We start from the raw sequence: 72,089 nt of genomic DNA, 5'->3' as shown, positions 1-72,089 counted from the left end.
TTTGAAACATAGCCTCACTATATATCCCTGACTGGCTTGCAACTCACTATGTAGACCAGGCTAGCCTCGAACTCAGAGATCCACCTCTGTCTCCCAAGTGCTGAGATTAAAGGCATGTGCCATCACACCTAGGCAACATCTCAATTTCTTACACAAGAAAATGAAATTCAGAAAAGTTATATCATCTACCTTAGGTCATCCAACTACTAACAGCAGTTTGCGAACTTAATGATTATATCAAACTCCTATATATCATTTTCATACAACAGTTATTGAATAATTCTTTTTCCCCATATAGTCCTGCCTCCTTAAAACACATAGATATTTGCCAAACTAGTAGTGTACACCTATAATCCTAGGATTTGAGAAACTGAAATGGGGAAATTGTGAATTTGAAGCTAGCCTGGGATACACTGCAAGTGCCTGCCTTGAAAACAACAATAAAATAGCATACGCTTATACTCACACATGCTCAAGAGGCTGAAGAAGGAGGGTCACTGAGTCTAGGCATTCAAGGCCACCCTGAATAACACAGAGTGACTTTATAAAAAAATAATAATATACAATTTAGTATTATGTATCACCATTTTTATTTGTCTTGAGATATTTTATATTTGTCTCCTAATTACTTGTTGACTATCGGGTTCTTCAGGAGCATAAGAAATGCCTAATATAGCCCATCACATGGCTGAGTCTCCACAGCACAGGATATAGCTCCCTGAGAGCCAGTGATGTGAAGAGAACTAAGAAGAAGGTAGATACAGCATCTTTTCTGGCCCCATCTGGGAACTCCCATGCCCCTGGTTCTGCCACCTTACACCCTTTAGAAAGGGGTACATATAGGCCAAATACAAGCGAGGGGGAGTTAGGTTTCAACTTTTGAAGGAAGCATGTCAAATGATCTGTACACATATTTTAAAACTTCTACATCCTTCAAAGTGTTAAGAGATAGTAGCTCTGTGCTCTTGGCTGGTGGGTGGAGGGAATTGCTGGCTGGGAACCAGCTGCATAGCTGGGCCATCAACATGGACATTGCCGTCCTTAGGTCTCCCTCCTGTAGACTTAGCCCAACATATTTACTTCTCTTAGCCTCAATTTCTCTTTTTGCAAAACTGGCAAAAATTTCTTCCTGGAGGTTAGGGATTGATTGTTTGTGTCCCTCTTCTCCCTAGCCCTCCCCCCAACCAAGTTAATATTGGAAGCTTGACTCCCAAAGTGATGACATTTGAAGACAAGGCTTTTGGGAGATGGCCAAGATTAGACAATTAGATGGGTGACAACAGTAGAGACTTCATGGTGGACTTAGTGCTAACCCTGAAAAGTTGGTTCTATTTCCTTATCACATTTTAGAACTGATCAAAGAAGAGGTTTTATGAATGCACATTTAAGATAGGATCTCTCTTGAAATAAGAGAAGGGGCCTCAGGATGAAACTGCCTTGCTGGCACCTTGATCTTGAACTTCTCAGCCTCCAGAACTTTAAGAAGTTAAGTTCCTACTAGTTAAGCCAGGCCACATTTCTATGGCGGCTCAAGCCTACTAACACACAGTTTGGCATGAAGGATCTAAGGTGTGAAATGCCTGAGGTATATGTGTTTTGAAGAGGTGGCATACAAATTGATGTACGGGTGAGAGTTTGGAAAGAGAGCTAAAAGCCTTTATTCTCTTACAGCAGCTATCTCATCTCCCAAATCTACTTGGTTCTCATGTACCAGATCTAGGGTGACAGTAGATAGTGAGAATCTGTACTCATCTGTGGTCCTGGCTGCTAAGATGAAGAGGGTGGGACCAGTGAGAGAAGTTCCTGGAATCTAGATGGCAAAGTGTTTGCTCTGCATAGATCCTGGCAGACATTAGGCAAACAGGCTCCTCCATTCTGGGGATGATGCATATTTTTAAAGGGTGGGATGACTGCATCCAATGAAAAGCAAGAGGTAAGCTCTAGTTCGATGGCCGAAACCTTCCACTCTGTGCTATGTTCCTCGCTCAAACTTAAGTTTGAATTTAATTGTGATAAAATTTAGTGAAAATATAAGTGGAAACTGGGTCATGAGAACATAAAGCCAGAATGAGAGGATGACCTTTGACCTTCTTTTGTGAGCTACAGAACTGTCTCTAAAATGAGCCAGTCAACTTTATGTCTCTAAGGGTTTCATTATTCAATGCTCCCAAGATGCTCAGGTGGTGACTTTGAGATTTACTTAGCCTATCCAGAATTAGAATTTCTCAATAGTAAAACATAGAACAAGGTCTGAATTGATAGTTTTTATTCTGGGTCCGTAAATAGGGACACTTGAGGGGTGGGCATGGGTGTACCAAGAAAATTTCCAAACTTGAAACACCAGCAACCTCTCCATAAGCCTGCACAGGCGCGCACTCAGAAGCATCCCTCCCTGTGTGGCAGGAGTCCAAGCTGCTCCGTAGAGAAGGACCTAGTTGCTTCACGCTGATCAAAGTCCACTTGCCAGTCCTCTCTCACGGCTTTGACTAGCAATTAGAAAATGGCATTAACTTTTTTTAAAGTTGTTAAGTAGATAAAACAGTTTTAAATGGCATGTTCCTGGCAGGGAAGGAGTAACTGCGATCCTCTGCAGTGCCGAGTCTCACAGCCACCCAGGTACTCTGAGTTCTGCTCAAGCCTCGTTCCCAAGACTCTAGCTTCTGAGCTCTTCATTCAGCCAAGCCCCTTCCCACCTTGTCCTCCTCCAGGACACATTCCTACATAGGCAGCTTCCAGTCAGCAGGACCTCCCCTCTCCCAGCAGCCTTGGGCAACCACCCAGACTTGAACTCGCAGAAGCTTCATTGGCCCCAGCAGGGGAAGAAATGGACAGGGAGAAAAAAAATGAAGAAAATAACACAGCTTTACCTCTTGCTCCACAGCCTGGCTTCTGCGGTCCGCTGGCCTCAGCTCTCAGCACTCAGCTGCCTCTTACCTACCACAGGCATGACATGGAGGTGTCATCTACCTCAGTATTCTCCTAAATCCAAAACGACCATTTTTTCAAGGTGTTGTTACAAGAAATAAATGCATGGGTGAACGTAAAGCTCCTGGCATACATCAAGGAATTCATAAAATGAAATAATAAAACCAAAAATGCCTATCCCTTATGCATTTTGGAAAATGGTTGGGGGAAATCAGATGGAAAGACAGGTACTGACATTCTGAAAAAATAGTTGGGCACATCTTGCATTTCTGTCAAAAGTTAGACCTCTGCCTCCCTGGCTACCATTCTTGGACGGAAAGCACAACAGGCTCAGCCTTGCACCTGGGATGGAAAAGGGGAAACTGAATTTTTGAGTTGTCTACTTTCAGTTTCCTTAAATCAATCCCAGAGATGGTTTGGGCTTGATGACGTGAAAGAACCATGTATGAATTATAGCATGAGAGGGTCATAAATCCAGGGAACTGGTTAACATACTTGCCAAATTGCCATAGGAAGCAATAAAAGTTACCCAACAATCAAAAATGCAGGTTAGACTAACCATGTGTCCAGTTTTATTTGATTTCAATCCTGGGCTTTGTCGTGTATGCTCAACCTCCATCACTACTGTCTATCTGCTAGCACTTTGAAATACTAGAACTCAGCCCCACAACTGTGGTTTTCCCCTTACCACTATTAGAGATTTTTGCAAGGTCATACATACAGTCACAGCATGACATGGTCCAGTTTGCCCAGTACACCTCCCAGAATCGCATGGCTGATTATAATTTTCCTGGGTTACTTAAAACAGAAAGATGTCACTTCCCCAACATGACCCTACCAAATCCCCTCCACCAAGGCAGCATTAGTAACCCTGACTAGTACTCAGCACTAACAGCTAATCTAACCCTATCTGCCATAATAATCTCTACCCTCATATATACCACTGATGAACCCCAAACCAGAACAAAGGAGGGCTAGCCTCTCCCTGACATTCTCTTCAGATTAAAAAATTTACCAGATATGTGTTGATTCAGAACAAACTGTGCTCTGGGAACTTGGTCGGGGTGGTTGCGTAAGGTCTGCAAACAAAGCAGACCTAGCACCTGTCCTCATGGACTCAACTGCTGCTCCAAAGCTGAGCTTGTTGTAATTACTTTTCATACACACATAGATTTGAGACAGCGTCGTTGTTGCAGTTAAACTACTAGGCTCAAGCAACCCTACTTCAACCGTTACCCCCATAAAATTGTGGTGACTTCTATTATTTATTCATTTTTGGTCTTTGAGACAGGATCTCATTGGGTAGTCCACACTGGCCTCCAGCTCTTGGATTGCTTGCCTCTGCTTCCCAGATGCCAGACGTCTAGGCTTGTGCCACCATTACTATGATGGTACATGGTAATGAGAAGTGGGGGATTTAACCATGCAATCAAGCTAGGTTGGTTTTCCGGGCTTTGATGAGAAGATGGCATTCAGCTGGATGAAGAATGAGGGATAAATGAAGATGTTCCACAGATAAGCAAGCATAAGACACCTTGGCAGTACGATGAAGAGTATTCTCTTTGAAGTGACAAGGTCTGTATTGGTTCCCAACATAGGTGGACCCTCTGGCTTCTCCAGCTGTGTAGCAGAGAGCCTCAGTCAGAAAGTGACACAAATAGCCTGAATAACTCAAAGACAAACCACAAACAATGAGGGATATTAAACATAAGAGGGAGATTGGTGATGAGCCTGGTCTGATCAATCAGGGATGGAAAGCTGTTTATAAAAACATTAAATTTCACTGGCAAAGGGAAGCCATCACAGCTGTTAAGTAGGGAAGAGAAAATAGTTCTCTGTGTGAGGCCATCCCAGGCCATTTGCTCCTAGTCTAAGTAAAGTCCAGGACTAAGGTGTTCATAGGAACTGACTGATTTTTTTTCATATTTAGCAATGTTGTGGTAAAAGTGGATGATAGCAAAGATGACTCACAGAATTCTAGCCTGAGCCACTGAGTAGAGGCAGGTTTAAGAGCACGATACACATATTTACATTGGCAGCTGCTTTGGGGCCAGGCCAGAAGTGCCAATAAAAGGTCATGAGGGAGATGGGAAAACTGATGAGGTTGAGTTCCTTGGAAAGTAGGAGCACATGGAAGGGATGCAGGAAGAAGGAAGAATTGAAGGAGATGTCACTGAGCAACTACCCAAGGAATGCAGGGGAGATAGGAACAAAAGGGAGTTGGGTGGTTTGAAGAACTATTGGCAGAAGTTGAAGTTGTTTTCATCATATTCCCATTAAAGCAGTGATTTGGGGAAGGGATAATGCAAGGAAATTTGAGAAGAGATAAAACTTTGAAGTGAGGTTAGCAAAGACATGGAAAGCAAGCAAGCCCAGAGAAATGTGGTAGATTTCCATACAATGGTGTGCTCATGTGCTGGCCAGTTTCTGTCAACATCTAGAACCATCTGAGAGGTTCAAACCATTAAGCAGTGTTCCTCCATAGTTTTCTGCTTCAGCTCTTACCTCCAGGTTATGCCTTGAGTTCTTGCCCCACCTTCCCTCCATGTGACCTCAGAGTTCACAGATAAACCCTTTCCTCCCCAAGTTATGTTTTATCACAGCAATAGAAACCCTAACTAAGTCACTCTGGTAGAAGTAGGCAGTTGTAGGCTGAAGTAGTCTATAGATTGTATCGGCTTTCTTGGGATTCTTGTCATAGCCTTGTATGATGAACACACAAAAGGCAGGCTCATTGTGCTCCATGAGTGTAACCGAAGAACAACAAAGGGAAAGTTGAGAGTATGTAAGTTGAATACCAAGGCAAACAAAGACAGAAGAGAATTGATACAATGGGATAGTGTAGTTGAGCTCAACAAGAAACAGTTGTGAGGGAGAATCTTTTTATTTGTTGTTTGTTTTGTTTTGTTTTGTTTTTTCGAGACAGGGTTTCTCTGTAGCTTTGGAGCCTGTCCTGGCACTCACTCTGTAGACCAGGCTGGCCTTGAATTCACAGAGATCTGCTTGCCTCTGCCTCCCAAGTGCTGGGATCAAAGGCGTGTGCCACCGCCACCCAGCTCTTGAGTAAGAATCTTAATCACTGAGAAGAGGAGACTGTGGACAGATAACGCATGTATGAGTGTCTGAGGCGATTCTGGAAGTCCGGGCATCGTCACTACAGTAAGCAGCTGAGTAGAGAGGCAGAGGAGGTCACAGGAAATATGGAAGTCACGGAATTGAAAGGCACAGTTTGAATGAGTCATCTGCAAATCTGCCAGGCTCACAGCTGTAGAAGGAAGGTCGTAGGGTTCGGGAGAAGAAGGAAAGTGCTTAAATAGCTTGTGAATAAGAGTGAGAGGAAGAAGAACCTTGAGTATCCTGAGATGTCTGTAGATTTCACTTTCCACATATATAAGTTCTCAGAGTTGTGTATAATCAGCAAGTGGGCATTTCAGATCTCCTAAGTCCCAGAAAACAAATTTAGATTTCTTGTGAAGACTTCCTAGAAGAATTTCCTAATAAACAGGACCTATTTGGTCATATGTATTACCAGATTCAAATCACTTTTACACCATAAAAGTAACAAGTTTCTAAGCATTAACACTAGAGTCATTCAATTCAAGAAGCTTATATTTAGGACCAAAATGATTCATCATCCAATGGCACTTCCAATTGAGAGCCTGGAGTAAGACCCCAAGCACAGACCTTTCTGAACCCCTGACTCCAAGCCTCATCCAGCTGATGCGGCACCATTAAGGTCAGTCTTTTCCCTACAGTGGAGAGATGGGGGAAAATAAAACATAAGAAAGTATTTCCTCAAGTCTAATACAAATCTCTTGATGGACACAGAAGTCCGTCTGAAAACAGCAGGCAAAAATCTAACCTCTTGCTGTAATGTCTAGCTCCATATGACAACCAGTAACTTTCCCACCATTATCTCAGCTGAGATGCAGCCTAGAGAGGTGACCAAGCTCAGAAATTGTCTAAATCAGTGCTGCCAGGGGTGGGCCAGGACCACTGCTGATTCACAAAACATTGGTTGCAGGTCTGTGGCAGGGTGTTAGCATTTCATTGCTTTATAGAAACCTAGGAAACTGACATAAAGAAAGCAAGGCTTATTGGGGGTCACAATTTCAAAAGTTTTCATCCATGCTCACTGGGCTCCATTTATTCTGGGCCTGTGACAAGGCAGAGAATAGCATGTCAGGGAGCAAGTGGTGGAGCAGGTCTGCTCACTTTCTGACAGCCAGGAAGCAAAGAGAACTCACCTGTGTGATGGCCCCTCCTTCCAAACCCATTAGTCTAGAAGTCCATAGTGAATTAATATATTCTTGAGGTTAGAGCCCTAATAATCAATCCTACCAGACCCTGAAGTATTCCCTGTATACCGCTACCCTGGAGACCAACTCTTATTGTGCAAAGTCTGGAGGGACCATAATACAAGGTAAGTGTGGTAACCATGTAAAAGCTACTAGGGCACTTTTGTGGTTTTTTTAAATAATTATTTGAAAATGAAACCATGCTTTTTTGTTTTGTTTTGTTTTGTTTTGCTTCAAGACAGGGTTTCTCTGTGTAACAGCCCTGGCTGTCCTGGAACTCACTCTGTAGTCCAGGCTGGCCTCAAACTCATTGAGATCTGCCTTCCTCTGCTTCCCGAGCGCTGGGATTAAAGGTGTGCACCACCAAGGCCCTGCATACTTTGTATATCTAAATGGTATTTTCATCCCATTTTCCTATTACATCCTTTTATTTCATTTTATGAAAATGTTGATGCCTAATAGATTGAAAATTTTAAAGTTAAGTTCTTAACTAAAAACAGCTTGAGAAACACAGGACTAAAACATACCCTTTACCCTGTTCCAGGATTTACAGAAACTCTTTAAATGGACAAAAGAAAAAATGAGATGCAGATGTGCAAAATACATATCCACAAACCAATCCGATCCCGATAGAAATACCAATCCTTGACCTGAAGATCTGAGGGGATGTTTACATGTGCTACCATGCTGTGGGCCCAAAGTGAAGGCTGTTAGTTCTTGACCGTCATCTAGTTGACCTTACATCTCATTGCTCCAGCAAGACTCTCAGGCCTCACCAATGAACAGGTGGTCTACCACAGTCATCATGGACTCCCAACTTCAGCCAGCATGGCAATACAGTCACATCATCCCTACCTTGTCCTCTATCATACCGAAGAACCCACTAGGTTCTTGTCCTAACTAGGAAAGAATAAGGACACCATCAATGTCTACCATCCCCCATCTCTCATAATAAACAGCCTTAATTTTGTGCCTATATTAAGCACACATATGCTTCTGAGAGCCGGCCCCTCCTATGTTATAACGATTGAAATCTGAAGCACCCACAGTTCATGTGTTGAATGCTTGCTCCTCAGCTTTTGACATTTTGAATGCTGTGGGGGGTTTTCCAGTTAGGCCTGGCTGGTGAAGAAGGTCACTAGGGGTAGACCTTTAAAGATTTTTTTTTTTACCCAGCTGTCTCTGCTTCCCAGTTACTATGATTCAAAAAGCCTGTGTCACATGCTCCTACTGCCATGAGCTCCCCACCACGATGAGCAGCAATCTCTCTAACATCAGGAGCTGAATAAATCCCTTCTCCTCCAGGTTGCTTCTGTCATATGTGTCTGTCACAGCAAAGAGTAACAAATGCACATGACGATCGCATTTCTTCTGCTCGGTCACTAATCAGTGAAGGTGTTGTGCTATCACTTAGCCAGTGAGACGAAGCATGATCTGCTTTTCTCCGGGACTGAAAGCCTGCAAGAAAATATTAATTTCCTACTCTAGGACACTAGGCTGGAATGGTGGCACTGGCCTGGAATCCCAGCACTTGGGAGGTAGAAGCAACAAGATCAAGGTCATCCTCAGCTATGTAACAAGTCTGAGGCTAGTCTGCCTCAAAGAAACAAAATAAGACACCCAGGTAAGCAAGTTCTGGACTCCGGTTAAAAGAAGCAGGACTAGGGCTGCTGAGCCACTGTACCAGGCTACTCTACTAGCCGGTGGACCATCATTTGTGCGACACACCAAGATTCTCCCATGAATGAACTGGGTATCTGCCTCCCACCTCCAATGCCACTGCTGGTGCAGTAACTGAAGCCACAGCTGCCATAGCCACTCTGTAGATGATCTTGGTTATCCCTGTTAACAAACTGCTAGAAAGAGCACCACCAGTGCACTTCTACCATAAAAGGGTCCCCAGCAACCAGCAACACCAGCGCTGACACTACATAACTTCCAGCATTGCTACAGCAGCCATTCCTATGAGCAGGCCCATGCCCAACTCAGCCACCCCTCAGCATCAGCATCAGTTATGGTACAAGGACTCTCAGAGGAAAAAACTCAACTTGTGAAAATAAAACATGGAGAAGAGACTAGAGCAAGACAAGCATGAGCGCTCAAGAATGTAAAGCAAGGCCTTGGACCCCTACACACGACCATTGCCAATCGGAGCTACAAGGGAAGAGGGCACAACAATAAAATGCCAGCCCTTTGCTATACACAAGGGTCTTCCACAGGCCTTCAGAGTGGCCATCACAGTGGATGTGGAAAGTTTGATTCCCTAATTCAAAAGAGGCTAGAGGCTACAACGTTCACACTTGAGAACCACATAGTTGAGTTACAAAACCAAAATCTCAATGTCTTACACTACTTTACCACTTTGTGTTAGCTGCACTCATGGCTATTCTGGGGCACATGTGGCTACAAGTCACAGGTTGGACACTCCCACTTGCTAGGGAAGGCAGAGAGACCCAGACCAGGGAACTCTGTCAGAAAGTAACCGTGCTTACTGTGAAGGCTCTTCTTGGTTGTCAGCTGGTATACCTGGAATGAACTACAATCCAGAACTTGATGGCACACCTGCTAGAGATAATCTGCTTGGTTTGGAGTGGGTGAAACCACTTCTAGTCTGGATCTTTGAATTAAGAAGGGACAGACCTTTAATTCAGATCTTGAGGTGGAAAAAACATATCTTTAATCTGAGCCACACTTTCTGCTGGAAGCCTATACAAGGACATGAAAAAAAGGAAAGTTTTACTCTTTGCCTGGTTGCTCTCACCTCTCTAGAAATCCATTCCTTCTCTGGCACTGGAGCCTACATATACAGAAGTCCAGCATATACAGAAGACCAGCTGAGACACCCAGATTTGTGAAACTGAGCAACTACTAGATTCTTGGACTGTCTATTCACAGGTAGGCATTGTTAGATTAGCTGGACTGCTGTCCGTAAGTCATTCCAATAAATTCCCTTATATTTATATAGAGAGGGAGATTCATTCAGTAAGTTCTGTGACTCTAAAGACCCCTGACAAATAAGCTTACAGAGGCCCTTCTCATCCAGAAGGATATGTGGATTTAACTTATCTAAACTGCTGATCAACAGTTCTTCCCCTGACCTGTAGAGATGGCTAAAAATATAATCCCATAGGAAGAAGAAATCACTTCATTCCCATAAGGGAAAAATAGAATTAAAAGATAGTATCTTCTATTTTGGGTTACTGGCCCCCTTTTGGTATTTTTGTGGTAATATCTTGCTTGTACAAATAAAGCCTGTCTGAAGGTCAGAGAATGGAGCTTGCCACTAGGTAACCATAGAGGTCTGGAGTTCTGTACAGATAGACAGAAAGTGAGATAGCTGGGTGGAAACAGGATTTAAGCAGGGAGAAACAGGAACTTGCTCTCTTGTCTGCTGAGACTCTAAGAAGATAAGGTATGGTGGTGGCTGGCTCCTTCTTCTCTCTGATCTTTTAGCATTTCTCTCTATATCTGACTCCTGGTTTTTTCTTATCTAGACCAATTAAGAACTATATTTTGAGCTGGGCATTGGTGGCACACACCTTTAATCCCAGCACTAGGGAGGCAGAGGTGGTCGGATCTCTGTGAGTTCCAGGCCAGCTTGGTCTACAGAGTGAGTTCCAGGACAGGCTCCAAAGCTACACAGAGAAACCCTGTCTCAAAAAAGGAAAAAAAAAAAAAGAACTATATTTTGTTAAATTTTAGGCTCTTTAAATTTTTCTTTTTTGATTTATAATTTTAATTTTTTATAAATGTATTTTATTGTTGTTTACAATTTTATATAATTGTGCTTAACCTCCTGTCTCACCAGAAAAGGCCTTTGTGATTGTCCCCTACTCCTCTACACCTACAAAACATTCTTTGTGCATTTCCTCATCTTATTACTTAGTTATTAATACCCTTTACTTTAAGAAAAAAATCAATAAGCTATATCTTCTCCTACCAGTACCTCAACATAGCTGCCTCTGAGCCTTAACAGAGACATATGTAAAGTACACAAAGCACACAAGTAACAAGCTTTGTCTACAGAGAGGCAAAGCTAGGATTTCTGGGAAATTAGTAGGAGGTTCTACAGCCAAGTGACACCTTGCTTCCATTTGTTAGGTGGATTGATTTCAATCCTTTGACATCCAATTTTTTTATATCTTTTGCTAGTAAACTGCATATTTTAAAAGGGAACATTTAACCAAGGAAATATGACAATTGCAAATATTTATGTACCAAATTAGGGCAATTCACCCAATTTTATAAAACAAACACTAAAGGTTTTAAAGAGCACAGAACCTGACACAATGATAGTAAGAGACTTCTACAAGCCATTCTCATATTCAGATATGTCTTCCAAACTAAAAATACCAGCAAGGAAATTTCATAGGGAAATGATAACATGGATCACCAGCACTTAACAGGTATCAAAAGCCACATTCTACCATTTATATCTACAGCCTATACCATCCAAATTCTATCTGACAGGGAACACACGCTTCTCAGAAGCATACGGAAAGACACTTCAGAAACTACACAAATACTTAGAGGCTGACAACTTTTGAATGACAATGGGTCATTGAAGAAAATAGGGAAGAAATATAGTTTTCTAGAAAGAAATGAAAATAATAGCACAACCTATGAGATCCTTAGAATGCAGCCAAGGTGTTCTAAGAGGAAAGCTACAAGTGTTCACACTTAAAAATCAGACACGTCTCAAACAAATGACCTAATGATGCAATTCAAGGCTCCAGAAAAACAAAAAGTCAAGCAAAAATGAAGCTGATGGCAGGAAATAATAAAGATTATGGCAGATGTCAATGAAATATAAAATAAGAAGGATAATAAATGAAATGAAACAAAGAATTGTTTGAAAAGACTAAAAACCTCATAGCTAGAGTAACCTAAAGAGAGGAGGAGAATGGAGAAGAAGGGGAGAAGGGCCAATGACAACAAAAATGTTTGAAAAATGCCACGATGAAACCTATTTGTATGCTAATTTAACATATATTTTGAGATAGGGTTTCACCCTGTTAATCTGGCTAGCTTAGAACTCACTATATAGACCAGGTTGGCCTTGAATTGACTGAGACCCATCTGCCTTTGCCTCCCACATACTGGTTTTAAGGGAGTGTGCCACCCCATCTGGATATTTTAAAACAGTTTTTTAAAAGCAAGGACACTGGGTTGGTTTGTTTGCTTGTTTCCTGCATTTGAATACTGAACGTATTTGAAGCAAAAAAATCAATGAAGACTTCTGGCAACTGGGAAAAAAACTAAGCTCAAGAGAATAAACAAGCACAAAACAACAAACCAAAACCGTTATTATGACTTTGTTGAACTCATGACTTTACCAATCCTAAATCAGAACCACGTCCACATTTCCATTAGGTGTGAGGCAATGATTTTCCTCCTGATTGAGTCATTGTTAATTGGGTTTCTGGTTACTTGTAACCAGAAATATGTACAAAAGAGCTTCGTGAACTCTTGGGTATCAACAGCACAGGACTTAATTCAGGGGCATCCCCTCTTCTCTTCCTCCTTCTCAGCAGCTGAGTCACCTCTTACTCACCCACGAGCCCCAAATATTTAAAGGAGTTCAGGAGGCATGGAGTCCCTTTGCTTTTACCACAGACATGGTGGAAACTGAACCTTACCAAATTCTCAGGCCATCCTCCCTCCCATCACCCTCAATGGTTTCAGCTAAAGGGAAAAAAAAAAAAAACTACACAGATAACTGTAGACTTGAGGTGTGAGGGAAAGCTATGGTAAGCGCCAGCTTGCAAGCCTGCCTTACTGATGCTCTCATAGGCTCCACTGCCAGCCTTCTTGACTAACTGCTGCCCACAAGGGTCCGACAGGTGGCCATCTGGTTTACACTTCAGTGTTTGCAATGAAACAGTCCTCCTCACTCAGTGCACCACCTGCTTCATTTCCAGACAACTCTCATTATGCAAAGTTCTTTCAGTTTTACTATCAGGCCCCAAACTGCTTCCTTTTGGCTGGTCTGCCGTAGTTTCGCTTACCTTCCCAAGATAAAATGGAAGACAAAGTGGTGCACACACTCCAAGCATTCACATGATAGCGAAACACATCCCATCAGCTATTATCGCAAAGCTTCTTTTCTCCAAGTTACTTTCCACTATATTTGTTCATAAAACATGTAGCTTCTGTAGTCTCCATATTTGATTTTTTGCATCTCAATTAGCTATTTCTCTCTGTGCTGGGTAGTTCTTTGTCAGCTTGTCACAAACTAGGGTCATCTGAGAAGAGGGAACCTCAGTGAGAAAAAAAAAAAATGCCCCTGTCAGATTGCCTATACACAGTATGTGGGGCATTTTTTGAAATTAATGAATTGATGTGGGAGGGCCCAGCCCACTGTGAGTGGGCCCAGGGCAGGTGGTTCTGTGTTGTATAAGAAAGCAGGTTGAAATTGAAAAACTATACGGAAACCTACTACTACTACTGTAGGTTTATAATATATAAATATACGAGAGGAATCTACATAGAGACACCAAATAATAGGGAGACAATGCCCCAAATAGACATCTGATGCCACCAAGTAAAACCTCCAATGCCAGGAATGGGTTACATTTTGTTAAGTTGTTGGTCAAAAGAATCCCATTGGAAAAAAAAAAAAATCCCAAATGTTACAGGCTATTGCCATGACTATTTATTTGTTGCTTTCCACTACCAGATTGTTTGTTGTTAAGACAACATTTACTTATGTTTGTGGAACACAGATAAGTTGAGCTGGTGTCTGACTAGAAGCTTCACCCCTACTGACTAGCTAGCATTCGTGGTACTAAATGATACTCTACACATACAGAAGGAGAAAGGTTATCATCGATATCATCCAGCTACAACCCTGCAACCTACAACCGCAAGATATACCCCCGTTAACAGTGACCCAAATGTATGGGAGTGACCAGCCACTTTTTGACTAGATTTAAGGCCCATATATGAAATGGAACCTACACCTGACAATGCTGAAGTGGCCAAGAACCTGAAACTAGATAGGTCATGGGGCAAGGGGAAAAACCTACTATTATTATTCTATTGCTCTATTATGAGCAATAGAATGACTCATAATGACATTTGCTGTACTTATAGATCAGTTCCTCACTTGACTCTCCTCAGGGAAGCTTCTTTCGGGAGATGGGAATTAACACAGACACCCACAACTGGGCACTGTGCAGAGTGCCAGGCCTCAGGCACTCAGGCCTAAATGGAATGTATTCATCTAACCCCTCCCCTCAAGGCTCAGGGAGATATGAGGAAGAGGAGGTAGAAATATTAAGAGCCAGAGGGAATAGATGACGACAAGGAAACAGTGTCTCTCAGACACAACAGGACAGATGCACACATGACCTCACAGTGACTGACAGCATACACTACCTACAAATGTTCAAGTCAGATGGACTCTCAGCATCGAGAGGGAGAAGTGATCACATCGGCAGGGGGGGTGGGAGGTGGGGGGTCATGGCACACCACAGCCAAGAGGCTATCTGCAACTGATACCCACTGGCAAAGGAAAAATTGGTTTTCTCCAATGGAGGGTCATTGGTATATCAGCCACACTCCAGGGCAGGCCCCAGGTCCAGGAATAGTTAGCCAACACAAAACAAACAGTGGTATTTCTGTGGATTTCTTGTTTCATCTGTCTTTGTTTTAGCGTGTGTGTGTGTGTGTGTGTGTGTGTGTGTGTGTGTGTGTGTGTGTGTGTGTGTCTTATTGGCCTTTTGTTTTTATTTTCATTTTTGTGGGGACTTTTACTTATTTTGTTTTGTTTTGTTTTGTTTTAGAGAGAGAGGGAATAGGGTTGGTAAGTAGGGAGGTGGGGAAGATCTGGGAGAAGTTGGGGGCAAAGGGAGGGGGAAAAATCAAATGATCAATGATACATTGATCAAATGTATCAAAATGATCAAAAATACATTACATAAAAACAGCTTAAGAGAGAGAGGAAGAGAGAGAAAGGGAAGAAGGGAGGGAGGGAGAGAGGGAGGAAGGGAGGGACCAAGGGAGGGAGGGAACAAGCATGCTGGGAAGCAATGCTCCTCCTTGGCTTCTGCATCATTTCCTGCCTCCAGGTGGGGCTTAGGAAAATGGTCTCTGTGGTGTGAACTCCTTAATGAATCCATTGGTGTATTTAGACCACCGGAAATGGGCAGGACTTGGAGGAAGGTTAGTGGAGGTGTCTCTGGTTATCCCTCTTCTCTCCCTCTCCCTCTCCGCCCCCTTTTCCTCTCCCGCTTGCTGCCTTGAGGTAAGCAGCTCTGGTCACTATATGCTTCTCCATGATATCCAGCCTCATCTATCACCCAAATAGCTTTGGGTCAAACAACTACAGACTGAAACCCTTTCGCGTCTGGATGACTCCTCAGATGCACGGCATGGAGCTGCAGGACTTCGTGTTTCCCTGCTGGGTTGTGGGCTTTGGTCTGATCTTTTCTGGCTATTCTCTCATTCTTCCCTTTTTGAACCGGAATGCTCACTCCGTGCCAGTATGTGCCGAGGCAGGACTAGACTTCTTGATTTGATAGGAACTCACAGCTAAAGGATTGCCCTGAGTCTCAGGAGACGATGGACTTTTGGAGTATTGGGACTGTTGAAGTCTATGGGAACTTTGTTGAAAGTGACGTCACAACTTGATAGGTGCTAGAATAGAGCCTGGGGCATGTCTGTGAGATTTGTAGATTGGGTTAACTCATAGATCTGGGCAGCACCATTCATGAGCCAAGGTTACACAATGAATTTTCAAAAGCAAGCTGCACAGTCTTTCATCTCTGCTTCATGAGAATGTTAGACAAATAGACCAATAGTTGTCTCACATCCCTGCTGCTGGACCTTCCCCACCAGGACGGACTGTACCCTCAAACTGAGGCAAAATAAACCCTTCTTTAGGTAGATACCCCAGTAATCTTTTGTGGGCCTCCAGCTCTAAGTGTGAGCACCTAGCATGCCCCCCTCTGGAACAGAGCAGTGCTGGGACAAGAACGGGACTTTGGTCTGTGTTTCTGTTGCAAAAGGCCCCCCTGGGTAAGAGCTTTCTGGTATATACACACCTCTCCTTACAGTCTCATTTGCATTTTCTTATTTCCTTGATTCTCACTATTCGTGTTGGTAACATACTGAGCACACGTCTGTAAGCTTCCACATAGGAGAAAGAGGAATACAGTGCTAAAAACAAACACATGACAAAGTCGCCATACTTGTTTGATGACACCACTTCTGTGTCCAGATGAGGCCAGGTAAGCTAACCCTCAGCCTGACTCATGCACCCAGCCAGTTATGCATGCAGGACTTCCTGGGTTTGACCTTACTCCAAGAGCACACACACTCTTGTGTGAGCCTCACCCAGGTTCCAGAGACTGCGGGTCTTCCGTCTGCAGCAGCCATGCATGGCAAATCAGGAGTGAACATAGACTTGTAAAATGGGCAGATGGATGCAGATGGATGGTGATGTCACTGCTGCAGCACCCACTGAGGGAAAACCAAGAGGAAATGGGTTGAACAGCAGACAGAGGCACTAGAATTTGACAGAAAAGCTTTCTCTTCGGGAAAGAGCTGTCTCATGTCACAGAGACACTAAAATAATCCTCCAGCAGATTTTATTGACCTCTCTCTCAGGTCTAGGGACCTGCTGCAGGCCCTTAGCTTGCCCTGCTCCCCCCGCCACACGCTGGTACTCACTAACAAAGTACCTTGTGTTCTCCACATCAGCGTGCTCTGCAGACTGCCTGATGCTCACCAACTGCCAGACTTTATCTGAGATTCTGCGCTGCTGGACACTGGGAACATGGAAATAAAGCCCTGCCTGAGGAGCTAACATTCCAGCCTCATATATTTTTAGTCATCAGTTCTACAGAAAGGGAGGGAGAGTTTAAGGAGGGTGATAGGGTAATTTGTTTTGGGGGGGGGTTATTTTATTTATTTAATTAGAAAGATGATTATTTTACATGTCAATCCCAGGTCCCTCTTCCTCTCCTCCTCCCTCCCCCCCAACTAATACCCTATCTATCCCATACCCTTTCTGCTCCCCAGGGAGGGTGAGGCCTTTTGTAGGGGGTCTTCAAAGTCTGTCATATCCTTTGGGATAGGGCCTAGGCCAACCCCTTGTGCCTAGGCTCAGGGGGTATCCCTCCATGTAGGATGGGTTCCAGAGTCCATTCCTATGCTAGGGATCCACTACAAGGGGCCCCATAGATTTCCAAGGTTTCCTCACTGACACGCACATTCAGGGGGTCTGGATCATTTGTTTTTTGTATCCATGTTGTAACTCATAAAAAATGGCTTTCAAAATTGAGCCACAGAGGTATAGGGAGGGTGGCAGTGTGGAGTTAGGGAAGTATGGTGATCACGTCTCTGATATTGTGATAAATTAGATGTATTTTGACTCAACAGTTTAGAGGTTGCAGTCCACTGTCACTTGGATTCATTGCCTTGGACCTGTGACAAGGCTGAATGTCACAGCAAGGAGGACACTGTTTAGCAAGCTGTTACTTTCTAACAGCCAGGAAGCAAAAGAGCCATGAGGTGCTGGGGTCTCAATATCCCCCCTTCAAGGCCATGCCCAAGAATCTACTAGACCTCACCTCCTGAAGGGGCACCATAGACTGGAGAACAGCCTCTCGGCACACAGCCTTTAGGGATACTGCAGATCCTAACCTTAGCAGAAAGCAAGGGACAACTCCAGTTTTAAATTAGACAATAAGGGTGGAAAAGTGACACAGACAAAGAAAGAAAGTAAGTTGTTTCATTCTCTGAAAGAATTTTCCATCTTAAGTACTAGGAGTGGACAACATGGCTCACACCGGGGCCTTCAGTCCATGAACACTGTAGATACCAAATTAGCTTGTCAGAGCTCTCAGCTGCCTCTTCTTTGCCTGCACAGTATCCCAAGCATGCTGCAAACTTTTCCTGGGCCTCCAAGCTTGGTATTATGAAGGCTTCCTCCGTAGGCACCTGGCTAAACTGAGCCTCTGTTTACAAATCTATAGAGTAAATCCTTTGGGATGCTGGAAGTCAAGGATACAAGAATTCACAAAGGGGGAACCAAAAGGAAGTCTCTAAAACAAGCTTGCGGTCTATTCACTGGGTACAAAGTGTCTGGAATTGGGCCAAGGGTTGATGCCAGCAGGCTTCTTGGTTCTCGACACCCTAGCAAAATGTCCCTACACTGCCACCTACTCAGGAAGAAACGGCAGTTTTTAGAGGTTCCGGCTCTGAGCTAGCAAGTGGCAGAATCTAAATGGGAGCCCAGGTCGGCCATGAGCCCACCACCTCATCCTGAACGCTTCTCTCCACCCTCGGGCCACATCTCCTTTGATGTAATGATCTGAGAGAACCCTCATACATGCTCACTCCAGATCTGTGCCAACGCCTATGCCCTCCTTTGCCGGAATATAGCCCAGTTTTCTCTGCCAAATTCTTGTAAGAAAACAATGAGTTCTTCCCAAGCCTGATTCATTTTGTCAGATGTGGGAAGGCTAGGAGGGACGATGCTGAGAACTGGGGATGTGGAGCTCAGTCAGCACATTCTAGAGACCACGGGATGGGAGTTCTGAGGGAAACCACGTCACTCACCTTTCACCCCAGATCTATCATCCCCAAAGCCCACTCTTGCCAGTGTCTGCCCTGGTCCCCACCACCAACTCTCATTACTCCGCTGAGACTCCACAGTGACTACCCACCAAGCTCTCCCCCAGAAAGTTCACACATAAGCATGGTCAAGATTCCTCTCCACTGGGCTCGAGTCACAAGTCCTGCAGCAGACCCCTACACAGGATAAAGCCAGCCAGAATTCTGACGTAGATGGGATCAATGGTGTCCAGGCCCCACCCACCCTGTATGAGGAGCTACCTGAAGTTGATAGTCATTGGGGGAGGGAAAATCATTGTTTAGGGAGTATGTAACCACTCACTGGGAAGATTCCCATGCTTCAGCGTTTGGCCCCACACCCATGCACATATGGGTAGTACTAACTAGGTTTAGTGGGTTATCAAAAGACATGAAGTTGGAAGAGAGACATGTTCCTAAAAAGATTTTTTTAAAGAAATAATAAAGACTGCTTCTACAGTGTATGACCATAGAATGGCAAGTGTCATATGCCAGGCTGAGTCATCTACATGGTATTCTAATGTTTTAAACCATGTGAAGAGGGCTTTCACAAAGCTTTTAGGCCTAAAGTAAGAAATGTTAGCCTGTACTTGCCAAGAAACAAATGCCAAATGCAAGGTCTTCAGAGTAAATGTATTCATTTATATAAGAAAATCAAGAGCTGGAGAGATGGCTCATCAGTTAAGAGGCTCTTAATGGGGGCTCTTAACCCAGTTCAATTCCCAGAACCCACATGATAGCTCACAACTGTCTATAACTCCAGTTCCAGGGGATCTGACATAGACACACATGTAGGCAAAACACCAATGCACATAAAATAAAAGTAAATTATATGTATATTATATTATATATGTAATATGTACATTATAATATACATATTATATAATTATATATATATTATATGTATATATTTTTTAAAAAGAAAATCAGGAGTGTAGAGTGAGACTAGATAAGCCACCAGACCATTTAACCCTCTGAGAGAAGAGCAGGATCCAAGTGCCCTGACTACTACATAGTCTAGAAGCCTCCAGAAGCTTTAGGGCTCTGACAGGTAATGCCAGCCATGATTCCTCCAGGAAAGCATGCCTTGCTCAATGGTTGGGAGCAAGGTAGAGCAAGGTAGACAACCTCCACACAGATGCAGCCACGGACTTGAGCACAGCAGGGTATCCCGTGGACAATTAAGTTCCCTGTACAAGTCTGGTGTTTGCTTTAATTGTCCCCACTTCATCAGCTGATAAATAGAGGCTCACGATGGTCAAGTCGACTACTCATAGCCCTGAGCTTTCTCCTGTATCTGAACTATTTGCCTAATCACAGTCCTGACTCCACAATAGTCACAGAGGACCAGGGGTATGATCAATGTCCTACCAAGGTTCCTCATGGGCAAGGCGCCTGAACTCCTATGCTGAAGAAAAGAATACTTACATATGTCCTGAGTCTCCTAACACATAACGCTCTGAGCAAGGGCCAACTCCTCTACCACATGCCTTTCCTCAATATCCCTAACCTGCCTCCCAGAGCACTCTGGGCATCCTTTACAATCCCCTTTGGGAAAGCCTGCCTGGCATCTGCACACTTGCTACCTTCTCCATGCACTATGGTCTGAGAAGCAAGCCAGGCGGCTGGCCTAGTTGAGACAAATTCTAGTAGGGGCTGAACAAGACCAAAACTAAAACTTGGTCTGAGTATTCTGCCTGCATACCCTAAGTATATGCAAATGGCCACTATTGACCAAGCAAAAGCCTCTGGTGCAGGAAGATGCTCACGGAATCCCCCTGCCCTGATTTTTCCAGTCGCCCACAACTGCCAAGGGTATGCATCTATGCATTTGGGGAAGTGCCTCAAATGTCCTCTTATTCTCAGATGACTTATTCCATGCCCAGATTGCTCCACTGCTGACAGTCCTTTCACAGCTGTCTCATAAAGCAACATGCAAAGTATGCTCATCCCTGAATGGTCCATACTGCCTTTCTGGCAGTACCTGCCCATCAAGGTTAAAGTGTATACACCCTCAGATTGAACTTCTCTACTTTTAGGAATGGATCCTACAGAAATCTTACAAGTGTACTAAAAAACACTGCCCAAGACATTCAAAACAGCTATGATTATTAAAGCTGGGATGGGGACGGGGGAGTAGCTGGCCTGATGGCTCAGCAAATAAAGGCACTTGCTCCCAAGTCTGAAGACCTGAGTTCAATTCCTGATATCCACATAGTGGAAGGAGGGAAATGACCCTGTCTCTTAAGACAGGCCAAATGCACAAAATACACATGCTTGTGCAGGCACAAGTCAATGTTAAAAATGTTAAAGGGGGCTGACATGGAAACAAAATACACATTAGCATGTAAGTTAAATAATTATGGACATCCACACCATGAAATCACAACTATGTTTGTCTGTTTGTTTAAAGATTTCAAAAAAGAGACTAGGGAGATGGTTCAGTGGATAAGGGACTGAAGTTCAGATCCCAGAGCCTGCATAAAAGCCAAGCATGCATGGCAGCCTGATGTCATGCCGGCACTCAGGAGGCAGAGACAAAGAGATCCCACAACAACTTGGCTAGCTAGGCTACTCAGAATCCACAAGCTTCAGGTTCAAAGGCTGTTACTCAATAATTAGAGTGGGGTGGGGAGGGTACTATCAGCTTCAAGCCTACACACACCTGCCTGCTCACACACATGTAAACATGCATACACACACGAATGCATACTACACATTCACATGCAAAAATAAAAAGATTGAGAGTCAGGACATAGGCCAGTGGTAAAGCATTTGCACTAAAATAAATAAATAAATAAAAATGAAGATGAATGAGGTGTGGCCTTGGATTCCAGCTCTCCAGAGGCCCAGGAACCCAGCTCCCTTAGTATGAGTAAGACTGAGACAAGTTCACATTTGGCCACATAGGGCCTCTGAGATGGCAAAGGGGGAAAATTAAATCAGATATTTCTACCTCCCACAGGTAGGTCTCTGTGATTTGGAGGCCAGCCTGAGCTCCTAGTCAGCGTAGGCTACATAGTAAGACTGTCAAAAAAAAAAAAAAAAAGGTGAAGATGGAGCTGAAGAGATGGCTGAGTTGAGAGTGCTTGCTGTGGAATCCTGAGGACTAGTTCAGATCCTAGCACAGACACAGCAAACACCTGAAAATCCAGCTCCTAGTGGGTGCAGAGACAGGAGAATCACTGGGGTTTGCTGGCTTCCAGTACAGCTGAGAAATTATGGCCCCCAGCTTCAGGAAGAGACCATGCCTCAAAGGACTAAGAGTGACAGAGAATGCCCAACACCCTCTTCTGGCCTCTACATGAGCACAAACATCTATTCATGCACACTGCATACACAGAGATACATACACAAATAAATATGTCAATCTTTTACATTTTTGTGCATGGTGGAGATGCTAAGTTTTGTGTTGTCACAACTTTTAAAGGCAAATTGCAGAACAGTATGTCTCATGACACCTTCAAAGCAGTTTGCCCACTGTTTTTATAAGCTTATGGATAATAAACTCTTTGAATACAAACCAAAGTATAAAGGATGATGAGGGTCTCCGCTACTTCACGCTGCATGAAGAGACAACCCCGTATCATTTCTCCCATGCTTCAGGGGTTGCTGATTGTATTTGGCTTTGCTCAGATGGATATCTGCACAACAGCAACCAACCACCCCTCTTTTGGAGCCTTGAATAAGCAGGTCAGACTGGGTTTCTCACCTGCAGCCCTCTTCCTTGCAGACTGAGGGCTCAGCCTATCCTGTTGTGGGTGGAGTAGGAGGCAGGGTTCCTGTCTCACTTTGAGGACTGTCTTTAGAACAGTTTATGACCAGAAAAGGAGGCAACTGAGTGCCAGAAACCCAGAGCCCCCCCTTACTGCAAAAGCAAGCACTCCGCACCACAGACTCTGGCTAACCAAAGTCTAGGCCTCAAGCCCAGAAGAGGTTATGGTTTCTTTGAAAAGTAAACCTTTGACTGGTGAATTCAGAACCACAGGTTTACAAATCAGAAGATGAGGCTTCGAGAACTCATCTCCCTCCGAGACTTGAGGCCTAGTTTCCCTCAAGAGATGTAAGCTATTTGAGGAACCAGAGACCCACAGCTGCTGGCTCTAAGCAACAAGCAAGATCACGTTTCCCAGTGACCAGAGTAGCCCGCCTTGGGCTTTGGCCACAGCCCTGCCAGGAACTCACTCTCACAACCTTTGTGGATACTCTGAAGCCCCAGGAACCCGACTCCCTTAGGATGAATGAGACTAAGACAAGTTCATATTTGGCCACATAGGGCCTCAGAGGTGGCAAAGGGGGAAATTAGTTTGGATATTTCACTTGCAAATCCTAGTAGGGATATGAGTTGAGAGCAAGAAACTCTACTGTCCCTGAGATCATGAAAGTCAGGCAAATGAATGTATTTGCATGACAGTCCTGGTCTCTAATGATAATTTACCATACACAGGTTCTACTGCCCTAGGACCCTGTCTGAAACCCTACAGGTCAAAGGGTTTAGATGGTAACTTACCTTCATAGTAATAATTCTCCACAGAGCATGTGTGAATGCCAAGGTAAGCTTAGCTTTCAGACAATGGTATTAAAAGGTGGACACTTACACACATTGATTTTACTACTTGTTCCAAGGAGGCTACCAAATGCTTAGTATTTACTGACAAGGGGATTTCCACATCAAGGGATGAGGAAAACTTCCTAGAGCCACGGCCTTTAAATGGTAGCTAAGGCCCTCGGGACCGCTCTTCCCCACCTTTTCTAAAGTGGCTCAATCTCATGCAAAGCTGCTTGTCTAGTGATTCACAAAATGTCTAACTAAAAGTGATCTCAGATGAAGGCTCATTTCATGCAGCTCTTTACTCTTAATGAACTGAAAAACTAAGGGGGAAATCCCCATCAGAGTATGTTCCCAAATTTCGACTGGGGAGAGCACACACTAGAGAATGAAGAATGCAGGCTGGAGGGGTAGGAAAGAAATGCAGGAACCTCCTCACCAAAGGGGGCACGCTCTTCAGTTGGGGAGAGTCCACAGGGCCAGCCATCAAACAAAAATGCTGAGTGAAAAGCAGTTGAGAAAAAAACGAGAGTGTTATGCCTGCCCTTGAGGAAAAAAGGGAGGGCCTGGCTCAGGAAAGACACAAGAGCCCAGTGAGAATTCACCACCCATTTCTACCAGGGTGCCCTATGAAGGTCAACTCCCAGGGCCACAGGGAAGCCTTCCTGGGGTCCCATAACAGCTGCTTCTCTGAAGGCAGCACGGTTCTCCCCCTGCCTTGGTGACACCTGTCCACTCCTCAGAACCCACTGTCACAGGGGCTGGGCCCACTGCCAGTTCATCTGCATCTTTCCACTGAGCTGACACACACGAGGTATTGGTGGCAAGGAGGACTGAAGGTGGCATCTTTACTCAAGGGTGGCTGAAAGTCTTCACCAGGCCACTGATCAGCATGTGGCCTAAAGCGGAATGACACTAAGCTCCAAACTGGAAAACTGCTCCCCCATCTTCAAAGCTCTTACTTATCTTCGCCACACCAAAGCACAGATATGAAGGCTTTAAGCGGGGAATGGAGGGCCAGTGCACCCTCCTCCCACTTGCTCATCTCCCGTCTCAATATGTCTAGGGCTCTGAAAGGCTGGGGGAATGGGAGCATGTAGATGTGGACATCACAGCCTTCACCCACAGCAACAGTTTCTCAGTGTCCAGGCCCTGAGAGTGGCACATACACTTGGCTCTACACAGCTCCCCCAGGGCAGAGTCTGGCTTTACCCTCCCCTTCTCCCTTAGACAGGGCACACTGAAGTACTCGATGCTAAATGTCTTGGTACGGTGGGAAACCTCTCCATGCTGACCTGACTCTGCAGGAAGAGGAAGTGACACGATGCCAACAATGGGCCCTGAGAACTGAAGCCAGATGCTCCCTGTAAAGAGCAGCTGTTCCTAAACTCAGCCAGGCTCGCACAAGGCAGCCAGGGGCCTAAGTGTAAGCTTTGTGAGGCAGATCCAGGAAGGGGCTGAGGAGGGAGGCTGCTCCCCAAAAGTCTGTCTTCACTCAACCCCACACATGACAGGATCCAGTGGTTTGTTTACACTCACAGTGGTGCAGCCACTTTCCCTAACCTCCTCCCTGACTGAATCTTCACACCCTGCAAAGTCTCCACCTACAACTTACCCACTCAGGCCCACACATCTGCTCTCATGTCAAACACAGCCCTTGGTCTTCCTGTCTCCAACCCAGGCAAAGGAAAACCCTAGTTAACTGCTTACCAAGCCAAACCCATGCCAGACCTAATCCTCAGCAGGGACCAGAGGAGCGGACCACAGGCCCAACCTAGACCCCTGGCCCTGCTAAGCTGAGCAGTCCCTAGGAGCAGCAGCTATGGCTATACAAAGCCACCCTGGAGGGCACTACAGGACACATTACATCTGTGGTTTCCTGAACCCCTTGAAACACCCGGGGCCTAGTATTATCCTCAGGGGACAAGTTCCAGTCTGCTTCTCCCTCACACCCAGAAGACTTACTTCCTGTGAATTTTGAAGATTTCCTGTGCATTTTGAAAGAGCCCGAACAGTAAAAGTAGAAAACCTGACCTAGTGTCACCCGACCAGCTGTGTGATCTTGGACAAGAGTCCATCTCTGAGCCTAAATCTCTCCATGGACAAAGGAAAACCCAACTGCTACCGTCAGAGGGCTTAACTCAGGGGTTAGTGAGGGTTAACCAAGGATCAGCACTTCACTCAAGAATGCCAAGACTTCCCCCCTTGATATCTTCAAGATGTGAATCAGCCCACTCACCCCCATACCTCACACCCATGAAAGCCAACATCTGTCCTTAGAGACAAGTTTCCAACACCTTCTGACCCGGCTCATCAGGGTGGCTGAGTTAGAGAAAAGGGGTGCTACAGAGCAGACACTGGGGCAAGAGCCTGTCTCCTGCTATTCCAGAGGACCCATGGGAAGTGGCTCACAATCACCTGTAACTCCAGCTTCCAGGGATCCAATGCCCTCTTCTAGCAACCATGGTTGTCTGTACCTATGTAGCATACATTAACAAAGTCATACAGAAATATTATATAAAAAGTTTTTAATATTTTTAATATTCCCCCCCAAAGACCATCAGAAGTGAGTTGGGGGCAATAGAGGCATGGCCAGACCTCCAGCCTTTTGTAGTAATCTTTCTTGGAAGCCAGTATTAAACCTTGTAAGCTGGACTAAGAGAAAAAAGGAAACCACGGGGGCAGTTAGTCCTGGTGCCCTGAGGAAAATGTTTAAGACAGTCTTCTGGAGCAGAGCAGTGGCCCCCAAAGAAACACACACTATTCCTGGTCTAGTGGCTATATCATCCACAGCATAAAGGACTGGACGGATGGGAACAAGGTTAAGGTTTTAGGAATGGGCTCTCCAGGCTAGCCCAATCTCAGCATACTGGTCTTCAGGGAAATCCTTCAGGCGCTGTCAGAGAGGTGACAATACAAGGACAAGAGAGATACAAACGGCTGGCTTTAAAGACAGAGAAAGGAGTCCCAAGCGAAGGAATGCAGAAGTCTCTGGGAAAGGCAAAATAGAATATGGTCCTACAGAGACCCTGTGAGCCGAGTAAAGCTCTACCAGGCTTCTCACCCATGTGGCCACCAAGTAATAACCATATTCTGTGCCACTGCATTTATTCCAGCTACAAGAGGCACTTTCTCAAGTCTGCAATGCATACAGCAGGCTTCCTTCTGACACCCTTGTTAGGTGCACACAAGGAGTTCTTTACAGCAAGAGTCTGCTGAATGATTCTAAACAGTGCTTGAGGGTGATGGGAGCGCTCTCAACTGAGGGGCAGAGACTTGGTCCCTTTGATGGCTAGGGTAGCAGGCGTACATCCTCCAAAGAGTGGGCTGGTGGAACACAGAGAACACTCCAGGCCCTGAGATCCTGAGGCCTGAGTTCTAGCTCAAACCAACAGCTGTGTGAGCAGTGGCAGTCTTCCCCCTCTGGTATGGGAAACTCACAAAGTACAGCCCAGCAACGCCATTGCCCCTACCTTTCTCCCTAACTGGGAACAGAGGCCATGGAGTCAGCAGACTAGCTTCTACTCTAGGCTCTGCCAAGGACACTCAGTTCACCACAGGGTTTCTGAGGATGCTGGGTCACTATGTAACTCAAGGCCTGGTCTGTACTGCTCCCTCCTGGAATTCTAAGGTATTACAACCTTGCTTCCTTGGTTTTAAGATCAGAACCCTTCATCTGTGGGACCCACTTCAGTGATTCCTGCCACCCACCTGCCCTGGCTCCAAAAGAAATCAGCTCTCATTGTCACAGGCCCTCAGCTAAGAGGGGTTATTCCCATGTTGACCCAGCCAGGAGGTCCTCTTCTCCCTCCAGAGCACAGAGCTCTGCCACCCACCACAAAAGGCCCTCTGTCCACAGACTGTAAGGGCAGTGGACAAGGGCCTGAGCCCCAGGAAGGAAGAGAATGAAAACTTTCAACTATTAAATTTGTTTAGTAAAGACAATTTTGCTCATACAAAACAACAGTTTACAACAGTCTGAGTGCTGAACACACCTTCAAAGACGAGGGAGGAGCTGCAGGCATCTGGACTCTGACCCCAGGCCCAGAGATGTCCAGGAGCCCCTCCTCCACCAACCCCTGAGGGAGCCACCCCTCCTCCAGCAAGAGGGGAATGGGGGACCATGGCACAAAGACTCTTCCCAACCTGTTCCTCCTCAATCCTGGGGAGTCCCCACCCAGGCTGAGTTGTTAGAGGGTAAGGTGGCTAGTGGGCAGAGACAGAGTCAAGACATCTTTGGTGAGAAGACTGTCTGGCCCACCAGGCCATATAGTGGAAATCCAGGAAGACCACACGTGGTCCTGCCCTTGCTAAAGAAGGGAGGTTGGCAGGTACCCCAGAGCTCGGGGGAGATGCATGAAATACAAACACCTTGAAGTATAACCTTCCCAGGCTCACCCATGGGAGCGGAGAGACAGCCCATTGAGAAATGGCTAAAAATTTCAGAGAACTCAACAAGAGTGGGTTAATAACGGCAAGATGGGCAAGCAGAGGCTACTCAGTGGTCAGTGCCTCGGGGCCCTAGGACCAGCACTACTTTTGGACAGGGCACCCTGCAAGGGCCCAGTCCTTCTGACGGCTGCCAGTGCCCACTCACCACTCACTGCCTCCCCTGCCCAGCTAACGCAGAGGCCATGACTACCTGGCTCTGGATCTAGACAAGCTACCTAGGCATTTAGGCAGGTTCAGTTCAAGCAGGAGTCCCTGCAGCCCTGCCTTCCCTAGACCCTCCAACGCCCAGTCACTGGTACAGACCTGGGCATACACACATGTACACACATACTCCTCTGTTGTGCACACTGGTGATGTCTGAGGGCTTCAGCATGAGGCTGAGTGACACCTACTGCCACTCCTTGCCCCTCTCCCTGGAGCTCCCAGATTCTAGAGCCAGTGGAGACCCCAGGTTACAGTAGGAGGCCAGGGGGACCAGATGGAACAACCCAGGGACATGCCCTGTAACAACTTCCACAACACCCTTGGGTAAACCCCAGCCTTTGAAGATGGGAATGGACTTGGGGAAAGGACGAGTAGGGAAGGGGACAATAAAAGAAGTTCCATAAAAATTCTACGTCAAATTACAGATAAAATGCAAAAGGAGCCCGGGCTCAAGAGCACCTCACCCCTCCTCACACATCCCCCAACCCTCCTCTCCAGGGAGGTCAGAGCCAAGGGCAGAATCAGCCAGAGGCATATCTGGGCTCCACATAGCCCAGGAGGACAGGAGGCAGCAGTGGGCAGCTTGTGTCTCTTTGTTTAAAAAATATATTCATGTAGAGTTATTGCTTGTCCTCCAGTGGGGTGGGAAACACAGCGGCTCAGTGGGCAAGGGCTGCGGCCTCCACGGCACGAGCTTTCTTCCGCCTCTTCAGAAGCAGAGGGTTGGATGCGTCTTCTATCTTCTTTATCTTGATCTGCTCATAGTCAACACGCATCGTGGCCAAGGCACTGGTCATCTCCTCCTGGGAACGGGGTCAGGATTGTGCATCAGGGAAAGAGAACAGAGTACAATTAGTGAGAGGGCAGGGAAAGGTGGTAGGCACATGCTAGCTGTGGGCCCACACTGCTGACAGCACCATCCCTCAGCACTGGGCCAACACAAACTGGCCACTGTGGAGCTATTCTCTCAGGAGCCCTCTGGCAAGTCCTCAGAAGGGGAAAGAGCCCTGGGTCAGCCATCAGGAGCTCTGGGAGTGATCCTGCAGAACCTGGAACAGGCCACTCTCTGTCTGGGGACTTCAGTGCCCTCGTCTGAAAACTGAGGAGATAGTATCGGATGCCCTTTCAGGTTCCATTAGAGCCCTAGGTAGAAGAAGGCTCATGGGAAACAGACGGCACAATCTGGGCAGGAGCACAGAACCTCTGCCACAAGCCAGTGCAGTGAAAGCAATGGTTCCCAGTCACCTTTTTGTTGCTGTTACACTGGGATAAAGAACACAGACCCAACTGTCCTGGGGGGGAGGGGGGCACTCATGCTGGGGACTTCCTCTAAATGGCCTCTTACCCAGTGGTATCCCTCACCTTGACATCCTCCCACCGTTCCTTGTCCTCCTTCAGGACACGGCTGGTGTGCAGTGGAGTCTGAGGGACCTTCGTAGATTGCTGAAAAGAGAGAAACGGGATCAAGTGACTGTGTGGAGCAGGAACTCCTGCCGAAGGCACCACACTGAGCAACAACAGTCCCTAGCACCCAGGTCTCCCCAGCCCATAAAGCTTACCATGATCCAGGGGTGGTTCATGAATTCTGTGATGGTCATCCTCTGGGTGGGCTCTGTTTTCAGCAGATTCCGGATAAGCATCTTCACTATGGGGCAAGGCAGAGGACACAGCTCAAGGGACGGGACAGCTCAGGGGACGGGACAGCTCAGGGGACGGGACAGCTCAGGGGACATAGATGGACAGCTCAGGGGACATAGATGGACAACTCGGGGAGAGAACGGCTCAGGATATGGGACAGCCCAGGAGTTATACCTTGCCCTGCACTTTCCTGCATTAACCAGGCTCAGAAGCAGACTATATGGAGGTAGCTACCCAAAGATCAGTGGTTGTAAGGACCATCATGCTAAACCACTGGATAAGCCCTACACAGACCCATGGCTCTGACCCCACCTCAGGCACTTCCCATAGGCAAGACACACCTATTAGGCATAGGAGCAGGTGCAAGCACCAGTTCCCAGCACCCGTGTGAGACAAGCACCTATACCTACATGAGCATATACTGGCACACACTCTTTCCCTTGTTTCAAAAAGCTGGTTCCTACCTTCTTCTGATACTTCTGACCATTCTGGGTTAGGAAATTCATACTGTCCCATTCGGATACGTGTCTTCATACCCGGAGAGATGGCAAGGCCATGATTGGAATAGAAGGGGGGATACCCACATAGCCTAAGGAAGAGAAGGGTAAAGTGGTGTTATTTAGGAACCCTGCATCAAGAATAGGGTGAGAAACAGTCTCTTCTTGAAATAGTCACAGAGAAATAGGAAACGGTTGATACACAGCAGGAACCCAGGATGTCAACTCAACAGTCTAGCCCGTTAGCTAGTTTCTACTACCACTTAGCAACCAGAACCCACTGAGCATCAAGCGAAGCAGGGATACAGGGGATTCGCAGGGAATCCCCCATCCAAAGGGGAAATGCTAATGTCTGTCTCTTCCTCTTGTCCTGCAGAGGTACAAGCTTCCCCAACTCCCTAACACACAGCAGCCTGGCACCCGGACCACACCCCAGACCACTTACAGAATATACATGATGACACCCAAGGACCACATGTCACAGGATTTGTCATACTTCTCTGGACCCAGCACTTCCGGAGCTGTAAAGCAAAGACCACTGTAGGCTATCCTGGCTCTTTGAACACTGAGACCTACCCTGTTTCCAAGTCCTTCCTCCCATCATAATGGAAGAACAGCTGGAGTGGGAGAGATAAATAGAAGGCCTTTTCCCAGAAGGAACTCTGCAGCTAGAATCTTAGAGAGAAAACACTCCCAAACTGCTGAAGACTTGCAAACACATGTTGTCCACTTCACAAACATGTTTTGGGAGCTTATTCTATGAATAAGCTGAGGTTTTAAAGTGAAATCTAAATCCCTATGGTTCTTCAGAAGAGTACAAAGACACCAAATTCTGCCCTAAGCCCAGCAGGCTATTTTTGTAACACTCGGTCACAGCTTAACTTTGGCAGTCCACTTGTGATGGAGTCTTGTCAGGGCCAGTACCGGATAGGAACATAAAGACCCGAACACTCCTAGGACCTACGGTCTCTGGAGACCAGCAAAACAGGGGGCTGGGACACAGCTTAGGTAATGACTCAGTCCTTGGGCCTCCCCTGAACTCACCTACGTAGTATGGTGTATAACACGGAGTGGTCAGAGAGTTGTGACTGGTGGTTTCCTTGGCAAAGCCAAAATCAGTGAGTTTCAGAATGGCATTGGGCCTTTTGGAAGTATATAAGAGGTTCTCAGGCTGTAGAAAGAGGGATGATTAAGTAATAACCCTGTGGAAATATTATGAGAAACCCAGGGGGAAGGCTGGTACCTTCCCTTCATCTGCTCAACCAACCATGTATCCATCCAGTCTCTCTGCAACTGCACACCGAAAGGACATCAGCTCCCTGCTACAGAGGGCCAGGAACCCAGAGACTAGTGTGTGGAACTGTGGGGAATATTGCTGGATTGGAGAGCTATGTGTGGGACAGTGAAGTGCTGATGAGGAGACCCACAGGGCTGAGTACAGCCAGAGAGGGCTTCACTCTGAAGTTTGTCGTCCCCTGCCCCAAAGTCCACAGGCCATAGACTGGTCTGCTGACCCATCCATCCCCAGAGAACCAGGCAGTCGGAGTACAAGGGAACTCCACTGTCCCATTCTCACAGCTCATGGGGCATAAACGGGTGGTACCTTGACATCCCGATGAGCAATGTTGATTGAGTGCAAATACTGGATGGCCTCACCAATGCTCTTCATGATTTCTGACGCTTCTGCAGAGAAGAGAGAGAAACACAAGACAGAGGTCTGAAAGCTTTGCACACCAACTGCCAATGTGGCCTCAGGCTCCACACCCACCAACTCAGCAGAGACAAAAAGAAGCTTGGAGCTGGCCCACAGCTGAGGGAGAGAGCCGCTCCTAGCAGTGAGCCTGGAAGACAGCACCCCCAACCTCTCCCGTGAGCAGATCCTGAAAAGGCCCTACAGTTGCCTACTGCTCTGTCCACCCAAGGCTACCCCCACAGCAGACCCTCCCTCTCTACCTCTTTCTGTGAATGCCTGGTCTCCTCGGTCCTGGATTCGACTAAAGAGCTCTCCACCATCGAGACTGAAAAAAAGGCACAGTGAAAGATACTAGCAAATCACCCCACCCCCACCACACTCCACTACCCCCAAAGGAAGTCAAGTGCTGATATTCCAAGCTTCAAGGTCCACAGTAGGCTGTCCCCAGAGGCTGAGGCACCTGGGTGTAGCATGAGGATAAGCTGGGCAGAACACAGCGGGCTGCTCACCACTCCATGACAATCAGCAGGCACTTCCTCCCAGCATACAGGTTCTCATAGACATCCACAATGTGCACAATGTGTGGGCACTGGGAGGCCCTCCAGTGCAGCTCCACCTCTCTGCGTGCCTTCGGACAGTCCTGGAGCATCTGCAAAGCCAACACCTCCTGAGTGACACAAGTCTACAGGGGAGCGCTTGTGCCCGCTTGTTGGAAGTGGTGCCCATCCATGTGCCAGCTTTTCCACCAATACTACAATTGCTCTCTCTCAAGGCCAAAGGCCACTTCCATGGCGTCTCCCCCAGTCTCTCCTTGAGGGGATCACTCTGCTGTAACTTTAACCACTCTACACAAAACTTCAACTTGACCCTCCAGAGCTCAAACAGCGACCCTCACTCCAACAGTCACCAAGGCCTTCCACGGCTAAGAGTGTGAAGTCTACGGGAGATGGGAAGCAGTCAAGTATTGCAGGGCAGTGTCCCGTGGAGACAGACTGAAAAGAACCACTACAAGGAAAGGTAGACAAGAAAGGGAAAGATTCTAGAATCAGCAGGAAGAGAAACCAAGATCACACAAACCTAAGGCAGATCCGGACAGACGGCCTCTGGAGTCAGCCAGGTGCTGCTGGGAACCCTGGTGTTTTATCACATCTGCAGCCTTGAGCAAGCTGTGCAACTTAGTGAGCCTCTTCTTCCCCAGACCAGGTGTCCAGGAGCATTAAGTGAAGATGGACCCTCACCAGTCTTAAAAGCTGGATTCCGATCAATAACCAGCTCACTGGTTTCATTTCTTTTGCTACTGACTAGCTCGGGAACAAGCCTAAGACCCAAATGGCACAGAACTCTCAAGGCAGCCATAGAAAAAAGCACAGGGCCTAGATTATCTCTCCTGCACCCGAGAGCTAGGACCATGCTGCCACCATGGTATACCATTAAGGGCCTAAGACCACTGAGTAGTGTGCTGGGGGAAGCAAGTGAAACACAGAGCAGTTTCCCAAAATCCTTGTGACATCACCAAGTATCCCATATCCTGGGAGCCTAGATAAGACAGCAAGACTTCAAGGGTGATCTTGGCTCCATAAGGAATCCAAGACAAGTCTGGGCTATGTGAGGCCCTATCTCCAAAACAAAACAAAATCAAAAAAAAAAAAAAAAAAAAAAAAAGAATAATTTCCTGACTGTTTAAACCATCTTAGCAGAACTCTACTGTTTGGAGCCAAAGGCTTCCTAACACACCTCTGCTTTGTAAAATGGAACAACAGCTTGTTCGCAGATATGCTATGAAGGCTGACTTGTGCTCAGTGTTAGTAGCCATCATTGTTACTAGAGTGCCTGTTAAGTGTAGGGCACAGCTGCTAAAATCCATAAGACAGATCCACACAGATTTACCAATACATCACACACTCCAACAGCTCTGGACACTGTGCAGGCCAAATTGTCAGGCAAACAGTCAGGCCAGAGAGGACAGGCAAATGGACAGGAAGGCAGTGGAGGCATCCAGACATGTGATAAGGTGAGGACTGGGCACTGACTACAATGAAGTCATCTGGCTGAGCAGATAAGCAGGGAGGGCTGAGAGGAGAGCTGAAGTCCATGAAGCTAGCGCCTGGTAAATCGAATCAGACAGCTAAGGTGCAGCCAAAGGCAAACACAGGAATCTCCAACAAGAAAACTTAAATGCTTTTATGCTGTGGTCCATGCTGTGCTGAACTGTTTCTAACTGACAGGATACAGATAAGTAGCCTGCCCAAGGAAAAGCCCACAAAGAACCAACTAGATCCCTATCTCCCAAGTGTGCTGGCATGGGTAGCCACGATGCAAGTTCCCCATTGTGTCATACTGCCACCTTGTGGCCAAATGAGGGCATGGCACAAGCTCTGTATAGGGTATATTGGGGGGTGGGGGGCAGTATATCCACAGAAATAAACACTGGCCAATTGCATGTGCTTGTAACTCAATTCAACAAATACTGACTGAATGACTACAGGCCACACAAGGTACTGAATGTGAAAACCAAAGCCGACTAACAACAGTCTGAATGTTCAGGGTAGTGGAGAAGGGAGGAGAGATACAAGAGGAGGGCGCTGGAAATACTTATAATTCAGTTCCCTCTTCCGTTCTCCATCACACTGTAGAGTGAAAGTAAAAAGAAACCCCATGGGGGACTCACACCCTCACGTTCTGCCTCCACATCTTGGGGCAGGAGATACCAGAGATGAACAGCCAGGTAACAGAGCAGGCTCCTGGCCACACTCCTATATTTTCCAGAGTCACACGAACCACTAGATCCATTTGTGCCAGCTCTCTGCACAGACCACAACGCCCAAGTAGACAAAACCCTGAGAGTGCAGAGAGTGCAGCAGAGTGCTTCGGAACGGCAATCCTCAGACTGGACACTTGGTTTGGGATCCAGGAACACAAATGTCTGAGGATCACACATGACTGGTCTATCACACGGCCCTGAGGAAATGAGGGGGACTGCAGGCAGGCCTCTCTCCTCCCTCACAGCAGCCAGGAAGTCAACTGAAACAGGATTAGGAGAATTCTCAATTCTTAGAGAAACTTAAACTTTCCCAGGAAGACAAGTAACAAAATTAAATTAGGTTTTATCTCTAGAAAACTGGTTAGGTTGGGGAGATGAGGCTTTTCATAACTATGAAAAGTGTTAATTTTTAGAATATGTACTGAGTTTTTAGTGGAGTTTCATTTTTGTTTTGTTTCATTGGAGATAGGGTCTCCCTATGTATCCCAGTCACATGTTTATCAGACCTTCACTGAATATGAAAATTAACTGAAGCTATGAAAGGCCTTCACATCTGTCAGGCAGGCTGCTGATGTCACAGGGCCATTAGGTGCAAAAGACACTTACAAGTGCAGAACACATAAAACTTGCAGAGAGAATCCAAAACAGCAAATCTGAAGCACATGGCTAAGTAAAGAAAGGCAGGAAAGGCATCTTGAGCCCCATACCCAGGCAGACAGGGGACAAGAAGCTGCCAGAGAGCCCTGGCAAGAGCAAGCTGGAGCAGCAGGTGCAACAGAAGCCAGGAGAGTCACTGGAAACAAAGGGCCCAGAACCTTAACTCTGGGGACCAGAAAATGGAGTGCCTGGGAGGAATTCTGAAATCCATAATACCCATGCTAAGCCCGGAGCCAATTCTGTACCTAGGCCCATGGTGTGTCTGAAATTCTCTTGCAAGAAAGGTCAAAAGATGTGTGTTCTAAACTAAGGTGCCACAGCGGAGGCCGCCTTCAAAGTGTGGCAGAGGTGAGGACCGGGTCAGGGGGTCCACAACCCAGGAAGGAAGTTCTAAGACAGTGCCAATTAGGGAGGTGTAGGAACTGCCCTGGGTATTGAAAATGGGCCCTCGAAGCTAGCTGTACACCTCTGACTCCCTTTCCTTCCCTCTAGATCTTCTACCATGGGCTCTCCTGAAAAGATATCCTAACTCAAACCAAATGCCAAATGGGAAAGAAACAGAGAAGAGCCTGGGCCTGCAGCACTCCTTACCAACAGCAGACAAGGACAATTGGAGGGACAGATAAGCTGCCCGCACAAACTGCACACCTCACACGCTCTGTGAACTCCAGGGAGACGAGGGCTCCTAACCCCTCTGTGCCCCCCATTTTATTATCTGCTACACATCGATGACAGGCCTATGGGGTTGCCATACTAAACAAGTCTAACACGAGAACAGCATGCACACTGCCAAGAGCAGTTCTTGGCGCACAATGAGCACCACATCAATGCTATGCCATTATTATTCTGCCCCCATATATTAATGTATTAGTTCCCCTGAAAGGGGCAGCTGGGATCCCAATCACACCCAGTTAACTTGGGGTTATTCATAGTTCTAGACATCAGAGCGTGGGGGCTCAGGATACAGGGCAGCCTTGAGTTTCCCCTCCACATACCACTTAAGGGACAGCTGGGGCAGGGACGTGCCGATTCCAACTTGGTGCCAAGAGTGATGCAAAAGTCCATTTTAGGCACAGTGTGCTGTCGTATAGTGTGTCGCTAAACAAGACCTCTGCATTCCCAGGAGGCACTGGGTCAGAGGGAAGCCCTGTGTACAGCAACACCTCACCACTCCCTGAGGCCAGGCCATCGACTCTATTCTGGATCACAGATGTTCCTTTTGTACCACCTTTTGTGACCATTGTCTCAGATGTGTCACAGGGTAAAAGGAAAGAAGGACCTGCCACTGTGGGACTCCTCGGCTTGTGTGAGCACTGAAGGGAGCAGCAGGCACAGCTGGGGGAGTGGGGAGGGTGTCTCCAAGTAAAGCTTCTCCAAGTACTTCCAATGTGTCATCTCCCGTCTCATGCCCGCTCTGGGACGGAACATCCTATTTTATAAATGCGGTCATCCACTACAGAGAAACCCCTCCATAGGACCTTTCAGCCAGCTGAAGTGGGACTGGAATGTGAAGCCCCTTGTAGGAGACCTCCACCCAGGCAACTAGATGCCCACATCTGCAGGCTAGGTTACCTCCTAAGCTCTCAGTCTAGTCTAGCAGCTTGTGCTCAGGGCTCACGTCCCCCACCCACCCCACCCCACCCCAGGAAGGAGCAAAGTAGACTGAGCCTGCTCAGCCACTCTCTGACGCACTCCAGCTCTATTTATTCCTATCTTAGTACCACATGCAGCCCTGCCAGGGAAAAGTGGATGTCATGTCTCCTCAAAAATGTCCAGGCCTCTCCTTCCAACATGAAGCCTGGGGATTGTAGCCTCCACACACAAGATGCTAACTGGGCTCTAATTAGACAACTGTAGAAAAAAGGCATGAAGAAGTCACAGAGCGTTGCGACCAGGACATACTGTCCTTACATCATTTGTTATCTCAGCCAGGTCCTTCAAGAGTCCACAAACAGTTCAAGGCCAGAGAGGGACACACACAGAATAACCTCACTGTGCGAAATCTAGAGTGCCCAGTGTGTACCCACACTGACTCAGGGATGAGAGTACAACGGAAAGCAATAACAAATATAGCACGAGACCCCCAAGCCACAGGACTTAATTATGGGAGACACATAAGCTTCAGGCTCTGTCCCCCCAGTTTATTATACACTGTAACTTGTTCTACAAATGAAATAGGTAAGATGCTGCCACAGAAGCAGCCACAGTGGTAAGAGAGTCTCAGCTCCCAAAACCACTGACAGCTGCCAACAGGCCTGAAAGGAACACCACACTTCTGTGTTCATCTGTCCCTGTTCCTAAGCACGAGAGGTGACAGCAGACACATGTCCATCTAATTACTGATAAAGAGATAGATAAGGAGATGTCTGCCTGCTAGAGCCTCTGCAAAGTTCAATGAGGACGGCAGACGGAAACGGAGCTAAACATAAACCAACAACAGATCCCTAAACTCTCAGAAGGCAGACAAATGAGGTACCTGCAAGAACTGTGCCTAGCCCTTTGTGCCAGTGCAAGTATTCCCATACTTGTGGTCAGGAAATAAAAATCAATTCTCTACTTGTTACTGAATGTTATAACTATGCTGAAGGAAAGTCTCTACCTAAAGTTAAACTGACATGAGGAATCCTAGTACCAAAAGTCATAAACACCGTTGTCACGCTGCCCAGAAGTGGCCTCTACTGAGGTGACTCCCTGGATCCTTAATGCTCCAGAACCACCAGAAAGGCAGTTGCAAAGGACTGACGCTCAACAAAAGGTCACACTGAAAACTTTCTAAACAGTTGCAACAATGCCTGACAGATAAATGCTAACTAACCACCGACCCAATGTAAAAATGGCTAAAGAATAAGAGAGGCAGTCCTAACTTTAAATGGAGCTGCATTCACATTTCATAAGTAACTTTCAAAGCATAGTCTCTTAAGACAGGATGAAAACACACCAACAGGTTAATTTAGGTTTACTGCAGATGGAAAGGATTGCGGGCAACATTTTTCTTCTGTTGTGTAGTTCTTAAATTTCTTTTTTTAAAAAAAGACAGAAATTGTAATTCAAATAAAAAAAATGAAAGAAAGAAAGAAAGAAAGAAAGAAAGAAAGAAAGGATACTAAACAGAATGTCTAACTCCCCTCATGTTTTTGTTGTTTTGTTTCTTAAGCCAAAGGAAAGAGAGGCTGGTGAGTCCGCTCCATGGATAGAAGCACATACTCCCAAGCCTGGTGACCTGAGTTCAAGCCCTGACCCACAAGGTGGAAGGAGAGGACAGTCCCCACAAGTTGTAAATAAGAGGGCTGTGTGTGTGTGTGTGTGTGTGTGTGTGTGTGTGTGTGTGTGTGTGTGTGAGAGAGAGAGAGAGAGAGAGAGAGAGAGAGAGAGAGAGAGAGAGAGAGCACAGACAGAAGAACATATGACCTCATGGATGCCTAAGGTTTTCTTGGTGTTTTTTGTTTGTTTTGTTAAGTTAACGGTGCTGGGCAGGAGAGATGGTTCAGTGGTTAAGACCACTAGCCTTAAGGCCAGAGGACTTGGATTCCGTTCCCAGCACCCATATGGCATTCACAGCCATTTGTAACTCCAATCGTGGGGATTCGGCATCTTCTTCTGGCCTCTACAGGCGCTGCACATACATGGTGCACAAACACAGATTCAAGCAAAACACTGGTTTACATAAAATAAAATAAAATCCCAAAAACAGGAGAGTTAACGGTGCTGATCACCAGGAGGTAGATCCTATAGAAAAGCACATATTCTATACACACACACCTTTTCTACTATTTATGTCTGTCTGGTTCTTTAACATCTGCATGAATTTCTTTTAAAAAACGATTCAGAGGAACAGCATGCTTTAGGTCTTGCATTTGATCTAGGCAGAGTTATGTGCACTCCACAGGCCAGCTACCCTTCACTCCAGGGTGAAAGGGGCAGAGTTGAGGGCTAGCACAGCAACAGGAGGATGCCCATGTACACCCAAGAGGAGGAAGGCAATACAACTTCCTGGAAAACTGGCCAAAAGCTTACAGAAGGCAAACCAGGTCCAAGCCACACCACTCCTCACAAGTTCTGACCGGTGTGGAAGTGAACCCTGTAGGTCGTGGGGACAGCACTTCTCAGGAGTCTTGAGCAACATGGTGGTTTGACTGGCCCTCAGAGGGCTCAGAGAACTTGAACACTTGGTCCCGTTAGTGACGTTTTTAAAAAATAAGATTGGAGAGTTTGGAACCTTTAGGCTATTCAGTCTTGCTGGAGGAAGTGCATCACTGGAGGTGGGCTGTGGGGGTTTACAGACTCCCCTACTTCCTTCTCTTGTGCCACAGAAATGTCATCAGCCAGCCTACTACTCCTGAACACACATGTCTTCCTCGCCATTATGGACTCTAGCCCTCTGGAAGCATAAGCCAAATTAACTTTTAAAATATATATATTTATTATGTATACAGTGTTCTGCCTGCATGTATCCCTGCAGGCCAGAAGAGGGCGCCAGATCTCATTACAGATGGTTGTGAGCCACCATGTGGTTGCTGGAAATTAAACTCAAGACCTCTGAAGAGCAACCAGTGCTCTTAACCTCTGAGCCATCTCTCCAGCCCCCAAAATTAAACTCTTAAGTTGCTTTTGAACCTGGTGTTTTATCACAGCAACAGAAAAGTGACTAATGTGGGTAAGAGGATGAAAGACTAGGAACATTTCTTTCTGTTCTAATGGATGAACTATAACTTAGAAACAAAAAGAGAATTTTCATTTATATTGAAACTATCTTGTTCCAGTCAGACTTCATCAAAGACAATATTGCAACATTTAAACCTAAGAGCCCTACAGGATACAGTCTATTGCTGACTGTGCTGTACAAAGATATCAATTAAAGCAACTTGCCCAAAGGCCAACCGGCTAGTAAATGATCTAAGATTCACACTCCAACTCCCAAATTTTGGGTGTGTTTTGGTTTGTTTGGTATATGGTTTAATAGTTTTTTTTTCATAAATGAGTTTTTAAGGAGAGTGAGCAGCAAATATATGCTACTAAACTATCTCATCCATCCTAGATGTCTCACTGTGCTGGCTAATTTTACACCAACTTGACACAGCCTACAGTCATCTGAGAGATGGGAACCAAAATTGAGAAAATGCCTCCATAAGACTGGGCTACAGGCAGGCCAAGCCTGAAGGGTATTTTCTTAATCAGTGATTGGCAGGGGACAGCCCAGCCCACTGTGGGTGGTGCCATCCCTGGGCTAGTGGTCCTGGGTTCTATAAAAAAGCCTGAGTGAGCCACGAGGAGCAAGCCAGTAAGCAGCACCCCTCCATGGCCTCTGTATCAGCTCCTACCTCCAGGTTCCTGCCCTGCTTGAGTTCCTGTTCTGACTTCCTTCAATGATGATCAGTGATGTGGAAGCATAAGCCAAATAAACCCTTTCTTCAACTTGCTTTTCATCATGGTGTTTCATCACAGCAATAAAAAAAAAAAAAACAAAAAACAAAAAACAAAGAAACCGGGCAGTGGTGGCACACACCTTGGGAAGCAGAGGCAGGCAGATCTTTGTGAGTTTGAGGCAGTCTAGTCTACAAAGTGACTTGCTACACAGAGAAACCCTGTCTCAAAAAACCTAAACAAAACAAAACTCTAAGACACTCATACCTGCTGTGTTCCCAGGTCTTTGCAGTTAGTTCTTCATCTCTCTCTCTCTCTCTCTCTCTCTCTCTCTCTCTCTCTCTCTCTCTCTCTCTCACACACACACACACAACACACACACACACACACACACACACACACACGCAGATACTCTTTCCTGAGGCCCAGTGTAAAGTTTGACATACAGAGTCTCAATGAGCACTAACTAATTAAATGGACAGACTGTATCAGCCACAAGCTATGGCTTCCCACAAATCGGGAAATCAAGGCAAAGCCAGGTGAGAAGGTATAGATGAAAGTTTCTGTCCCAGCTGGTTTAGTCCCAAATAAACTCAAAGAGACTTATATTAATTATAAACCTACTTGGCCTATTGCTCAGGCTTCTTATTGGCTACCTCTCTCTTAATTAGTAATCCATTTCTATTAATCTGTGTATCTCCATGTGGTCTTGGCTTACTGGTGATGCCTGGACCTCTTGCTTCCTCAGCAGCTACAGGAGTCTCCTTGACTCTACCTACTACCTTTCTCTATCCCTGTTGGATTTCCCACCTGACTAAATTCTGCCTGTCCATTGGCCAAAACAGCTTTATTCATCAACCAATAAGAGAAACATATATTCACAACATACAGAAGGGCATCCCCCATCAAGGAGACACACCGAACTCTTTTAAGTTTGTCCTAGGCTTAGTTCAAATGACAGGAACAAAAAAAACGACATAGTCATTGTAGTATTAATAGGTGAAACTTGTAAGAATCAGCAGAGATCTTTTTCATTGTGGAGGAAGGAGGCCAAGAGCTCAGTCAATTTGCCCTGCCGCAGCAAGTGCCAAGTTTTAATTCAAATGGTAAAATGCAATGCAATGTCATCTTCTGGACTCCATTTTAGCTGACTAAGGCTCCTAAACAGGTCTGATGGGAAGGATCAGGGAGGGAAGGAAGGATGAAGATAAAGTAGCTCCTACAAATTGAGAGCCAACATGCATGGTTGTGTAAGCATGCAAATGCACACACTGGGTTAAGAAAGAGCCAGAAGACAGAAGCAGTCTGCCTTACACACAAGAGAATGGTTGAGAAGGAGGAGATGTGAGCCACTCTTTCCCACTTCATTAATAAAAATGGTCCAGAGAGGGGACAGTGATCCAGTCCCCTAACACAAGAACACGCATGACAGAGATGTTACCTTTTGTAGTGCTCAGAACAAGGCACTTGGTAATGTCTTGTCTTATCTTACTCAGACACCATCCCTCACCTAGCTGAAGACATAAACAAAGGTGCTGTCACCCTGAACTGACTGACCAGAGAGGATACGATGATGCTTAAACACAGATACCCCTTAGCGAAAGCAAGAACAAGACCACCACACTGAGAGAACTTAAACACACAGATGTCCCTACGCAAAAGCAAGAACAAGACCACCCATCACACTGGGAGAAAGGAACCTTGCTCAAATTCAAAGAGGGGAGAAAGAAGAGGGTAAGGAGATGTGCCGTTTAGATGAGACCAACATCTGGATGTTGAGAGAAAACAGCAATGGTAAGATCTCAAAGGGACTCTGCCTGAAAAGGTACAAGTCTCGAGCAAGTGAATTCTAACACAATAACCCAGGAAAGAGGCGGCAGGAGGCCCTGCCACTGAGGGTCAAGAACACAACACAGTGAGGTGCTAGAGGATGTGACCCAAGACACAAAAACTGCCAGCAAGTCAGGGGAGGGAGGAAAGAGGTGTAGGCTCACAGAATGAGAGCAGCGAACCTGAAAATGCATGAACTATTAGCTGCAGTCAAAGCTTAAAAAAAAGGAATCAGGGAGGAAGTGACCCCCTGTAGGCAACAGAGGCAGAAAATGGGGAACTGCCTGTCTGTACCCTTGAAAAATCATTCCAGTGCCCTCCATTCCTGGGAAACTTCTCCAGCCACTTTGAGAGAGTCAGCCCCTCTTTCTTCCTCATCCCCACAAACTTTTAAGTCAGCACTTAACAGTTGTTACGATGTGAATATAAGATGCCCCCACCCCTGCCCAATTAATGTTGTTAGTGCTGTTTTGGGAGGTTCTAGATAGTTCAAGAGGTTGAGACCTGGTTGGAGAAGGGTCACCAGAGATAGTAGTCCTTACATGTATCCTATCACCAGCTCCTCCTGTCTTGCTATTATTCCCTGTCTGCCACAGGTGCACAGCTCTCCTCTGCCACATTCTTCCAAGCACACCGGAAACAGAAAAACAAATGCATATATGTTCACCTACACTTTTGCAAACAGGCAGAAGCCAGAAAGAGATGACAATTATTCTATGACCTGCTAAAGTGTTCAAAACATTAAAATTTCCTTCAAATTATAAATGAATACATAAATTTTAAAACAAAATTTGAATCTCTTCAGTTAAAACATTAGAGATATTAAGAACATGTTTCACATTCTTGCAATCAAAACCATGATAGTAGTCTCCGAGTTATGTGCTCACACTGTAGAATGAACACGTTTTCTAGTCTCCATGCTCTGTGCACACACTGTGGAGTGAACATGTTTTCTAGTCCCCATGTTCTGTGCACATGCTGTGGAATGAACATGTTTTCTAAGTTAATAAGCTGCCTCTTCCTTTCTAGGTTGAGAGTAGTTTTTACTCTACCCTCTGCAGTGTGGCACCATGAAGCATCCAAGAGTGAAGGTTTCCCAGTGCAAAGACCTCCTTATCTCTTTCAACCAAACTCCTTCCCACAGTAATGTCCAGAGACTATGTTGTGAGTCCCTGTCTGCACACGCAGAGCCCTGGGCAGCAACATCTATATGCTCACTTTTAGGTATCAGTCCTATAATTCTACTTACATTTGGCTCAAATTTCCTTTCCAGAATTACTAATTTTCATTTCTTGGCAGAAATTCCATCTTTGTTACTGTCTATCAACTATCTGTTTTTACAAAATAGATTATGAGTTTCTCAGTAGGAGACAATGAAGAAACACAATTGCAAACTTCCCAGATAGCCAGATGACCAATAACAAAATGACTCTTTTAAAAGAAAGATGGTTTGTCACTACCTACAACAAGCATCTGCCATATACATAGTGACCTGTGGGCTGAAGCACTCACAGTGAAGTTTATGTTCTACACCATGACTCAATGGCAATACACCACACAGCTAAACTCTGAGCTGTGCTGCCAGTGTGTATTATTTACAGGTTATTTACTCTGTAGTAAATTCATGAGCAATGGAAAATGAAGACTACAAAAACATATTACTTGGACATATGCACACTAAAGACCCATTATGATTTGCTTTAAGATAAGGTGCATGTTAGACCTGGTTTTCAAACTAGGTTGATTCCCCCTACCCCACCACACACACACACACACACACACACACACAGAGAGAGAGAGAGAGAGAGAGACAGAGAGAGAGAGAGACAGAGACAGAGACAGAGACAGAGAGAGACAGAGACAGAGACAGAGAGAGAGAGAGAGAGAGAGAGAGAGAGAGAGAGAGAGAGAGAGAGATCACTCTACTCTGCAGCCTGATAGGCAGGAGCAAATGATTCCAATTCTGGCTCAACATGACGATCTCCAAGAGGAATAGTGCCCCACATTCCACACACACACACACACACACACACACACACACACACACACACACACACTCTAGAAAGAGGAGGAGGAAGAACAAGACAGAAAACATGGAATATTTCACAAATGTGCAGGTCACGTGCAGGTGTCCCACTACTCTTCTCTGTATAGTTCCAATTTCAGTGAATGTGCTGCCACCAAACCAGACTGATGTTTGCCCCCAAGGTACACTTGGCAGTATCTAGCAAAAAGTTTGATCATCAATGCTTTGGGGAACACACTGCAATTGCATCTATTGCAGAGATTCCTACAAAGCACAGGTCAGAATCACCCTCTTTCATTCCCCACCTTCACCTCCACTCTCCCCAGCCCCCACCACAAAGATTCATCTAGTCAATAATATCAAGAAAGGCTGCTTTAAACCAAAGAGTCCAGATTAAGCTAATCTTAACAGTAGCTTTTTCATCAAATGAAAGCAAGGATTAAATGACACAATGGCAAGCAGAACTATGCAGCTCAAGTTATTAGTATCAAGGGTTGACATGACGTCATGTGAGTATCTTAATAGCTCTTAGATCCGAAGCACTTTGAGGAGCATTAACTCATCTGATGTTACAGCTCCACCCACTTTCTGTACTGCACACACACAAGAATCACATCCGGACTACCACTGCTCAGTTCTAGGCTACAAGGTAAAAACAGTATTTGTTCCTTCTCAAAGAGGATAACCAGGCTATAGCAGATCTGAGAACCACAACACAAGAGAAACAGCCCAATAAACCAGAGCAACAGGCCTGAACAAGAGAACTAACCCTGGAGAGGCAGTCAAGTGGTAAAACAGTAACAGTCCTAAAATTCCATGGGAGTGCCACCTAAGGGGACTAAATTCTACTTTCCTCACTGGCAGCAAACAAGTCAACAATGGTAAAGTCTTGTAAGATAGTCACTTTCCTCTCCCTGAAAGATTTGGGTGGAGAACCACCCAAGGAGAACCCACCGTCCCTGTGAAAGTAGTTCTCTGAGGAATAGGCTCTCCCTAATCTCCAACAGTGGGAAAACAGGGCAGTTGGCCAGAAACAAGAAGCAACAGTCTCCAGTCACCAAGCAATCACATGCCAGCTACTCACCCAAGAGAAATGAAAACATTAGGTTCACAAGAAAAACACCTGCCCAAGAAGACACTTGGAGCTTATTCATCAGTTCTCAAAACTGGAACAACCCAAACTGGAACACCAGCCACAGGAGACCAGATAAGCAAACTATCATCTACACAATGGAACGGGACTCAGAGCAAGAAGTAACAAAGTAACAGACTTTGTGGATGTTACCACAAAGTAACGCAACCTTGTGGATGAACCTCACACAAGAGTTCATGCACACATACACACAGGTGCACACATACACAGGTGCACACACACACACACACACACACACACACACACACACACAGGTACACACACACACACACACACACACACACACACAAGTAGAAGGGTGTGTGTGTGTCCATCTTGTAATGGGGTAAGTATTGGTATGGTTGTGAGGGGTATGGAAGGGATTTACTAGAGCAAACCCCTTTACCATTTTGTTATAAACTGCTATAGATTTACCTTTTTGATGTAGGTTTGTTATAGGGTAAATTCCCTTTACCTTAATGTTATATATATTTGAGTTGTATATGGAACCTCTGTCAAGCTTCACCAGATTAAGATATATATAGACAGGCAGACAGATAGATAGATATAAATTTTATACCCCCCCAACACACACTAGCAAATACTAGACTCCAAACCCAATGAACTCTATGAATGGATAGTAAGCTGAAAGAGGGAGAGGGTGACAAGCAACGTAGTAAATGGCTACTAGCAGAACCTAGGTGGCTGGGCAGATGGGTGCTAACCGAACCTCTGAAATGGCTCACAGTAAGAAGCTGTGGAGAGGAGAAGGAACAGCCAGTCCCCAGCACCACAGGGACGGAGGTGGCTGGGAGGTCATGGGAGGAAAGTGTAGTAATGCAATGTTAGTTTCAGCCCACAGAAAGGCCTCTCAAGGCAAGAACTGTGAACGGTCAGGCTGACCTGGTGACAGGCAACGCTGGCCAGCACAGAGTAAACGTAAGGTTGGTGTTTGGATCTTTGACGTCAACTCCTGTTCCTATGGGACCAGCTGCATCATTATGTGACTGTGGTCAGAATTAAGCCCCACCTACTCCAGCCTTGGCTGAAGGGACCCAGCTCCCAGTGAGGGGATAAGAGCACATGTGCTGTCCAGTTTTGACAACCCACTATTTATAACATCTCTAGAAGCCACTTTTCTAGATAGAAACCAAATACACAGATGCCAAGCTGAGCCTCACTCATCTCCAGCAGTTCCCACAGGCCAAAAGCAGGGAGCCTGCTGTTTCACCAACTGCTCCCCAAGAAACAGTCTAAGGTCCAAGCAGCCCTCGACCATCTGCACATGGATGCTCCACTTTGCAAATGAGCTACAGCAAAACCCGAATCACTAAGCAGAAGGCCCATCCCATAGCCCCAGTCTGTGTCTCTGTCTCTGTCTCTGTCTCTGTCTCTCTCTCTCTCTCTCTCTCTCTCTCTCTCTCTCTCTCTCTGTGTGTGTGTGTGTGTGTGTGTGTGTGTGTGTGTGTGTGTGTGTTCTGGAACAAACAGACATTATAGAAGCCAAAGAGAATTAAAGGAATACATTTTTCTGGGTGAAAAAAAAATCACTCATATTTTTGAAAGTTCAGTTTCAATAATTTTAAGATTACATCTCTGTCCCACCCCCACTCCAATGACCTAGATCATCAAAAATCTGGCTGCATAAAACAACATATGATAGACTTTGTCATGTGTTCAAAGAATGTGCTGGAAAATAGAGCAAGTAGGTTCTAAGCACTATAATTAGTTTACTGACAAGTCATTTTCACTGTTTTCTTCCCTATACAATCTAAGAGATGGCTAGCATGAGTGGACCCTATGTGTCTCCCCAGAAAAGAACAGGCCACCAGAGACCTTCTCTTGGATCTCTGGTACCTACAACTAGCCTCTTTTTCTCAATCTCGACTTTTTGGTTTCCAAGGAACCTGAATCATCTGAAGCTTCTGAACTCTAGACCTCAGAGGGACTATACATTTCAAATAAAACCATCTCACAAACCAAAACAACTTCTAGGCTGGGGTAGGGGTGAAGATGGGTAGATGAGTGGCCACTTAGAGGCTGTGGTGGTTTAAATGAGAAATGTCCCTACAGGCTCAGGTATTTCAACACTTGGTCAACAGATGGCACTGTTTCAGAGAGATTTTGGGGTAGGGAAGCCTAGCTGGAATAGAAAATAGTCACTAGGGGTCTTTGAGAGTTTAAAAGCCTCACTTGGAGTTCCTCTTCTGCATTTCAAGACTTATTCTTTTAGTTCCTGCTCCTGCTGCCATGCCTGCTGCTGCTGCCATGCCTCTGGCTTCCCATGATGGACTCTCATCCCTCTGAAACTGTAAGCCAAAATCAGCTCTCTTCCTTAAACTGCCTTTGTTTGGTCAAGGCACTTTATCATAGCAACAGCAAAGTAACTAATACAGAGGTCAAGATCCCAAAAAGGAGCCTGAAGAGCTTAGAGGAAGTCCCTGCAGTGCCTTTTGGGGGGAGGGGGAATCCTACTCCTACCCAGGAATCACTTTGTCAGTCACCAAGAAGAAACCTGAGATCCTCATCACACAGGATAGCAGGATAGCAGCTAGATCCAGATAACCACAGCTATAAGCAGGGCCATGGCAAGACTAGGGCACTGACATAAGGCTAGGTCTAAAAGAGGCAACGATGGCGCAATGTTAACTCTTTCCCAACTACAATCTCACTGCTTTCTGGCTAGAACCCTAAGTCAGTCAGTTAGAGGCACTGCCCAGATGATGATGGACAGGCAGCCACCACAGCTTTAGACTCAGCCACTACCCTGCTTCCAAACCTTCAGGGACACTACCACAACCTGGAAAAAATTAAGATTTCTGAATAAATAAAGCTCCCTCGGGGGGTAAATTTCCATCATGACCAACTCGTCTGGAAGACGTCTAAAGTCCTTCCTTCCCATCAGCAGTGATGCATGGACAGCTGATGGAGAGTCATCCACACTCTTCTCATGTATTCCGGCCTTCTCCACCCCTCAGCACACCTCTATCTCAGTGAGTAGAGTTTCCTTCCCCACAGAGAACTATGCTAGTCCTGAGGAGCCACAGCTGCTGGTCCCTGTGGATGCCTTGGTGGCTGGGATTCTGCAAGCACAACCCCAGTTGGCTGCAGTGGCTAACACTGCTCCTTCCCATAACTAAGCTGGCCTCCCCAGGCTGGCACATGTAATCAGGGCCAGCATGAGCCTTTTCTCCACCTTTGCCTCTCCCCCATTCCAGTAACTGGGGCTCTAGTTATATATGAGACCAGAAACCATGCCAAAGAGCTGAAAAATGAAGATGGCCCACCTAGTTCTTGTCAAGGACATACTAACTCCTCTGTAAAAGCTCAAAGGGGGAGAAAGTGGATTAAAAACAATGAAATCAGTAAAACAGACAGGAAACCTGGCTAAGCCTGAATCACACTGAGGCCTCCCAGCAGTGCCAGAATGCTTTCCACACACAGGGAGGATTGATTCCTATTTGTCCCGGTTATGGATTTTCTTAGAAATAACCAGACTCCCTGCAAGTTGCCCCAGACAAGCACTGAGGCTGTCAATGGACTCTGGAAGTCCCCCTCACCTAGGTTTGCTCTGGATAAAGAATCCAGTGAGGCCTTCCAGAAATTTCTCAGGGAGCCTGACATCTAGGGATCATTCATTCACCTTCAACCAATGCCACCAATGCTCTAAAAACAATTCCAAGCAAGACTCTGAAAAATACAAGAAAGGGCTGGAGAGAAGGCTTAGCAGTTAAGAGCACTGGCTACTCGTCCAGAGGATCTGGGTTCAAAGCCCAGCACACACATGGTGGCTCACAACAGTCTATAATTCCAGTCCCAAAAGGTCTGACACCCTCTTCTGGCTCCCACAGCAGTAGGTATGCATATGGTGATCAGACACACACACAGGCAAAACATCCATTTACATAAAATGAAAAAAAGTTTAATTACAGTATTGTTAAATCTTCACAAGCCTTAGTCAATCTATTCAATTTCTTTCACAATTCTGAATTTCACTATGGATAATGGACAGTTAAGTGAGTGCCTTTATCTTCTGAACTGTTGTCCAAATCCCTCGGGACAGTGAGATGGGGAGAAAACCTCCAAGTCACCTGCTTCTTCCTAGCTGTTCCCTCAAGGGTCAGGCGGGCAAGCCCGCCTAGCATTTGTAGTCAGAAAAGAATGCAGGGAGATGAAAGCAGGCTGAACCTTACTCCTCCCAGGGCCAGGATTAGCAAGCAGCTGCCTAAGGATCCCCAGCCCCTCCTTTCCCTAATTCCAAGAAGCTCCAGGCAGCCTGAGCCTCCAGCAGGAGTGTCTGCCAACTGCTCTTCAAACTGCACTTCCCAGGCTCGACAGATGTAGCTGCTATTCATTGCTTCCAGGGCAGGACAAAGCTTCCCCAGAAACAAAGCAAAAAGGCTACAGGCAGGGCCACCTTTAACAGAAGCCACCTGCTGATCCCTCTTCCACCATGCCCCCCAGAGCACGCATTCGCACACACATACATACATATACATACATACACACACACACACACACACACACACACACACACACACAAACATAGCTTTTTCAAACCTCTCCAACAGGTGCTGGCTCAGGTCAGGTGACTTTCTCTGAATCAATGGGCAGGTCTCTCAGAAAAGGAATGATTTTATTGTTACTTCTCAGATAGTATGCCATAGGATGCTAATCACTAGTCATACATTAGAGAGGCTCCTTTATGTCCAAATCACACAGTGTAACAGCTTCTGTTGGTGAGAACTTCTCAGGTCCTTTCATGTGGGAACACATCTGCAGGACTTCCCCCATCTATGTGATGTCACAGAACACTTCAGGGTTGGTGTCAGATCTTGGAGAAATGAACAGCCCCTTCTTTCGAGGTCACCCAACCCCCAGATTAGATCTTGCATCACCTGGCAATGGAGAAGAATCACCTTATTTGCATGTTTCTTCTATGAGCTTCAGCAAGAACAAAGGAACAAGTGGGTGAATGCACACACACACACACACACACACACACACACACACACACACACACACACTGCTACTCGGGTCCAGTGGCGATGGAGCTTCTACAGGGACCATTAGAAACTAGTAAGACAGACAGAACTTATACAACACTCAAAACCAGCTCTGGCTATGAATCATCTGTGCACATGCCATAGAAAATAAGGGCATGCCTCCCATGAGCCAGCTAGCTTTTTGTGTTTTTTTAATATTTATTTATTTTTATTTCATTTGCACTGGTATTTTTCCTGCATGTTGTATCTGTATGAGGGCATTGGATCCCCTGGAACTGGAGTTACACATAGTTGTGAGCTGCTATGTGGATGCTGGGAATTGAAACTGGGTCCTTTGGAAGAGCAATCAGTGCTCCTAACCACTGAGCCATCTCTCTAGCCCCAAGCCAGCTAGTTTTATTCCCTTAAGGAGCCTTCCCTACCCCTACCGTCACCAACTATCTTACAGTGTCTGTCAGAGTACCTGGGTGGCTGCTCTCAAGGTACACACCTACGTTGGAAAGCCATCAACACCATAACCATCACACATGATCTATGTGAACTCTGCCACCAGCACCCCTAACTCCAGCAGAAAAACCTGAATGGAGCAGGAGGAAGACCCACAGACCTTGACAGCAAGGGATTCCTGGGTATGCTCGCCCAACCTTCCTATCAAGAGCCAGATAAATAGTGGCACACAGACAGTGACACACATTCTGACATCACATAGATCCTCACAATCACTCAGAAATTTCATATTCAAATTACACATCTCACCTTACTCCCCAGAGAAAACTGTTAAACCTCAACTTTGGGTGGGAAAAACACAGCACCTGTACCTTGGGATGAACTTACAGAAAATAAGCCTCTGGACATCTCTGTGCCTTCTTGGGGTGTGGACTTTCTACTTGGTTCACAATGAAGCTGACCTCGAAAGGTATCTCCACTGATCTGTGTAGTTGAGCAAGTGCAAACATGAGTGTGTATACACACACACACAGAGACACACACAGACACACAGACACACACACAGACACACAGACACACACACACACACACACACACACAGACACACACACACACACACACACACACACAGACACAGACACACAGAGACACACACACACACAGACACAGACACACACACACACACACACACACAGACACACAGACACACACACACACACAGACACACACAGACACACACACACACACACAGACGCGCGCGCGCGCGCGCGCGTGCATGCGGGGGTGGGGGGAGTAGAGCACTCTCAAACACTACTCAACACACAGGAAGCCTCTCATGAGCTAGCTGCTCTTCTCTGAAAGTTCAGACAATTCCTGGCACATGCGTTTCTCAGAACACCTTTAACAGAGCTGCTGGTTGTGGTTAGTGTCTGGGCACCATCAAGAGGCCGGGGAATTCCTCTGGCTCTGTGCATCCTGGAAGGGAGGAAGCACTACGTTAGTCCTCCCTCCCGTCATCTCAGTTGTCTCTCTCTCTCTCTCTCTCTCTCTCTCTCTCTCTCTCTCTCTCTCTCTCTCTCTCTCTCTCACACACACACACACACACACACACACACACACAAAAAAAAAAAAAAAAACAACAACCCTCAGGAGGTATCACCAAGCAGTACCGCAGGAGCACTATTTAAAAATAAAAATACAGTGCTAGAGAGATGACTCAGTGGTTAAGAGCACTGGCTGCTTTTTCAGAGGACCTAGGTTCAATTCCAGCACCCATATGATAACTCAGAACCAGCCGGAATTCCAGTTCTAGGGGATCCAACACCCTCTTCTGGCCTCCCCAGGCATCAGGCTTGCACCTGCATACACATAGGCATATAAAATAATAATAATAACAACATAATAATACATAACAGAAAATACTTGCATGAGCTTTATACCTTAGAGAGATGTCTGAGTTTATTCCCACCCTACCGCTCCAAAGTCTCTTTTTGCCCACTCAGCAAAATTAGTACAGCCTGGGAGAGCCTGGACTTGAGGGAATGCTGACAGCCTTTCTCTGAAACACTTTGCTCCTCAAGCCGCCCCAGCCCAGACAGCAAAATCAAGGTCCCTGCTGGCTCCTTCTAGCACCCACCCAGACCCCTTCCCCTCTACTCTTCTCACTATAGAAAAGTCTTTGGCTCGCTCATTCCTATTGGCACTGTAGTGGGTAGGGCTATGTTAGTAGTAGCTGCTGCTGAAGGCGACGCTAAAACACTTGATTTAAAACACTTTATTGTTTAAATACCAGTTTTGCTTCTGAAGCAGACAAGCATCAAATGCTGCTTGCTAATTATCAGCTGCTAAACAGCACTTTTCTCATTGGAGCTGATGCTGGGGGTGAGGGTGCTGGGCAGAGCAAAGGGGTCCAGCCCTCCTGAGAGCCCCCGCAAAATTCCCAAAAGAACAAAGACGCAAACTATGGGGCCACTCACGCCAGACACTGCACCTTGAAAAGTTCTGGGCGCTGAGCCTGCATGTGGGAATACCAAACACCAAGCGAGCCGCATTACTTGCATTACTTGCAGCTGAGCTGGCTGAGGAGGTGGAGGTAACTAATGAGGGTGTGTGCACCCGTGCAGGCGGGATCAACCGCCACTGGTCCATCTACAGTTGCTTTGGCCTAGAGTGGTAGAAGTGGGCAGGTAAGCTCTTACATGGGCCTCAGAGGATGAACAAAACCCCAGCAAAAAGGATGGAGAGGGATGAGCACAGGGGAGGAGTCAAGAGGAAACAGAGGTGTGTCCACATGTGCAGCAGGGAGAAGGAGTAAACGCCTGGAAGAGGGGGGTGAGGAGAGCAAACCCAATTTGCTTGCTTACATTTAGGGGTATATGCTTAGGAAGTAGGGGGTCTACTGAAGGTCTCTAAACAGAAGTTATATGGGTGGCTGAGTTCCTCAAGGTCTCCGAAGGAAGCAGATGGGCACCCTTGGGAGCATATTCGAAGCATCCAGAGCAGCGTCAGCAGGAGAGGACACAGTGAGGCCAAAGGTACCTGCAGTCATTCCAACACAATCCTTCTAGAGATCCAGACCTGTGCTCAGTCTCTGAAACAGGCCTAACAGCCAAAAGTTCCTGGGAATGGTACTGCTTCTCTGCATCTCCCCAGGGCCCCTGGCTACTGAGGCTCCCTGAAAATGTGCCTGGCAGGGTCCACACCTACAGCATGCTTGACTGACTGCTGAGACTAAACACAAGGTATGAAGGGACCAGTTTTGCAATAGTCTGAAGAAGATAAGGTGCACCAAAGGATTTTTACCCAATAAACAGAATAACATGTACAGTTTCGTTGAGGAAGAATAAAGCTCCCATCACTAAAGAATTTAAAAATAGGCTAGACAGATGGGTAAGGTTGCCAGACTCGGGCAATTCTGACTTGGGAGTAAAATACACATTCCTGGTCAAGGAGGGGGATGATGTAGAACAATACTCGATGACATACCTGTACAAAAATGCTATAATAATGGCTGGCAAGATGGCTCGGCACATAAAGGCACTTGCTATGCAAGCCTTATGACCTGATGATCCCAGGAATCCATACTAAGACAGAAGAAGAGAACCAATTCCACAAGAATATCCTCTGACCTCTGATGTGTGCACTGTGGAAAATGTGCACAAAGACATACATACACTCAGTAAAAATTAACTAAAGTTTAAAAAGCAGAAAATGCTAGAATGAAACTCATCTCTGCAAGTTAAGTTTAGATTTTTAATTTTTTTTAAAAAAGATACACACCTCTGAAAACTTCCACTACAAAGTCTAGGGCTCCATAAAACACAGGACAATTGCCCAGAAAGGTTCACGTTCACATGCTACCCACACGTGATGATCAGTTTAGGTTATGGGCCATAGGCTACATGAGCATCTCCACGATGGGATGTTGCCTGAAACAAACTAAATGCTTTGAAAAGATCTTTTTCTAAGTGATTGACTTCTAGCCACCCTTCCATAAGCCCCCTCCAAGTTTCGATGAATCTGGACCAGATTGACTATCTCTATTTAGAAAATGTTCTGTGATGACAGAATGTCCTCTACTTGTACAGCATAACACAGTGGCCACTGCAGACTACTGGGCACTAAAGACGTAGGTAGGGCTTATTCAATTTCAATTTAAGTAACTACATGTGAGAACATGAGAGCTGTTCTCACATTGGCCAGAGAGGTTTCTTAGACTAGAGCCTATGCTCTCAACTATGGAATCCTGGGGTAAAAATCCTGACCCCATTCCTGCTAGTCCTCTCCAGTCTGAAGACAGAACCATTAACTCAAAGAAAACAGCAAGACCGTGGAAGCCTTGTGTTTCTAGGACCTGAAGCACTGACAGGGAACAGAGCCTGAACAAAGACTCTCATCCCAGAGAGCTTTACCTTCTTCCTGGGACCACAATTAGCACAGACAGCTTACACCTGCCCTGGGCAATCCAGCATCCTACCAGCAAGGAGCTGTCCTTCCCAAGGATGACCACACATCCCTAGAGGACTAAAGCTGGGATCTCAAAGCTGGGATGCGCTGGAATTTGGGGGCTATGCTGAAGTACAGAAAGCCAAGACAAAGAAAATTAATCTGACCAAAGAAATACAGGAAGTCAGTTAAGTTCCACGACTTTCCCAAACCTCACAAGAGTTTTCGTCATGAAAATATATCATCTCTACATTTCCAAATACAACTGGATTCCTGCCCAGCTCCAGCCCAGAGGCCAAAACCAAGCATGACCAAAACTCCACATTAACATGAGTGATCATTCTAGTTTTGATCTCTGCCTCTTACCCACGGCTTTTGCCTAAATACACAGTCCAAATCTATCTACAAAGAGGACGGTTATCTGAGTTGAGAAACAAAAGCTGCTTCAACCTTATGCAATACCACATGAACACAGACCCAAGGAGCAGGAAGAGTGCTAGGTGGGCATCAGGATCCACTTGTTCTAGTCAAACAACCCTCAACATTCAAGGAGCGACAGCAACCTTCCAAGTGTGTGTCAATAGAACGGACATGTGGAGAACTGCAGACAGGCACGTTCTCTAGAGCCTCCATTCAAGTCAGGGCTACTTCCCTCTCTAGAGACACAGCTAGCCTGCTCCAAGGACAGCCTCTTGGAGAGAAAGAAAGAAAAGTGTAGATGGGAAATGAAGTCCTAAAAAGACTACAATAAGAAAAGGACGGGTAGGTGGGGGCAGGCGGACAATAAACGATCCAAGACTACACATTTTTTTTTTAAGTTTACTGGAAGATGGGTTTTTTCCCCCTCCTTCTTACTCTATAAAAAGAAAAAAAAATGTTGCAACTTCCTTTGTCACAGCACATGCTTAGGGAAAAAAAAAAAGGAGGCCTAACCCATTGCTTCACTTTCTAAACTGCACTAACGGACAGATCTTCCTTTCCCAGCCCTGCCCTCTCTTCCACAGGAAGCCAGAAGCAGAGGTGACCAGGGCTGGGCACTGCTGTCTGCCTCTACCTAAGTGCTAAACACAATTAATGATGATGTGGAGTACTCTGAGGCTCAGGGAGGAGAAAAAAAAAAAAAAGCATTGCAGCAACTTCGGCCCCACACTCCTCACCGGCTTCTACTCCTCTCCAGCTCTTTAGAACAAGTCAATGAAGAGAAATATTTTCTCCTTAGTCAACAAAAGGGAGTAGCCCTCAGGCCCACCCACTTTCTACAGATATAGTTTTGCCTGTATCCTCCAGATTGTCTCAGGTGTGTGTCCATTTAGTCTCCTGGGCTGCACCAGGCATCGAGAACCCACCTCTACCTGCCCTGTCTTGGGGAGCCCACCCATGTGCCTCTGTATGCTTTACTTTCTCTGCTACTTACATAGCAGTAGCTCCCTGAGCCTTTCCACTGATAAAATAAAACTAAGTGTCAAACCAAAGGAGGATCTAGATTATAGTGCAGACCAGAGGACCCAAGCTTGTTTTCATTTATTTTATACACTCTGTATAAAACTGTACGCTCAAGCCAGGCGTTAGTGGCACACACCAGATCTCTGTGAGTTTGAGGTCAGCCTGGTCTACAGAGCGGGTTCCAGGACAGCCTCCAAAGCAATACAGAGAAACCCTGTCTTGGAAAACATACATACACACATACGTACGTACGTACATACATAAAGTGGAAGCTCCAGGCTGGGGTGGTGGTGGCACACGCCTTTAATTCCAGCACTCAGAAGGCAGAAGGAGGTGAATCTCTGAGTTGAAGGCCAGCTTGGTCTACAGAGCCAGTTCCAGGATGGCCAGGGCTACACAGAGAAAACCCTGTCCCAAAAAACAATAACGGAAAAAAAAAAAAAAAACCCTGTAAGTTCCTAAAGACAAGGTCTACTAACTATTCTTACCATTGTAGCAATTTGTACAAAAAAGTCATTTCATAAATAATAAAAATTAAACATTAGTTGCTAGGTCACCTATGTTCTGAATTATAATGGGACCATGGAAGAACTACTCAGAGACACTACAGTGAACTACAAAAAGACCAGGCTTAGAGTTAGACATTATCAGAACCCAGCAGGGAATCCCACCATCCATAGAAGTAGAAGAGGATTTATCAGGCAGGAGAAATAGCCAAGGCCAGAAGCTACAGATGACAAAAGGTCAGCTGGAGCTATATAGTGAAACCCTGTCTCAAAACAGAGAAGAAAAAAACAAAGTCAGGCATTTTCATCATCTACAGCTTCTGGCCTTGACTACTCCTTCTGCCTGATATACATACCTCTTCTACCAAGTGTGTCTGAGGTTCCCCCATGAGACACCATTCCTAACCTGCCAAAGAAAACTAACACCCCCCCCACACACACACACACACAGAGGGGGCAGGGTACACAGGAAACAGAGGCTGACTCCTGGCATTTCAGAGCCTCTTCCCTTCTTATTTTCTCCTTTGTACCTATTACTATCTGACAAACTGTATCATTTAGTTACTATGTTCTGTCTTCCCCTCCAGGAACATAAGCCCTCTACAGATGACATTGGGTTTTGTCTGTTTTATAAGCTGATATGTCCCCAGAACCTAAAATAATGCTTAGCACTCAGTGTTCAATAACTGCTAATGAAATAACTATTCTGAACATGTTTCCTCTTCTGTAGAAAACAAACTTTGACTTTGCAGTACCACTGCAAGGACCATCAAGGGTGCACACAGCATCAGTTGCATGCTGCATCCATCACACCTGTTCCATAAGCTCGTGTGATTAATCCAAGACACCTGAGAGCAGCTGAGCTTCCAACAGAGGTATGAATGACAGAAGGATGCTGTATGAATGAAAGCCAGCATGTGGCTCTACAAAAGTCATTCTTGACACTGCTAATTTTTTTATTACTTGCATCTTAAGGAGGTGGGGGTAAGACACTCACATGCCACAACACACATGTGGGTCCTGAGAATTGAACTCAGGTCAAGGTTGGCAGCTGGGTACCCACCCAGTGAGCCATCTTACCAAACCTAATTAATTGCCTTGAGTAGCAAGTCATTCTGGATCTGGGTGGGTAGGGGACAGAAGAAGGCAAACCCTGCTTAGAAATGCAGGGTCTAGCCCACACTGCTAAAACAACAAGAATAAATAAATAACTATTCAAGCCTCTGACTTCCTCTCACCTCACCCAGCAGAGACCTGAGGGGGTGTAAACCCCAGGGGATGACAGCTACTACTTTTCCATCCCAGGCTAATCCAGCCATCTGGGTGCCCTGATGGCCAGTCAGCAGGGAAGACAGGAGGCATGGTGGGGGAAAACAAACATTTACAAACATTGGGCGAGTGAATAAACATACTGCAGCCAAGAGGAGGATAAAATAGCACTGGCCTGGTAGAGAACGCTCCTGTATAGCTCTTTCCCCAACCCAGGTGACCACTTCTTTCCCAGCATCAAGTTATGTTCCCCGCAAGGGAAAACTGAAGGAAAGCCATTCACTGCACAAGCCTTGCTCATCAAGTCTGACCCTTCTGATTTACAAAGAGGGAAATCCAAACATGGCCTAGGGCTTGCTCAGGGCCTCAATGGTAGGGCTGGAAACCAGGTTGCTTGGGTTCTCTTTCCTATGCAAGCTGCTGGACATGAGAAATAAGTGGCCCCATGAGACCGAGAGCTCTGACCTCAGACCCGGCAATCTGATGCTCAACACTGTTCTGTCTTGCAACATATAGACACGAGGCCAGCAGACAGAAACGCCTGCCTGCATCTATGTCCGCTGTAGGTCTAGAGCCAGCCAAGAACTGGAGGAGAATTGACACACTTCATATGCATGACAGGAGGGTCTCCTTCTCAGAGAGGAAAGTGGGGCCCTAGAGCAGGGAAAAGAGGGAGAGAGGAAAGTGGGGGCCCTAGAGCAGGGAGAGGAAAGTGGGGGACCCTGGAACAGGAAGAGGAAAAGGAGAAGCACTAATTCTTATAATTCTCACGTTAAGACTGAGAATTCCATTAACTGAAACACTCAGAAGATCTGAGTGAATGGAGGAAAACACCCAGAAGATTCCTCTGGAGCAGCTGCCGGGAGGCAGGGCAGGGACAAACACTGACAGGGAAAGCCTTTACTATGCCCCTAGCTAAACCCCAGAGCCCAGCCAGTACTGAGTGCTACGATGCATCCAATCCTGAATTCTGTTTTTAATGAGTGCATCAAGTCACTATGTTCACATAAGAGGGCATGGTTGGTGAGGGGGTCTGTAGGGAAAGATATTTGCTGACAAACCTGATGATTTGAGTTCAACCCAAGGAACCCACAAGGTGGAAGGAGAGACCCGCCTTACACACACACCTGCATGAACATACACAAAATAAATAATACGTAAATCATATATTTTACAAAATTTTTTAAAAGGAAAAAGATGATACAAGAAAAAAATGTACGTTTCCAAGTAATTAACCATCTAGTCTAATATTGAACCAAATATGTTGCATACAGAGAAATGCACTTAAGATGTGAAGTAACAGGGCAGGGAAGGGTTTCTTCAGTTTGACAGGTACATTTTTTTCTACTTCTTTTTTGGGGGAGAAAGGGACAAGAAAGAATTCTAGGTATTAAACCAGGGCCCTTGGCATACATGCTAAGCACATGCTCTGCTACCGAGCTACACCTCAGCTTCAGGGCTCATTGTGCCTGAAAGACTTCAGGAAAGAACAGCCTTTGTGGGGACAGAAAAAGTTGATAGAGTTAGAATGGGAAAGAGGGGGACAAACAAGACAGAGAGATGGATGCAAATGAATGAAGAAAAAAATGTAAACATTCCAACATGGGGGGGTCACAACCAGACCTGGGAGGTATCTGGCTAAATCTCTATAATTAGCAGGCAGAAGAGACCAAATGGTGAAGCTTTGGGATCAGGGCTGGGCTTCAGGCAAACTGATCCCCAGAGCACACCAAGGAGCTGAAGGGAAAGACCTCCATTCCACTGCTGAATATCTAGTGACTGTTCCCACACTCCTCATCGTCTCTTTATTGCCTTCCTTTTCTAACTACACCTCAACTCCATCTCATTTTCTTTCAAAGAATCTGGGCCCTGGTAATCAAGTCCGTGATGTGAGGAGAGTGTGAAACCAGGAGAGCGCTGCTGCCACTCCTAACAGCACAGAGGAAGGAGAGGAGATGGGATGGGATGAACATCCCTGACCAGCTCAGCGAGACAGCACGGATGCTCATGAGCCTGTAGTCTGAGAAGAGGACACCACAAAGTTTCCATAGGAAGAAGCATTAACAAAAAGGTTAAGACACAGTGTGCTCCCTCACTGTGGCCTTTGGCCTGGCAGTGGCCTAGCTGCCAGTAGAGAGGAGGAAAAAGGCATGAGATAGCCCCTTGCTAGCCTAGCCTCTCCAACGCCAGGGCATGAGTGGTCTCCACTAGTCTTCCCACATTCCTAGGATGCTCTGAGTTCCTTCCACTCATGGTCCTGTCCATCCTCCACTCCCCCACAGCACACTCTGAGCTCCATAGAAGCCAACCGTGGCAAGCAATGGGCAGACTCCTCCTTCAGTGTCTTCCCTCCCCAGCTCCTGCAGAGTCTACCCCTTAAAAATCTACCAGCTTTCTCCTAAGAATTAGAGGCCAAAGAAGAAGGCTTCCATGGGAATCCAGAGAGAAGGCATGCTATTCTGAGGACTGGGGCCCCTTCTGTCACAGTTAAAAATAAACTCTCAGCAACTACATCTAACTCCTCCCGTCTAGAGGCCAATGGGCCATGGTTGATAAACTGTTCCCTGAAGAAGTCAGTGAAACATGGTCTAGGTAGTTAACTGCAAGGAGGCAGAGGACTCCCCAAGTCCTACCTCTTGGCTCCTATCATTCATCCCCCGAAAACCCGCTTCCAAATACACCTTAATTCCAGGAAACAGACATAGAACATGGACCTGAGCCATGACTTGTATCAACACCTGTCCAGGGACTGAAACACTCAGACAGGCGTGAAGGTGCTATCCTGTGTGGTGTCTCCAGCTAAGAGCCATTTGACCTGCACAGCTTCCTCATCTTCCCCCACAGTATCCTCAGCAGTTAGGGAGAGGATACACCTCGATGGACACAGTCAATGCCTCTGCCACTGCAGTGAGAGGGTAAAAGGCCTTCTGTTCTCTGTTCCCTTCCTAGGTGTCTGAGCTAGGGGGCCCTGAAGGGCCTTGGCCCAACTCAGCAAGGAGGTACTCAGAAAGCCAGGGCCTAGTTACTCCTGGAAGTCAATATAATGAGGTCATACTTCAGGATGTGGTAACATGAAGCCCACACTGTGGGGTGGAGAGTGTAACTTAGGAATAGCCCAAGAGGACAAAGAGGCAGCACACTCAGTCCCAGGCCAGGGTAGGCACTGGGGACAGATTCATACCCACTGGTAAGAGCTAAGCAGCAGCAGAGTTAGAACAAGCATAGCAGAAGGCCCAACCATCTGAAAACTTGCTCACCTTCCTCTGTCTCGCCCTCTCCTGCCTGAAAAATGAGCAGGACAGCATCTCAGAGCCATTGACCAAGTGAATCGAGATGCCTGGAGAAGCCACAGCCAGGGCTCATCACTTAGCACTCAAGACAGAGATTTGGCCCGAACTAACCTCCAAGCTCAGGCTGGAAGGGAAAAGGGCACAGAAGGAGGACACCGGTGGAAAGTCAGATAAACATTTCAGTGTGGCAAGAGGACCTGGGACAGACACGAGGGCCTGGCTCTGAAGAGAAAAGTGCACCAGTGGCGAGTTTATTTTTAGACACTAGGACGGAGGGGCTATGTATCAGTTCTGGGCCCAAGGCAGGAAGCCAGGCTGTAAATGGCCAGTATGGTCTGGGATGTTCCTAATAACATGGATAATCACAATACCAGTGAAGGGACCAACTCAATCGCCTGCCACAAAGAACAGGGAGGGTAAGGAGCTCCAAGAAAAGAAGCAGGAGTCAGTACAAGCATAGCCGGTAAGGCTCCTCTGTGTTCCCTCTCTTCCCTGGGACAAAAGATATGTCACCTTTGTTTCAGAGTCAGAGGAAGACTCATCTTGGAGCTAAACAAGAAGGAAGGCATTAACAGCACAGCTCCCTCCTGTCTGCTCAGGCAGAAGCATCTAGGGATGGCCACAGAGCTGCCACCTGCACTCACCACTCTCACCTCCAGATGAGTTCAACTGGCACTAGTAGCGAGAGGCCTGAAGACATCCCTCAAGAGTAAGATGCCCTTTCAAATGACCCCCTCTGGAGAGCTCAAGTTCCCAGTGGAATAAATATGTAGCTTTTCTCATCTTGAAGGAGAACATCCCATAGGAACAGAGGGTGACCTTGAGGTCATGTTCTAGGCCCCACCACCTCCCAGCTGGCATGTGGAGATGTTTACGACACCACAGAATAAAGTCTCCAAGAACATGACAAAGCCCAACCTCACGATCACTCCTCTTCCAGAGAAAATCAGGCCAGCCTAGCACACGAGGTCCCCCATGCATGCTGAACCACTGCTCTTGCCTGGCACAGACAGGAAAGGCAATCTCCTCCAGATGTACACCCTCCACTGTCTTTCTTGAGCTGCAGCCCTCTCTGAGGGTCAGTGAACCCACACAGAAATCCTAACATCCTCATCGACTGTGGGAGCTAGTCCCCATCTTCAGGCTCAGAACAACCCCTTGCCCATAACCGAAACTGCAAGGATTAAAAGGCACTCCTTTGAGTGAATGAAGTGAATGGCAATGGCTAGTTAACACTAACATTGTGGCTACAATTCAGCCATACTAACCCCCAAGTCAGATGCCCCAATGTAGGGCACAGTCTTTACAGCCAATCACAGTGGCCTCCAAATGCCCCTCTGACTTCAAATGGCAAAGAGTCTGGGGGAAGGAAAACAAGGGAGCCCCCATCTCTACCTTGTACTGCCACTCACTAAGATTCTTCTAATTTCAAGGCAAGAGCAGATGTAGCCCATCCTCTCTGCTGAAATACTTTTTAAGGTTTCACATGGGTGAGAGCAGCTGTCAGTAAAGATTGTTAGTTGGCTGGACACATTACACCCATCGAATTGGCATCCACATCAGCTCAGGAGCTGCTGGCCATTCAACACGTAGCTAGTCAGCAAGGATCTCTCTTGCCCTTGGCCTCTGGCCTCCTGCATGACCTCTTCTACCACCCCACACTACCAGCATTTGCCTAGTGATGGCTAGAGGCCAACTCTCAGATACAGGCAGCTGGACACCAGAAGGTGAACGACCTACTCAAAGTCACACAATGAGTAAGGCATAAAACCTAGACCATCTGAGAGTTTAGGGTTGTTTTTGTTGTTGTTACTGTCCAGTTTTGATTTTTTTTAACTTTCTTATCTAGCATATAACCCCTGAAAACAGGCTCATATCTGTTTATTCATATTTGAATTTATGTATGAACTTACATACCTCAAAATATAAACTGTCAGTCTTAAAGATCCTAAGGATTATCAGTCCTAATGATTAGACAAGACAGTCTTACTGGTACACGCCATCTCTAGCTCTTCTGGCATGGCCCTCTTTGCTTACCAAAGCCCCCATTTACAAGGGGAGCTATGTGAAAAGCTACCTGTGAGGAGACCAGGAACCTGAGTTTGAGGATGGCAGGGTCTTCAGTATCAGCACCACTCCCTGCTGGTCACCAGACGGTCTAAGAAAACCACACCAAGAGCAGGTTCCACTGCATATGGCTCTGTTGCCCACAAGCAATCAAGACGTTGGGACAAACCACTGAACTTTTCTGCAGCAGCCTCTTCCTCAATGGAGTGGAGAAGGTGACAAAGATGACCAAGGAGAGTCCATTATTATTCAACAATCAAAAGGAGTTGTAGTCCTTACAAATAACTCTGCTCTGTCCACTCACCTCCATCCAAGGCACAGAACCATACAAAAGGCATGGGGGTGGAGGGAGTAGGGGGGAGGATAAGACCTCAACATGACCTTTCAGAGGGTATGAAGCACAGAGGAGGCCAGCCAGTTGTGGGAGAGCCTACTCAGCCCAAGGTGCTGACACCTGCCCACCTTAGCTGGCATGTCCTCTGACACAGACCCCTCACATCTTGGTTCCTATAGGTAACAGGAACTTGACTCGGCCTCCAGACCCAGGATTTGGTACCTGCTTCCATTCTCACATCTGTTCCACTGATAACACCCCAACTCCTCGGCTTTACAACCAGAGATACCCATGCCTTCATCCTCCTCCAAAAATAGCACTTTGTTTCCCAGACACCCTCCAATATGTGGCTACAAGTGCCTACAATGGTTTTTCTTCCCTCCTCCTTTCAGCTACCCAACCATATTTTATTTAAGTATTTGATTTTATTTTATGTGCATACATGCTTTGCCTGCATATGTATGCATGTGAATGTGTCAGAACTCCCTGGAGCTGGAGTTACAGACAATGGTGAGCTGCCATGTGGGTGCTGGGAATAGAACCCGGATACCTCTGGAGGAGTAGACAGTGCTCCTAACTACTGAGCCATCTTTCCAGCCTACACAACCATATTTTAACTAGAGAGTTTTCAAATTCTGTGAAAGTACAGAATTCACAAATAAAAAAAGACCATGAACTAACCCACTTCTAATCCTGCATCAGAGATGCACAGAGTCCTGCTTCAGTAGCAAGAGGTCATGACCACACCAGGACGGCATGCCTGGAGTCTTCCTCCAGAAGTGGGAAGTGTCCTCTGAAGGCAGAAATTTGACTCTTCCATCCAAAAGTCCACAAACCCCAACTTCAATGCCTACCCTTTCTTTATAACATCCACCAGCCCCACCCCACCCCCCCCAAAAAAAAAACCTACTTTAAAGCAGACTTGCCCCCAAGACGGGTAAGTTCAGTTCTGATCTTCTGGCCCTGCTGCTCCTAACCTACTTGGTTTCCTGCTCTTCCCCTCAAACCCACTCGTTCCTCAGAGGCCCAGCAAGGTCCCACTGCCATAGCCAAAGCTTCCCTTGGTGTCATCAATCCTCACAGATGTCCCTCTTTCAGAACCCTCTATTCCTGATCACACTATTTAGCCCCCAGGCCAGAAAAGTCCAGGAGACTTCTCTGCAAGGATGGCAGAGATGGATCTTGTTGGCATCCAAACTGTGGCTGCCAGCTGCACTTTTCATTTGGTTTGATGCCTTCATGTTGGCTGCGTTTAATTAACAGCCATATACTAACAGTGACTACCTATTTGACAATGCTGCCCTAGATTACATTTGTTAAACTTGCCTTCTCCAAATAGATTTCTTGACCCCCAATATTTTACAGGACACTAACGCCACTATCCTCTACCCTAATAAACACATGGTAAATGTTCCACAAACTGTCAACTACCTGGAACCAAACTGGATGGCATGATTATGAGACTTTCCTCATCTCATGTTTCCATCCAGCAAACGTCAAACAAAGATACTGCCCCCTGCCAGCCACACTATCAGTCATCTCTCCAGTGAGGACACAGAATGAGGACATTGCCTGTACAGGGGGGCAGGGCGGGTGAAAGTGCTGGTGTTGCCCTTCAACAATGTCCAGGCCAACTGTGAGAGGTTCTAATCTCCTCATCATGATACCAAAAGCAGCTACATCACTGTGGCAATTAAATGACCTAGTGAGGGAGGCACGCCGGAGAAAGGAAGGGAAGAACGGCAGTACCTTGCTTCCTCTAGTCTACGCAATGGAAAGATAAACAGAGATAAGTTATGACAACATTCCCTATTTTGTAAAGCAATAACATGCTTCACCTAATCAGCAATGAACAGCAGAGTGGGACAACAGTACAGGCTTTAATTAAATTTGTTCACCTAATACCTAAGCGTCACCATGATACAGTGAAGCTGAATGCAGCCAAGTGAACCACGGGGAATACAGCCAACTCATACACAAATGGAATGAGGCTCCGTGTACCTACCAAAGAAATTACAGAATCTCCAAAGGATAATAAATAGGATCTCTACCACAAACTCCCTAACTGGGGAGGGGGTTCATTATCCAAAACTCATGGAGCTGCTTGGATGGTTTAGAAACTGCCTCTCCAACTTTAGTAGTTGCGGCTGGAAGGTGGCAAATACCCACCAGTGTCCTCTGGCCAATGAATGGACCAATAGGTCAGGCTCAAGGCACTCTGAAACAGCAACCAGCTGCATGACTGTCAATACCTCTATAGTTACAAGTAGGGAGGGGCCTGAGACTAGCAAACAGAAGGACTGAGTTCGGTCCCTGCCTCCATCAAGTGAATGGCAAGAGTTACCACTTACCTTGGGCAAGTCATGCCTTCATTCTGGGCCTTGGTTTTCTCATCTACAAAATGAATGTGTTGGATGGGGATACCCTCTCAACTGGCTTCTAACTGACTGGAAGTGCATGCATGACTCAGAGGCTAGCAAGGAGGGATGATGAAGCAGGGTGGCAGCACCCACCAAAGGCATCTAAACACCAGCTTTCCAAAGGGGATAAAGAAAAGCAGCAGGACCAGTTGGGTTCTTTATTTATTTGTTTTTACTTTATGTGTATGGGTGTTTCACTTGCAGGTATGTGTGCAGCAAACATATAAACATGAGCACAGAAGCCAGACGAGGTGTCTGAATCCCTGGAACTGGAGTTACAGTTCTCTGTAAGAGCAACAAATGCTCCTCCTAACTGCTAAGCCATCTCTGGATCATTCTTAAAGCTCTGGTTTTACTTACTAGCATGAACCTATGAGCAGCCTTTATTTCCCATCATATCTTAGGGCTACAAGACAGCAGCCTTCCAAAACCCCATGAGAGCCAGGCTGCTTGGCTACACTATGCCCTGAGTCCCTTGCCATGGGGCTCAGGACACTACAGAGCACAGGTCTCATCTTATCAATCCAAAGGGTCACCAACACAGCCTGTTCCACTATATCCTCTTCCCTTGCTGTCCCATAAAAGGCTCCTTGTTTTGACATTGTTTCACTACTCAGCACCTAAAGTTTTTAAAGTATAAACTGTAGAAATCTCTGTGGTGCCTGTCACTGAAATGGGATTTCTTTTAACCAGATTCCCCAGGGTTGTGATTATGACTTAGTCAATATTTGGGTAGGAACATGCTGGTGACTGCTGTGCTGACATTCTCCAAACATCTTGGCTCTCCTTCCTTCCTCTATTATTAAATCTTAACACATAGATGTATGAGAAATCTGCAATTTAACAGTTGAGTCAGCTTCTAAGATCCAGGAGCAGGCTGCCTGTCAAAACAGACTCCAACTTCAATCTTCACCCACTTCTGACTACAGAAGGATAAGCACAAGGATTGTTTAATATGCTGCTAGGGGTTTTCTTTTCAAAACTATTCAAAGGAGGAAAAAATACACAAACTTCTCTTTGTTAATTATACCAGAAATCTTAAGTGACAGCCTAGGATAGTGTGTGTGTTTAAGCAGAACAGGAAGGGAGAAGGGGGTTTGTTGTGAAGTCCTTATATTGTGTTCCAACTATCCAGGAGAATGAACAGCCAGAGTACCCCAGTCTGCTGATCCGTAAAGGCAGATGGCATCTCAGAGGAGGGAGAAATCTTTCTGGGAAAGAACATCTGTCACTTCCTCAACAATACAGTTAGCTGTGGTCAAACTGTGCACTCACCTCCAGTCCCCAAGGTCAGAGCCACATCATCCCAATCAAGTCCTTTCCTCACTTAGCTACTAATACGGATGGAAAGGGAAGTGAAAAGTACAATTATTGCAGTATCCAAGGCAGGGTAAGAGTCCCTCCCCTACACTCAACACCAAGCAACAACCAAGATCCTGCAGCAAGAGCTTATAGAAGGGGAAAAAAAAAAAAAACTGATGCTGAGGATGAAAATAGCAAAAACATTATCACAGAAATTAGACTTATTTGCCCCCTACAAAGTACCGGGGTTTTAGTCCCGTTGATGGTATATGACAACAGTCTCACCCGCAACTCATGTGTAATATATAATAACTGAAACAAAGCAAGCTGTGTGGGCTGAAGGGGAAGAGAAAAATATAACACAGGAAGTAGTTCGCTCCTCCAATCATTGAGACACCCCAGGGGAAAGAAACCTGACAAGTGACCTTTAGAGATATGGCGTAACTTGAAACCCTTGGGAGAAGAAAACTTTGTAGTGACCCTGAATGACAGACTAACACTTCACTGGGACCTTTTGAAATCCCCATTCCCCACTACCAAAGAAACAGAGACACAAAGACACAGAAAGAAACGGATCCACCTAGAGAGATGAGTGGCTTTCCCAAACACAAGAACAGGGTTTCCTGCCTTGAAGTTGCCAGCTACCAGGACCAAAGTAGGCTTGCAGAACTAGCACTGGGCCGAGCCTGGCTTACGCATGAGGTTTCCCACAGTGCATGGAGCAATGGAAACCGCGCGGCGGAGCCTGCGGGGCAGCGCAGGCCAGACGCTGGCGGTTCCAGACAATCGCGGGGCACGGAGGCGGGGTCCCCAGTCTCCAGCGCCGCGCCGACGCGCCCCACCACTGCGCGCCGACCTCGCGAGGCCGGGGAGAGCGAAGTCACTTTCCGGCTCCCAAATAAGGAGCAGGGTTAAGTAAACCTCAGAGAGCGAACTTCTCCAAACCGACCGACCAACCAGCTCAATGAGTAAAGGGCCTTTTGTGCCCGCAGAAAGGAAGGAGGGAGGGAGAGGGGATGGGGCCGCCGTGTCCTCGGCTCCGGGCGAAGAGAGAAGAGGCCGTCCGGGACCCAAGCGTGACCACGGGCTGGATCCCACTCACACCCCAACATGGCAGTCCCCGGGAGTCCTCTCGGGTCCCGGCCACTCGCGGGGTGACCGGAAGCTGCCCCGGATCCCATTGCGCTCCACGGCGGCCCGGACTTACCTTCAGGGCGAATTTTTGCTGGGTTCTCTTGTCGAAGATCCGCAGCACCTTCCCATTGATGCCCAGGCCCAGCACCTGGCTGGTGACCTTGTAGTCATCGGTGATTGCGTTCTTTCGGATCTGCAGGCCCGACTTGACGTGGAACTGGGGGAACGGCGGCGGCGGCTGGGCCGGGGCGGGAGGCGGCGGGCTGGGGAACGGCGCCGGCGGAGTCTGGCCGGGAGAGCCGGACAGCATGGTGCCCGGGGACTCGCGCGCAGAGGCGGGGGCCGCGGCCGCCCCCTCCTCCGGCTCGGGCCCGGGTCCCCGCCACGCCCCGCCCGGCGGCGAAGTTTGCTCCGGGCTGGAGCCGGCTGCCCCGCCCCGGCCCGGCTCCAGGCTCGGCGGGTCGCGGGGCCCCGTGGGTCCCGCTGTGCGCCGCGGGCGCCCACCAGCCCTGCTCCCTCCCCCCGGAGACGAGCGCTCCGGGGAACGCGGGACGGCGGGGCCCGGCCGGGGGGGAAATCGCCGCGCCGAGAAGTAGCAGCCCCGGGGGCGGCGGCCGCGTCACAGGCTGCTCGGCGTCCTGGGCTAGTCCTTAAAGGGGAGGATCGAGGGTGGGGCTTGGGGGAGGCGTGGGCATGGGGGAGGGGTGGGCCTTAAAGGGGAGGATGTCCAGCGGCGGGAGAGCAGAGGGACCTAGTTGGCAGGGACTGCGAGCTGGCCCAGGTCAGGGAGAGACCACCGAGAAATCCTAGTTCTTAACCAGGGCCTGGCAAAGGGAACGGCGAGGGCAAAAGAAAAGCGACTGGATAATTCAAACAAAATCTGTAGTTCTCCAGCTGCTGGAATCTAGAAGATAGGTCATCGGAGAATTTGGAGAGGATGTGTATTTTGAAAGAAACGAATGGCTGATAAAAATCTGCCTACGTGGCCCCTAGGATATGTGGGGTACTGGGGCAGCGATAGGGTTACCGAGGCTATTCATCAGGTGTCAGGCAATAGTAACGATTTCCTTAACATTCCTGTGCCTTTTACATTTTTTTTCTCATGGGTTTACTGTTTTTCATTAAAAATGCATTGCTGTGCAATCATGAACAATTCAGTTATTGTGCTTTGAGCATATTTTTAATGTAAATCCAAGATGGGAAAAAGATGGGGCACTGTGGACCCCTGTAATCCCTGCTATGCACAGAAAGCTGAAGCAGAAGGATGACAAGTCAGAGGGTCAGCCTGAGCAACAAAGGCACAGTATCGCAAAACACCCACAAATCACCGTGCCTCTCCAGTATATACCTTTTCATTGTTTCTGAATTCATGGAGCTAACATAGCAAGGGGGAAGGGCAGGAGACTGGTTCTAGGGTTGGGGGAATTTATCCCTGAGGCTACAAACAGTAAGAAGTATTTCTGAAGCAACCTAGTTCTAGTACAAGTTTCTGAGGAAAAGGGGCCTCACTGGCCCATAGTGTAGCTGAGATCCACAAGGGTTTGACTGTTAGAGTGGTTGAGAAATGAAATGAAGGAACAAAATAGCTACACAGTTCCAGTTTACTTACAGATACAGACAAATTAGAGATGGAGCCTGACCTATGGCCACAGACAGTCTCTAATGTGTTCCAAGAAAACTCTGGAGATGAGGCAGTATCCTGAGAAAAGGGTCTTGGAGACATAGCCTAGGAGAGTAAGGCTCTTTTGCTAGTGTCTACTCCCTGTTCAGATTTTCAGAAGACGCTTGTCCCAAGGAAGGCAGAGATGAAAAAGTGAAGGACTGTAGTCACCCTTTCAGGATCCAGCAAAACTCACTGTGGAACAAGGAGACAACTGGTCCCCTTTCAAGTAGCACTTTCTTCAGTACTGTGTTCAATGCTCTGTGCTCAGCCCTGTGATGACAGATGGTGATAATCCTAGTCCAGCTGGGAAGACACAGTAGTTGGGTCAGCAGTGTGACAGAGGTAGGACTGGGGAGAGAAGGTGGATTAACTCACTTCCATCTGCAACTGGATAGCTTCCTTCTACCCTAAAGATGGAGTTAGGCGATTCTGGGTTTCCCTGACTTTTTAAAGGCACTGCTTGAAGCCATGAAGATGCAGGGACAGAGAAAGGAATACCAAGATAAGGAGGAGGAAGTCCTCAGTGGCTCAGATATAAGACACTCCCATCCTGACTGCCCCTGCTCTGTGTTGCTCCACACCCCACAGGGCAGACTGGGGTCTCCAAAACTTCTTGGCAGCATTCAGCTGTCACCTGGTTCTTTCCACAAAGCTGGAAAGAGAATGAGCTATTCAGAGGCAGCAAGGCACTGTGGGAAACTACGCAATAGAAACCAGCAGGGTTCAATTATCCTAGTAAAGTACCTTAAGCATCTCTAACTGGAAAGATGAGAAAAATCCTGACATTTCCATTCATAGCTGAGTAACAATTAAATGAGATGGCATCTATGATAACTCTTCATAACACATACAGCATCGGTTCTCATGGGATATTATACACCACCATTCCTCAAGCTTTGCTTTCTTGCTCCTTGCTCTGTTTCCACTGCCTAGTGACCTGCTCCTGATGTTGAGCTGCCTTCCCCGTGTAAGGGGAATTCTGGGAAGATGCCTAACCCTGAGATCCTGGGAATAATGGATCACAGAAACCCAGTGGGGGCGTTTCTTCTGGAGTTACAAAGGCCAGGTGGACTTAGGGAACACAGAGGACAACCAAGACACATACTCCACATACACACCCCAAAAGTACACTCATGTGAACACAGCTCAAAAGGACAAGACATCTGGCATGGAGCAGTATAAATGAGTAACCAATGAATAGCTGGGTGGTAGGATGAGCCACACGAGAAGGCACTCTACAAGAGACCTGGAGCCTTCGATTCTAACACTGGCTAGCCATGTGACCTCACAAAAGTCCCTTGCCCCTCAGTTCCTTCTTTCCTGTCAAAAAAAAAAAAAAATAGTGGAAATAACATCTGCTTTACCCACATTGTACAGATGTTCTAAGCCCAAAGTCCTGCTTGTCAACCACCAAGCTTTCAGCCATCTGTAGTGGGCTACTTAAGCAAGAGTTGTTAAGGATGTGTAAAAGCAATTCAAAAGTTGGAAGTCAGGCTCTGGCTGTATTTCAGTAATAGACTATATGCTTATTGTGTGCAAAGCCCTGGGTACGAGCCCTAGCAAAGCATTACAAAAACATTGTTGCTGGGAGTCTAGTACAAAAAGTGTGATTTGTATTGACATGCAGATGCATATATCA

General features: G+C 46.5%; 1 protein-coding gene and 1 non-coding gene across 2 annotated transcripts; both read right to left on the bottom strand.

Moving 5' to 3' along the window:
• Positions 1-27,286: 27,286 nt before the first annotated feature.
• On the bottom strand, positions 27,287-69,402 carry Mapkapk2 (MAPK activated protein kinase 2). The gene is made up of 10 exons (XM_027417706.2): positions 68,861-69,402; positions 32,367-32,506; positions 32,118-32,182; positions 31,768-31,847; positions 31,209-31,335; positions 30,610-30,685; positions 30,132-30,256; positions 29,589-29,674; positions 29,392-29,472; positions 27,287-28,832 (listed from the first exon to the last, which is right to left on the bottom strand). Exons 1-10 carry the CDS (start codon positions 69,095-69,097, stop codon positions 28,689-28,691), a joined length of 1,161 nt encoding a protein of 386 aa, XP_027273507.1. The 5' UTR covers positions 69,098-69,402; the 3' UTR covers positions 27,287-28,688.
• On the bottom strand, positions 44,554-44,657 carry LOC113835987. The gene has a single exon (XR_003485892.1). It is a non-coding gene; the product is annotated as a U6 spliceosomal RNA (small nuclear RNA).
• Positions 69,403-72,089: the final 2,687 nt, after the last annotated feature.

Source organism: Cricetulus griseus, chromosome 5, assembly GCF_003668045.3.
Source record: "Cricetulus griseus strain 17A/GY chromosome 5, alternate assembly CriGri-PICRH-1.0, whole genome shotgun sequence".
NCBI lineage: Eukaryota > Metazoa > Chordata > Mammalia > Rodentia > Cricetidae > Cricetulus > Cricetulus griseus.
This window is presented reverse-complemented; position numbering and strand designations above follow the sequence as displayed.

Bases quoted from the DNA above. Each gene is read 5' to 3' on its own strand.
- Mapkapk2 (XM_027417706.2), bottom strand. From the start codon at position 69,097: ATGCTGTCCGGCTCTCCCGGCCAGACTCCGCCGGCGCCGTTCCCCAGC. The intron at 29,473-29,588 runs GTAAGCTTTATG...CTCTCTTTTCAG, and splicing joins TGAACCACCCCTGGATCATG to CAATCTACGAAGGTCCCTCA. The intron at 28,833-29,391 runs GTGAGGGATACC...CCCCGTTCCCAG, and splicing joins AACGGTGGGAGGATGTCAAG to GAGGAGATGACCAGTGCCTT.